The following is a 72089-nucleotide window of genomic DNA, read 5'->3' as shown; positions in this document are numbered from 1 at the left end:
TAAATTGGCATTCTATGATGTTCACCTTCTGGACACAACCGCTGAAGACAAAGTGGCTTAATAAACAAATGTGGTGAAGAAAGCTGATGGTGCCTGGCTATCAAAAAGATATAACGTCTGGGTTCTTAAAGGCTTGAAGCAATAAATCCCACATGGAAGAAGCACACCAGCCTGTGTGATTACAAGGTGCCTCAGGGATCAGTTATCAGGCATAAAAGAATAAAAATCATATCATTGTGTGCTCACCTCCCTGATATGATTGCTGAACACAAATGGGTGCATTAACAAATATGGTGAAGAAAGCTGATGATGTGAAGTTGTTAAAAGATATATTGTCTGGGGTCTTAAAAGCTTGAAGGTAAACAAGCGGCCATATAGCTCAGAAACAACAAAGCCCACATGGAAGAAGCACACAAGCCTGTGTGATCAGGAGGTGTTGAAGGGATCAGGTATCAGGCATCATCAAAGAAAAAAATTATTATCATGGTTAATGAGTGGGCAGAGTGCAGAGTGAAGACCCAAAGCCCATTTGTAGGCCACTGGACATCCCCTTACAGAAGGGTCTTGTGGAGGAGACGAGGAGGAGATGAGCCAGTCAGAGTGAAGTATAGCAATGATGAAACACACAACTTTCCTCTAGTTCCTAAATGCTTCCTCCTCCCCTACTCTCTTGATCCCAATTCTACCTTACAAATCTGGCTAAACCAGAGGATGTACACTGGTACAGATAGGAATTGGGAATCCAGGGCAGATGATCCCTTCAGGACCAGTGGTGTGAGTGGTGATACTGAGAGGGTAGAGGAAGGGTGGGTTGGAAAGGCGGGACCTATTACAAGGCTCTACATGTGACCTCCTCCCTGGGGGATGGACAACAGAAAAGTGGTTAAAGGAGATGTCGGACAGGGCAAGATATGACAAAGTAATAATTTATGAAGTATCAAGGGTTTAAGAGGGAGGAGAGTGGGGAGAGAGGGGGAAAATGAGGAGCTGATGCCATGGCCTTAGGTGGAGAGCAAATGTTTTTAGAATGATAAGGGCAATCAGTGTACAAATGTGCTTAATACATTGATGTATATATGGATGATGATAAGAGTTGTATGAGCCCTTAAAACATTTTTTAAAAATCACATATCATTAAAAAAAAGCATTTAAAGTGATCAGAAATCCTCCCTTGACCACTATCCAGGAGATCAACCATAGTCTATATGTTCTGGAAAAGCAAAGGACTCTCATTTCTAATTGAAGACTACAATCTTATAGGCATGCTATTCACTATACATGTTTCTGTGAATATCCTCATATTTGCTGAATCAAAAGCTGCACGGAGTAATTTCAGCCAGTCCCATCAATAGTTTTCATACAATGTAGCTGTGTTAGGCTGAGTTCTTTAGATAAACTAAGCTAGTGGTGCTTATATATGTACAGATGTAGAAAGAGATTAATAACAAGAAATGGGCCATATAGCTGGAGAGGTGATGAAGTCCAGTTCCATTCAGATGGTAAGCTAGAGGCTCCTCCTGACTCATCAAGCTTAGGGGGCTGCTAAACCTGAAAAGTGGAAAATCATGCAGAGTCAAATGATAGGAAGGCAGTTCACTGACAGTTCCTGGACTGGCAGGTAATAGGACAGGGAGTTGATGAACCAGGTGCAGGCTCCAGATTCAGAGGAAATTTATAAACTTTATTAGTGATAAAAAGACCAGGAAATGAAAGTTGAACCAAGACCCTTCCCCCACCCCTCCCCAAATCACTACAATGTACCTGCTCATTCTTTGAGAGGAGCAGAAGTGTCCCCTGAAGATTTTATTAGGAAAAATTATTTTGTCCTCCCTGTAGCCCGCATCCTTCCCCTTTAGAGTCCTGCTTGTCTTTAAAACTTAAAAACAAAATTTAAAGGAACACTATTTGAATCTCAAGGGTGCCCAAACTTCCATTTTGATCTGGGGTAAACTGGAGAACATAGAATTCTTCAGGGAAGGAGAGAGATGGAAATCCTGCTTTCAGAATCCTGCCTCCTAACATGTCAACTTTGTTCAGAAGGGTGTGCACAGAAGTGGATAAATGAGATGGCGGGTGGGCTCAGAGATGAAAGACTCACATTCTGTTTCTGAAAGACTCCTGTGGAGTGTAGCAATGTGTTTGGACTCACCCCTGTATATGGAAATGACTAACCTAAGAGAGCAATCAGCCTACTTTTTCAAAATGATAGGAAATGTCCGTACCGGTCCTATCATGCCCAAGAAAATGAGTTTCAGGCCCACCACAAACAATGCCATGGTCATTGGTTGATGGACTGATTGGTTGATGTCTAACAGTTTTACTGCCACACATTCACATAGCATACATTTCAAACAGCCAACTCTATCCAGGAGAGTTGTCCAATCATCACCATAACCAATCTTCGAACATTTTCTTCTTTCCTAAACTCATTGTCATTAGCTCCCTGTTTCTCCCCAACCCTCTGCCAGACCCACAAGGAACCGTCAGTCCAGCTGCTGTCTCTATAGGCTTGCCTATCCTGGATTTTCTATACAGAAAAGCATGCCAAACGTACATTTGCATTTTAAGTAAACATTAAAACAACACATCCCAGAATAGGAAAGACCACATCTTTTTTACAAGATGGTCTTACTTAGGAAAAGAAATATTCAAGATTGTAGTAGTGCCTCACCTCATAAATGAAATGCAGACATTTTGACCAAATGTTTTAATCCTTTCTTAGCAGCCTCTATAATATTCAGAAGTAATTTGTGGAAAAGCACCCTTCCTCACATGAAATGTAAAAACACTTATCCTTGCATTCTAACCTCCACAGTCTACTTTATTTTCTACTGTGCAGCACCGTAACGCCTAAGCGCTGGTAAAAATACAAATACAATGGTCTGTGGCTCCTCCTACCATGTCGACGTTGTTCTTACTTCCAGGCTAGTTCTTCTGCTTCGTAGCTGCTTGGCCTTTTCTCTCACTGGAAAATTCTGACTCACACGCCAATATTCCATCCAGAGCCCTCCTCATTCTCGATGACCACTTTTATATCCCAGGGAAGGTTGTTTGTTCCTCCCATTGTTTTGCAAAAAATAATTTAATGACGTGTTTAATACATTATCGTTGTTTCGCTGTAATGAGTTGTTTGTATATCTCTCCTACTTTCTTTGAGTCCCTCTGGGTCTTTCTGTCTTTGTATTTCTGATATGTAGAACACAGTACCTGCTACATAGTAGCAGCTCCATAAATATTTGCTAAGTGAATACAGATACTTACTAATGGCAAGGAAAGATTTTGTGAATTCTCAATTTTAAATGGTTTTGAATTGCACTTTCTTTCCAAACTGAGTTTTCTGTGCGAGGTTAATGATCTCTCTGGTCTCATGCACACAGCACCTGTCGTGTTGCTCTTCTGTAAACAGCACAAATGAGTGACTTGAATGAACAGACATTATTTTCTCAGTTAGGAGGCAACGGGTCTACGTCCAGCGCATCCGTTCCAGGGAAAGGACCTCTTTGGTCTATGCTGAACAAAAGTCCATTTCGTAGTTGCCCTTCCACGGCCATTCCTTATTTCCTCGCTGGTCTCCACATCACATGTCCTTCACCAATTTGTGCCAGCATGTGTCTGTGCCTAAACTTATTCTTTCTATACCTCAGCAGTGATGAAGTGTAGCACACACCGACACTGTTATCACTTAACACAACAGAGAAGAGCCTGGTTCCGAAGAGGATTATAACCACAGACAACGAATTTAGGATTCCAACACAGATTTCTTTTTTTGGAAGGGACAAACAATTCTTCCCATAACACCACCTATATAGGATTTTCTGGCAGACAGATATTTAAAAAAAAAAACCAACAAAAGTTAGCGCCTAAAGTACTGAAAAGCCTCCAGTATCTCCCCATTCCTTATTTCACTAAAAAATCTTCTAACTTTTCTACCTGATTTTTTTAGTTCCCTCTGCCTCACCTCAAACCATCAGCTCACCAGTTCCAAGTTTCCCAGCTGCATTTTCCACCATTGGCTTACAACTTCAGCTGTCTCCACAGCATGCCTTCATATCCTCACAGTACCCAGGCATAGCCCAGTGTCCTCTAGTTTCCTCACTGGGGGTTCAAATGAACTCTCGTGATAAAACATTAAATCAATAGAAAGATGGCAAACACCTGAACTCATGAGCTTGAAAATTTAATACTTATCACTAAACAATTTGGGGCACTAAATCCAAACTCCAAAATTTTGCTTGCTATAATCTCAAATCAATGCCTTACCTTTACCTGCGCTCTGGTTATGTTTAGTAAAAGGTGCTGTGAAGCTTTTATTGTAAACACTGTGAGCCATGCTACTACCCGAGATGTGTCTGTGCCTGTCCTTCATTACCTGGGGAAAAGGAAGCCTTGATCAATGTTTGTTGATTGATGACTCGACGACTCTAGTTACACATCCCCATCGAAAGTCCCGGTTTTTGAACAAGCGTCTCAAAGCTTTCATCCCACAGAAAGAAAGTAAAGAAAACCAGATGACAAACATTTCAAATCATAAAATGTTTTGGTTGTCAAATGTAAATGGGAATACCCCGTGCAATGGAGAAGTCGGCTGGTGCCCATTTCACATTTGGTTCTCTGGTGTCTAGATAAAGCCTGCGTTGCCAGGGAGCTGACAGTTCAAGAGGACTCCAGGCTCTGCAGCAATAGCAGCACCTTCTTCCTGTCACAGTGCTTCTGTGTTGCATAAGCTAGTGACTCATTCACACTGAAAATATTGGTAGCTCATCATCTGTAGGAAGGGTCTTCCATTGTCTGGGAGGCCACTTTGGAGTCTGGGATAGTCCGCATTCCCTCTAAATTAGATTGTGTACTGAAGTGAGAAAATTATGATCTAATATGGACAGGGAGATCGGGGGAGTTGGACCAGCTGACCACAGGAGACGTCTCTAATTCAAAACCAAAATCACGAACATAGTGATTGTGATCAAGGAGCTTTACAGCACATAAGGGATTCAAAAAGCATATTAATCCACCTCCTGTAACACTGCCAATTTAACAGAATGATTAACCTCCTCTCCCACTTGATTCAACCTGGCATATGTATTCTCCCACTCTAAATGCTGGCAGACTCCTGGCTTATGGCTTCCATTAGGTAGCATTTAGGATCCATGAAAACTTTCTTCAAGAAGTAATTACTTCTGAGACCAGAAACATTTCAGACGGGAAAAGAGAGAAAAGAAGCAGGAAGAACGGGAACTACTCAAAAATAAGAAAAGACCAAAATAGAGAAATATGTTGATTCAAAAAGTGATTAAAAGGTGATTTAAAAGATAGAAAAGTGGTTATTTCTGCTCTGCTTTACAAAGAATTGTTTTTTATGCTGTGTCGCACTTGTTTATTATCTAAAGCAGGTTAAAAGCCTCTGGAAACAGGGACTTACTCGTCCTGTTACTAACTGCAGCGTAAGTGAGGGGAGGTCTGGGGATATGATGGACTGATCCGTGGCTCTGGGATCCATCTCTTACTGAAGGTCTTTGAGAGGCTCAGTCACCTCCTCTAGGTACTGTGTGTCATTCTTGTTTTAACATCATTCTTCAGCAGTTTTATTAGCATATAATTTACATAATACCCAATGCAATAGCTCAATCATTAAGAAGAGTGGTCAAATCATCACAATTTTAGAACATTAGTCATTGCTATTAGTATCGTGCTTAATGTAGCCAAAACACTGGAGCTATAGACGGTGCTAAAGATTGCAGATTATTTTATAAATTGGTATATAATAATACCTTTGAAGAGAATGTCTTACTTTGAGAACACAAATACATATGATTTGCAATGAGGTTTTCATGATCATTCTAAACTCCTAAAACAGAAAACGTTTAGTGAGCACCGCATTTTCTTGCCTCCTCTCCCACTTTTCTGACAACATAGAGATATGGTTAGATTTTTGCCAGCAGTTTCCACCTTGCGGTTTGACTTATATCTCGGGCCTTCCCGCAGACATGTCCTGCTCGGCTCTTACAACACGACCCTCATCCTACTGACAGGATCGCGATGCTCTCTCTGTTAAAGGGCAAAAAATGGGGAATCGCCAAAGCAAAAGTTTAGTCTTGGGACGACTGGTATCAGAGGTTAAATAAGCAAAGATTCCAGGTAGGAACGTTCCCATTTCTAATTTCAGAAATCAAAATTCTAACTACTGCAAGCTCCGCACTGGAACTCAGAAGATGAGCAGAGGCATTTGTAAAAAAACAAAAAAACAAAGGGGAAAGTCAACCAAGGACAGCTTTTAATTACCTGATCATTAATGAAAGGCGAAGGTGTTTCTACAGAGCAGGTACTATGATAGAGTTAAAATTAAATTCCCAAGGTGACATTGCAACCTGGTGGAATCCCCTTGAACTACGACGTTCTTTCTGAAACTGTACGGTAGCTTCTGTCCTGCTCTGTCTGCAATTGAAAAGGAATCCGTTGTAGGTCGCAATGACATGAAAAGCAACCGTCGCTTTAATGAAGTTTTATTTTTATGGATTGAATTCCCTCGCCCACACCCACAAATAGATTACCTCTTTCTCATAAAACACCCCGATGACAAAGCAAGCGAAGTAAGGTCGGGACTGTCAATGTTTCCAAACGCAGACTTCTTTTTCGCAAAGGAGGTACAAAGCAGAAATAGAAATCATCAGTCACAACTTAACAAAATTACCTCAAAAGTATGCTTTGCATTGATAGAGAAACTTGGCTAAGCTTTTTCATTTAAAGGAAACCTGTGCCAAGGCCTGAGGCCAAAAGGCGTTTTTAACACAGGCACCTCAACGGAGAGCTGCGGCTTCCGCAAAAAGCCACCTTCGAACAATTGTGGACATTAGTTCAGTCTCAGTAAGTGGCTTTTGGATGTTAGATGTGACACAAAATGTATCATAATATGATAAACTGTGTTGCAGTTGATTTTTTTTAGATCAAAGACATGCATTAACAGAATTGAGAATAAATCCTGCCTCTAGAAAATGTGCCTTGAAACACGATATTGGAAATGTCCCATCTCTCATTGGTGATGGTTGCATAACACAATTGACAAAACTGGCATCGTGGCCAGCAATAATAAGAATGTATTTAATTGTACATATGGAAAAGGTTGAATTGGCAATGTTGTGTTATCTATATTTTTCAACCTTCTTGTTGTCTGGTACCATTAACTCAGTTCCAACTCATTGTAACTCTAAGTACGACGGAATGAAGGGCCTCCACCATTCTCACAAACGTTATGATTGCAACTACTGTTGCAGCCACCGGGTGAACCAAGCTCATTGAAGTTCTCCCTCCCTTCTGCTGCTCCTCCACTGTATTAACAATGGCATCCTTCCCCAGGTCCTGATCTCTCCTGATCACATGACCAAAATAACTGAAACAAAGTCTCGCCATCCTTGCTTCTAAGGATCACTCTGATTGTACTTCTTTCAGGACAGGTTTGTTTGTTATTCTGGCTCTTCTTGGTACTTTCAATATTCTTCACCACACCACACTTGACCACACTTTAAATACAGGGAATCTTCATTCTTCCTTACTCACGATTCATCTATATGGTTTACCGCTTTCACAACTCTTGAAAGGGTCTTAGAAGAACCACATTTGTATCAGACACTGAGTTGTGTCTTTTAACTGTCTAACTTAACCTAAAATACAATGATTCCTCAGGTTTTTAAAAAAGTTATCGTTATTGAGAATATAAAAGTCAAAACATACATGAGTCCAATGGTGTCTACATAGAAAATTTAGTGTCGTTGATTGCAATATTCAAGCTGGCAACCACGCTCCCTCTCTTTGTCTGAACGCTTCCTCCTCCCTGACCATCAACTCACTGCCCGCTATGACCTGATCTTTTCCTTTGTGATGGCCATTTTAATCCCCTAGAGGTCATTCTCACAAGGGCATGTTGTTTGGGTGTCTACCAGAGCAAAGAGCAACATATAAGACAATTTTGTCTTATTGGTCTTGTTTCTTTTCTTTCTTTCTTTCTTTCTTTCTTTCTTTCTTTCTTTCTTTCTTTCTTTCTTTCTGTCTTTCTTTCTCTTTCTTTCTTTCTTTTTTAAGCAAAAGGGAAGAAATTTATTGGAGCCCATATGGGAAACGCTAGAAGGTCCCAGCATATGCTACTGTGTAGGCATGCCCAGCAAAGGGTCACACCATTCCCTGTACCCCAATGTCCCAGAGGGACTCCTCTTGAGCCTAGCCCCAAAGCTCCAGGCCTGGCTGGAGGTGGGGACGTTCTTATTGGTTTTTATTGCCCTAGATAAAATATGCAGCTCCTCCATATCTTAGTTGTCCTGGTTCATCGGTGGGCAGCTGGGTGAGTTGGGCAGCAACTCCAGCTGGCAGCTGCCCCGTGGACTGGAGTTGGAGTGAGTTAATGCTTTCTGCGGCTGTGTGAGCCACTTTCTTGATATATATTTCTTCCTTGATATAAATTTCTTTCTCATACATATAAAAACGTTCTTGTTGTGATTCTCTAGAAAACTCAGCCTAGTATTTCACCCCTAATGTTATGGCTTGGGAAGACACAGAGGTTGATCATTCCCTGTCAGAATAGCAATCAACCTCTTGTAGGCAATAAATGCAATTAAGAAGACTGAGTAAGCATAGTGTATTGTTTGTTTTGTTTTGCTTGTCTTTCCTGAACAGTTTGTTTGCACATGCTCAAACCACAGTTTCCGGAGAGGGAGTGATCTTCATAAACATGTCCTTGTAATGTTCCCTCCTTTAGTGGGATGCAGGGACTAGTCAGGATGCCAGCGTGTTTTATAAAGAAGGTTGGGAGCGGAAGGCACAGGGAATGTGGGAAAGTTACTTGTCTTTGTGCTTTATAGCAGAGTACCACATGTCTTCTCTTTCCTTTTTTGCCTTAGATTGCTGACTGTGTTCAACGCTCAAGGAAGAACCAGTTCCCACACTCACCGCCATCGAGTGGATGCTGACCCATAGCAACCCTATTGGACAGGGTGGAACTGCCCCTGTGGTCTTCTGAGACTGTTGATGGGAGTAGAAAGCCCCACCTATCTCTTGAGGAGAGACTGGTGATTTTGAACTGCGTACCTTTTGGTTAGCAGTCCAACACATCACCACTACACCACCAAGGTTCATATCTCAAGGAAGAGTCCTAGTAAAAACAGAACCCTCCCTCAATACAGAAAGACTTCAACATTCCAGGAGAAGAGAATCTAGAGTTCATGGGAAATCTCCCCATTCGCCATCCTGTGGACGCTGAGTCATGACAACCATGTATGGACCTGCACCTCTATAAGCTTTTCATGGCTGTGACCTTTAGATCAGCAGTCATCTCTTTTGAGGTGTCTCCGGTGCATTGGAATCATCAACTACTCAGTGAAGAGTAAAATACTTAACCGTTGTGTCACTCAAGACTCCCAGGAATATAAACTATTGAAATAATTGGATAAAACACACATGGATCCAACATAGAACCCGTGTTCTCACTGACTAGTTATACAAACTTTTGATTATTATTCCTTAATTTATAATAAATAAAAACTATCAGTTATAGCCAAAGAGTTTTAAGACTTGTGTATCTTTTTAATTTTTTTAAATCATTTTGTTGGTACAATTCTTACAAATTGTACAAATCATACAATTCTTATTGAAATCCATACATCTATCCACTGTATCAAGCACATACTTGTACACTTGTTAGACATCATCATTCTCAAAACAGTTTCTTTCTACTTGAGCCCTTGAGATCAGCTCCTCATTTTTCCCTCCCTCCCCACCCTCCTCCCTCATGAACCCTTGATAATTTATAAATTACCAATAATTTAATTTTTTCGTGTCTTACACTGGCCATTGTCTCCCTTCACCCACTTTTCTGTTGCCTGCACCCCAGGGAGGGAATTAAGTTATCCCTTGTGATCTGTTCCCCCTTTCTCCCCCACCTTCCCTTTCCCCTCCTGGTATCATTACTCTCATTATTGGTCCTAAGGGGTTTATCTGTCCTGAATTCCCTGTTTCCAGCTCTTATCTGTACCAGTGCACATCCTCATCCTCTGGTCTAGCCAGATTCATAAGGTAGAATTGGGATCATGATAGTGGGGAGGCAAGAAAACTTTAAAGAACTAGAGGAAAGTTTATGTTTCACTGGTGCTACACTGCACCCTGACTGGCTCCTCTCCTCCCCACGACCCTTCTGTTAGGGGATGTGCAGTTGCTTACAGATGGGCTTTGGGGCTCCACTTTTAATTTTTTTTAGCTTTCTTGTTCCTAGGTTCCAGCTAAGAGTAACACTAGCAAATATCCAGAGAATAAGAAGGTAGAACTACAGAGGTGTGTTGAAGCTTCTAGATATTCATAAAATGAATGCTCAACAAAGTACACACTTTCATAAGATTGCTAGCAGCAAATAATAGATTCTACTAATTTGGTAGGAGAAAGATGGGCTTTCTACTCCTGTCAAGAGTCACAGTCTCAGAAGCAGATCTACCCTGCCCTACAGGGTCTCTATGAGTCGGCTTCAACTCAATGCAGGGAGTTTTGGTTTTATTAATGAATTTTAGAACGGTTTTAAATTATCAGTGGCCACTACTTCTAGATCTACAAATTGCTTTGTAACTACTATTTTAGTTTACTTAGAATACAATGCAATTGTGCATTTTAACAACTTTGTTGAATTGCATCAGGAGCTGCGTTAAAATAAAATGCTTTCCTAACGTAAACATCAGTGTTCATTTCATTGTTTATATATACATATATATGTTCATATGCAGGTATGTATTCTGTAAACAGTAAAAGACCATAGGAACTCTGGTAAACATCATAGGAAACCTCACATCTCTGTAATCTTCTGTGTAAGGTTTAAAGTGGCCAGTGTCCTTAACCTTAATCAGGAACAACATCAGTGGGGCAAACCACAGGGGTTTTGCCATCAGTCACATTCACCAAGATAATGTACACGAGGACCTAAGGTCACTGAGACATGGACCACACTGCACAGTCCTTTGGCAAGAAATGGCTTAAGCTAGCTCGTGCTATTGAAGAAAGTACTCTGTTTAGCAGGAAACCCGCTTTACATTCTAGAGACGGGTTAAATGTTCATTAAGCCTTGAAGAAATATCCATCTTAATGTCTGTTCATTGTTTTGTATGCATATGAGCTCCAAATTTTAAGCCGTGAAAGATATAACAGATTGTACAGAGGAAAAAAATTACCTAAGGTACTTTGTGGTACAAGTAGTGGTGAGGTTGACATTTCTTTGAGGGGAAAAAAAGGGGAAATTTATAGAGAGGTCATGATTCCTTATAAAAAATGCTATCAAAAGCACCTGGAAATTGAAGACTGAATAAAAATAGCAATAGAGTTTGCTGATATCCACCTAGTGATCTGTTCACTGGTGTCAGAGGATACTTGTATAACAATTATAATTCCAGTGGGGTTTCCAAATTACTGGAATCTTCAGACTTTGGAAGTAGTTGTTAGGTGCTATCAAGCTGGTCCAATTCATACCATCCCAGAGTCCAGTAGAAATTTGGAAGTCTTTGTGTTTTTGTATCAGCTACCCCTGGGATGTTTTCTGTCACGATTGTAGTAGATTTTAAGAGTATTTATTATTCTCCAGTAAATCACAGCTCATTGTGTCCTCCCCTTGCATTATTGCCCTCCTATTTGGAGTGGGCTTGGGCATGCGAATTGCTTTACTGGCCAGCACATTTATGTGACCACTGACATATTAGCAGCAGAGTCTTGGGAAGTGCTTGTGCATCAAAGCTTGCTCTGATGGTGCATTTCCCATGTGAAGTAGCCTCAGCTACCCTCCTGTAGAAACCTGGACCAGCCAAGAGTCAGCCCAATGTATGGACACACGAGTGAGGCTGCTGTAGACCAGCCATATCCAGTTGAGTACCCAGATAACAGCAGCTTCATGAATGTCGTTGGATGAAAAATAACAAAGGTCCATATAGTTGATGATAGCCTCAGTTGTTACTTCATAAAATTATGAGACTGACCAAATTAATGTTTTACCATATATACTCGTGTATGAGCTGAGTTTTTCAGCACACTTTTAATGCAGTTTTGGGGGTAAAATTAGTTGCCTTGGCTGATATTTGGGTTACTTATACTCAAGTTTATACAGTCCATATCTTTTAGTGGATTCTTAGGCAGCCATAGATATTCGGTGTTATATTATCTTTCCATTTTATAACCTCAGTTGTAATTCCTTTATTTCAAAATCTGGGGAAAAGATAACAGTAAATGTAATCTTAGTAATAAATGTCGAATTTGTATAAAAGAACTATATTTAATAAACCAAATTTTTACCCTATCATGAATTGTAATTTTCTTCATTTATCATTAAAAATGAGTAGAATTGTACTACACCTTGATTTCAATTCTAACTGTATTTTAAATGTACATTCAGTTTTTCCTAGGATTTCATGAAACTAGAGGTTTGCCTGTGACTAAATAATGTCTTACACATGCTAACTAAGAATGCTAATACTTGAATCTACTGTGTATTATCAGCCCCTTTGTTTCCTTTATTTTCTGAATTTCATAAGAATGAAGAAGCATTGTGCCAAATACAAACTGCCAGGAATAAAAGACAGGGGAGGTAGTACAGATAGATCTGCAATATTAGATATTGCTCGAGTTAAAAGCTTTGGAAAATCCCCAAGTCAATGGGGGAAAAAAGACAAATCAGACATAATGAGCCCCTTATTTTATTTTCAATATTCATGGAAGAGGATTATGGAGGAAATGACAGTGGTTTACAGAAAAGGCTTTTATTTCCAAACATCTCACGGCTACTGTTTTCAGAAACAAAGGAGACTAAATCCCAATATAGTTTAAGAAGAAGATTTACTAAATTTTAAACAGGAAAAGGCAAGGCAAAGACAAAGATGCATCATTTAGATGAGGGAGACTGGTCGACCACTAGGCTATAGTGCCATCCAAAGGTGTGCAGAGGCTTAAATGGACCATGGGGAGAAAAGGGAAACTGTCATCGAAGCACGGTTGGCAGCAGATCGACACCTCACCGTTGGAAGTCAAAGGATAGAAAGGGGAATCGGACCTGATTGTAACGCGGACATTATGGTAGATAGAAAGGCATGTGAGATTGGTCCAGAGGCTTCCAACCATGGCAGTCAGGGCATGACTCATGACTACGTGACCCAATATGAGAGTCTTCACCAGGGATATATGCAGGCAAACCCCAAAGGTTAACTTGTCTCTTCCTGGGTTGCTGGGGTGGGAGTGGTGACCCACTCCTGATGCACTCTGCCTGAGGGTGAGACGGTTCACTTTCATGGTAAATGGTAAGAAGGAATGTGTTGGAGCCTTCATCACTTGAGGCTGCAAATGGATCTGGGGCTCTCACTACCAGCCTTTGTCTTGCGGTGGTGGTGGCGCTGGTTAGGGGCCATCCAGGCAGTTCTGGTCTGTAATGACCCTGTGTCCAGCGAGCTAAACACTGCGCAGCCCTGCGCCATCCTCACAATGGTTCTTGTGCCTGAGCTCATTGTTGCCACCACTGTTTACTCCATCTCTTTGAGGGACTTCATCTTTCTCACTTCCCCTCCACTCTATAAAGCAGGACTGGTGTCTCCTGGCAATAAGGCCAAAGTATGTAAGTAGGTGCATTCTGACTGTACTACTTCCAAGACAGATTTGTTTGTACGTTTAGTAGTCCACGGTACTTTCAATATTTTCCACCAGCACCATAATCCAAACACATGGAATGTTCTCCAGTCTTCCTTAGTCAATGTTCAGCTTTCACATGCATAAGGGGCAATGGAAAATATCAAGGTTTGGGTCAAATGCTTCTTAGTCCTCAAAGTATTATTCTTGATTTTCAACACTTTAAAGAGGTCTTATGCAGCAGATTTACCCAATGCTATGCATCTTTGGTCCCTTAACTCTCCTGAACATTGATTGTGGTTTCAAGCAAACAAAAACCCTTAAAAACTTTCATTAAGATGTTACCTATTGATCCAGTTGTGAGGATTTGAGTTTTCATTGCACTGAGTTATAATCCATATGGAAGGCTGTAATTCTTGGTCTTCAACAAATGTTTCAAGTCCTCCTCATTTCAACAAGCAAAGTTGTGTCATTTGCATATTGCATGTTGTTAATAATATTTCCTCCAATCTTTATACTGCATTCTTCTTCATATAATCCAGGTTCTATTATTACTGGCTCAGCATACACACTGAATAAACATGGTGACAGGATACAACTCTGCCACACATCTTTCCCGATTTTAAATCATACAGTAATCCTTTGTTTGTATAGCTGCCTCTTGATTCATATACAAGCTCCCCTAGAGCTCAATGAAGGGTTCTGGAATTCCCATTGTTATCAACAGTATCTCTAGTTTGTTATGAAGCACAGTCTTTGAATGCATTTGAATAGTCAGTAAAGCACAAGTAAACATCTTTCTGGTACTGTCTGCTTTCAAACAAAATCCATTTGCCATCAGCAATGATGTCCTTTGTTCCAAATTCGGTTCTGAATCAGCCAGAACCTCTGGGAGCCCCCTATCAATATACTGCTGCAACAGCTGTTCATCATCAGCTAAATTTGACTTGTAGGTGATGTTAATGATATTGTTCTACAATTTGTGCAGTCTATTGGGTTTCCCTTTCTTTGTAATGGGTACAAACAATAGATCTTTCCAGTCAGTTGACAAGGTAACTGTCTTCCAAATTTCTTGGCATAGACTAGGGAGTGTTTCTAATGTTTCATCAGCTTGTTGAAACATTTCATTTGGTATGTCATCACTTCCTGGGGACTTGTTTTTATCTACTGCTTTCAGTGCAACTTGAACTTCTTCCTTCAGCACCATTGACTCTTGCTCATATGCTACTTCCTGAAATGGTTGAATGTTGACTCTTTCTTTTTGGTACAATGACTGTATTATCTTTCTATCATCTTTTCATGCTTCCTGCATCATTCAATATTTTTCCCAGAGAATCTTTCCTTTTAAAAAAAAATACTTTTATTGGGGGCTCTTCCATCTCTTATCACAATCCATACATTCAACCAATCTGTCAAGCACATTTGCACATATGCCTCCATCATCATTTTCAAAGCATTCTCTTCCCACTTGAGTACCTGATATCTGCTCCGCATATCTTCCCGCTCCCTCCTCCTCCTGCCCTCCCTCATGAACCCTTGGTAGGTTATAGATTATTCTTTCCATATCTTATATCATCCTCCATCCCTCCTCACTCACTTTTATGCTATTCATCCCCCTGGGAGGGGGTTCTAGTTTGATGCTTGTGATCAATTCCCCCCTTTTCCGTCCATCCTCCACTAATCCTCCCGGTATATCTATTCTCATTGTTGACCCTCAGTGGTTTATCTATCCTGGATTCCCTGTGCTTAGGGCTCTTATCTATAGGAATATGCATGCTCTGCTCTAATCCCATTTGTAAGGTAAACTTGAGGTCATGATAGTGGGGTGAAGGAAGCACCAAAGAACTAGAGGAAAGTTGTGTATTTCATTGGTATTATGCTGTATCCTGACTGGCTCATCTCTTCCCTGTGACCCCTCTGTGAGGGTATGTCCAATGGTCTAAAGATGGACTTTGTGTCTCCACTCCATGAGCCTCCCCCACACCCCATTCACATTGGGTAAGATTTTGTTCTGGGACTTAGATGTCTGGTACTTGATCCCATCGATACCTAATGATCACACAGGCTGGTGTGCTTCTTCCATGTGGGCTTTGTTGCTTCTGAGCTAGAGGGCCACTTGGTTAATCTTCCTGCAAGCCTTTAAGACCCCAGACACTATATCTTTTGATAGCCAGGCACCATCACCTTTCTTCACCAAATTTGCTTATGCACCCATTTTATCTTCGGCAATCATGTCTGGAAAGTGAGTATCACAGAATGCCAGATTGTCAGAAACAAAGTGTTCTTGTGTTGAGGGAGTACTTGAATCGAGGCCCAATGCCCATTGGCAACTTTAATTCTTTTCCTTATTTATTTACTTATTTGTTTATAATCATTTTAGGGGCTCATACAACTCTTATCACAATCCACGCATACATCAATTGTGTGAAGCACACTTGTACATTCATGGCCCTCATCATTCTCAAAACATTTGCTCTCCGCTTAAGCCCCTGGCATCAGCTCATTTTCCCCCTCCCACTCTACTCCTCCCTCCCTCACGAACCCTTGATAATTTATAAATTATTATTTTGTCATATCTTACACTGTCCAATGTCTCCCTTCACCCACTTTTCTGTTGTCTGTCCCCCCAGGGAGGAGGTTATATGTAGATCCTTGTAATTAGTTCCCCCTTTCCAACCCACCCTCCTGGTATTACCACTCTCACCACTGGTCCTGAAGGGATCATCCACCCTGGAATCCCTGTGTTTCCAGTTCCTAGCTGTACCATGTGCATCCTCTGGTCTAGCCAGATTTGTAAGGTAGAATTGGGATCATGATAGTGGGTGGAGGGGGAAGCATTTAGGAACTACAGGAAAGTTGTATGTTTCATCATTGTTACATTACACCCTGACTGGCTCATCTCTTCCACGCGACCCTTCCATAAGGGGATGTCCAATTGCCTACAGATAGTCTTTGGGGCTCCACTCCATACTCCCCCTCATTCACAATGATATGATTTTTTGTTCTGATGATGCCTGATACCTGATCCCTTGGACACCTTGTAATCGCACAGGCTGGTGTGCTTCTTCCATGTGGGCTTTGTTGCTTCTGAGCTAGATGGACACTTGTTTACCTTCAAGTCTTTGAGATCCCAGATGCTATACTTTTTGATAGCTGAGCACCATCAACTTTCTTCACCACATTTGCTTATGCACCCATTTTTTTCTTCAGCTATTGTATCCAGAAAGTGAGCATCACAGCATGGTGGATTGTTAGAACAAAGTGTTCTTGTGTTAAGGGAGTACCTGAGTCGAGGCCCAATGTCCATAGGCAACCTTAATGTGTGTGTGCATATATATATATATATACATGCCAGTATTTAGGCCTCTATAGATGTCCTTTGCCTCCCGATTCTTTCCTCTATTTCCTTTTATTTTCCTCTTGTGCCACCATCATGGTCAGTCTTCATTCAGGCTTAGTAATTTGTCGCTGCTACATTGCCCTTGATTAAACCCCACTAGGCATCCTATAACCTTCCTTCCATTTATCTTAGTTCACTTGTTCCAATGTCCCTGGGTTGGTTTCCCTGCCCAACCCCTTCCTTTCTCCCATATCCCCCTGGAACCATTGGTCCCATTCTTGTAATCTCTGAATTATTTATCCCACCTATCTTATCTAGATAGCCATGCAGATACATTAAAAAGTGCAAAAAAGCAGGCAAAGCTAAATAAAACAACAAAGGAAGTCAAACCAATAAAACAATAACAACACCAATAAAAACCAAAACAAAATAAGAACAAAAAGAAAGCCACTGACAAAAATGGAAAAGCCTATAAATAGCTCAAGGTCTATTTGTTTACCTTTAAAAGTACTTTCCAGTTGAACCTGATGGGGTGACACATGCTGTCTTCTAAGTCTATTTCCCGGGCATTTCATCACTCTGCTCCCCCTGCTCTCTGCTGCATGCCCTCAGTGCCTCTCCCAAGCATGATGGGGCCAGACTGTGCACTGTTCCCGCACTGTGTCTCCAGTGCTGCCCCCCACAGAGAATCTTTAAATATTGCAACTCAGGCCTTGATTTTTTTCTTTAGGTTTAAAGTTTCAGTTTAAACTATGTTGAGTAAGGTCTTCCCTTTTGGATTTCCAACTTCTTGGTTTTGCCCATTTCAATATAGTATTTGGCTTTGTCTTCTGAAGTTGCACTTTGAAATTTTTGTTCAGCTATTTAACAAAAAAAAATCATTTCTTCCCTTTGCCTTAGCTATTCCAAATAAGAGCAAGTTTCAGAGTCTCTTTTGACATCCATGCTTACCTTTTGTTTCTTTCCTGTCTTTTTAATGACCTTTTATTTTCTTTATGAATGATGTTCTTGATGCCCTTCCATAGTACATCAGGTCTTTTGTCATTAGTGTTCAATGCAGCAGCAAATCTATTCTTGAAATATTTTCAAAATTCAAGTGGGATAGACTCAAAGTCATATTTTGGCTTTCATGGACTTGTTTCAATGTTCTTTAGCTTGAACCTGAACATATAGATGAGCAATTGATGATCCGGCTCAAAGTCAACCTCTGGCTGCCTTTTAACTCCTAATAGTGAACTTCTCCATCGTCTCTTCTCACAGATGTAATCAGTTCAATTTCTGTGTATTCCATCTAGAGAAGTCCATGTGTATAGTTGCCATTTATGTTGTTGGAAAATGATATTTGCTATGAAAGAGTTGTTGGACTTGCAAAATTCTATCATGTGACCCCCAATTTCATTTCTCTCACCAAGACCACATTTTCCAACTGCTGTTCCTTTCACTTTGTTTCCAACTTTGTACTCCAATTATTCCAACAACTTTCAACACATCTTAACTGCATGTATGATCAATTGCAGACTGAAGATATTTGTAGAATTCTTCAATTTCTTCATCACTCACTTCAATGGTTGGTACATAATTTTTAATCATATTTGTATTGATGGGATTTACTTAGTGTGGACAAATATAATCCTATCATGGAGAGCAATGTACTTCAAGATAGATCATGAAAAGGTCTCTCTGAAGAGGACTCCGATGCCATTCCTTGTGAGGATGCCCATATACTAACCCCTGAGATTTTCTCATTCAAAATGACTAATATCAGTCCATTTCAGGTCACTAGCACTTCGGACATCTATCCTTATGCATTCAATTTTATTTTTGATGACTTTCAATGTTCCTAAGTGTCATATTCCATACATTCCACATTCTGTGTATTTTTGCAGTTGTAGCCTTCTCACTTTTGAATCCTTCCCCATCAGGAGATGAGCATCTTTAAGGGTTTACTCCACTCAGGCCATTATGGTTGACTGCACTTCGAGAAGGCCACCTTTCACAGTCATATTTTGAGTGTCCTCTCACCTGAGGGGCTCATCTTTGGGCACTATCTCTGACAATGTTCTGTGTGCATTCATTAGGCCTTCAGACTCTGACAATGTTTTGATGCATACAGTCATGTGTGTGTGTGTGTGTGTGTGTGTGTGTGTGTGTGTGTCTAATTCCTGTGGCACGGACAGCCAATTTCTTATGAATATTCTGTTCTTAGTCTGGAAGCTCCATTGAAACCTGTTCACTTTGTGTGACTCTGCTGGCATTTAAAATACCGGTTGCACAGTTTTCAGCATCAAAACAACACACAAGCCATTACAGTTCAATTAATCTGGGTAGCCTAGAGAAACAAAATTTAGACACTCATATTTTATAAGAGAGAGTTTTATATAAAGGATAAGTATTCATTAAGAAGCATCCCAATCCAGGGCTGTCCATGCCCATAAGTCCGACATTAGTACATATATCTGACACCAATCTACAAAGTCATCCTCAATCTCACAAAACACACATAATGAAACCAAACACAGGAGGAAAGCTAAATCAGTACAGTTGTAAGTATCTCAGCGCCGGCAGGGGTCTCCACCGAGCTGCTCCAGCACCCAGGACTGAATCAGGGTAGGTCCATGTGGCTTCTCCTCAGGGAGTTCTCACAGAAAGTGAGCCATGCCAGCTGAGGCAGAGAAATAGCTAAGGCAGCTGCACCCTGTTACAACCATCAGAGAACAAGAGACAAGACAGGTGAGGCTTGCTGAACCACTTATCTCTCTGCCCTTCAATTAAACGGCCCTTCAATTAAACGGCCCTTCAATTAATCCCACATGTGTTCATTGGTCAGGTTGGCACAATAAGCCTTAACTATCACAACAGTACAAGTAACACATAATGGTGCTAACCTAGCCTTCAATAAGCAGGCGCTCAGGATTTAAGATCGAACCCAGTATCCTGCTTGGGCTCAAGTCCCAAAACAGGGAGAGACTCCTTATCTATAGAGGTCAAGAGCCTGGGAAACTGCCCTAGAGCCAATCTGCAAGACATGGGTTTATTTGCATCCAGGCTTACAGACTGGTAGAGCAGCACAGCATCAGCGGTGGCCAGGAAAGGATCTGCTACTGAGGTAAACCAGAGGCTCTTGTGATACCAAGTCGTCAAGGTGAGTTCGTGAAATTGTTTGTGCATTGCCACCAGGGCTCCTGAAATGTATTGTGAGGTTATTTTTTTGTTAAGAGGGAAGGAGAAATTAAAGGAAAGATAACTCCCTGAAAAGTAAAGATGGGAGTGGGGAGAGGAGAGGAAGATTTCCTCAACTCTGAGGTTGTCCTTTAAGTGCTTTATGAAAACAATAGACTGTGTGACTAGTAGCTAGTCGGCTCTGAGGCTCGAAAGCAGCATGCCACGCATACAACAACACAATCCTTGCCACTGGGTCGGTGGGACTCATGGTGGCACCGTGGCGAGAGTAGGACTGTACTCTCTAGCATTTGCTATGGCTGGTGTTCTGGAAAGCCATCACCAGGCCTTGCTTCCGAGGTGCCTCTGGTTAGCTCAAACATCCTTCCACCTTTCTATTTGCAGCCAAGTGCTTTACAATTTGCACCACCTAGAGATGTCTTCTCACCTCTATGGGAAACCTGCTGGGTTTTAAAATTAGCAAAGAAAATACTTGCTGCTGAATCCCATAGAGAGCTAATAGCAGACAGAGAAGGACATGAGAAAGTTTAAAGTCCCTGCACTTCGTGGCAGCATGTCAGAGAGCAGATGAAATCCATCCCTTCGTATTTTAAAACAATGAAAAGGAATTAAGAAAGTGATATAAACTAATTTAGAAACACAAGAAAAAAACCCAAACCCCATAAACCAGAAATCTTAAAACTCAGAAATCAAGTGATTGGAGAATAAGAACATGTGGGGAGAAATGGTGAAAGACTCTGTAAATAATTTGCAAGAAAAAGAAACAAAATCACTTTTGAATGAAATCTAAACTAGGAGGAACACAGATTGAATAAACACATGGAGACTGTCTCCCTGGAGAAACAGCTGATTTGGACACAGGGTAGGAAGCAGACACAATGGTCCTTGGTACATCTTGTTACACAGAAAGCTGGGAAGACCATCAAAGATGACTGGAGATTTATCAAAGAGATTCTGGAACCGATATGGATAGAATCCATTGGCCAAAGGTCAGATAACCTGTGTACCGATAGTTACAATGAGGGAAGAAGTCTAGAGTCAAATATTTAATTCCATTGTTGTTGAAAACTGATGGTTGAAGAACAGAAGCATTTCTCCAGCCTTTGCTCTTTGAACTGCAAAGTGAGGCAAATGAGTAGCTGAAGAGGACAATCTTCCAGCTGCTGATGAAGAACAAGGCTCCGCACAATGTGCCACCCAGGCTCTGCCCCAGTAGGCATAGGGGGAGTAAAAGGTATTTATTCCGGTTCTTAAATCACCCCTTCCTGCTGGTATGAGTGCAAAATCATGTCTTTTTTCAGAACTTAGCAATTCCAAAACCCTTCACCAGTGTGACGTCACGAGGCACAGAAGATTGAAATCAGAAAACCATTGACCACACGATGGGAAATAACACGTCGTTCGCCTCAGTGGGATGGCGTTCAGACTATACGCAAACCAGATTTTGAATTTCAAGACGGAGAGATGATGGTTCTGATCAGATCACCGAACCACAGCTCGCCATCTCCCTTTCAAGACGTTGAAAATAAACCTGGCCCTGACCTTGGCAATTCAGCAGTGACCTTGTTTAGGTCTTCTGTCTCCTTCAACTCTGCTAGTTCCCCTCCTAGTGTCAGAGATGGTGACCCCAGGCAAGTACAGTGAGAACAAATTTCATCTACTCTTGAGCCAAGTTACTCACAAAATAAACACATTGGTTCCCACGGTTGTTAGTTTCTACAAATGCTTTGTTGAGAGGGGTCTCAGCTTAAGCAAGCAGCTTTGTCAGTGACCTGAAACAGCTCTGTGGAAATCTAATTGTATAAATGTGAATTCGGATATACAGAATTTTTAATTAAATTTTAGATATAGAATTTAACTACTGCTTTAGATCGAGAAATTGTATTTAGGTACAAGAAAAAAATGAGGAAAGAGAAAATTGTATGTTATCTGATGCCCTTTGCACTGAGACCACCTTATTTTTACCAAATTTCAATAGATTAGATACTACACACTATTTTTTAAATTAATAGCATGTATTCTTATATATCTTGTGTCTTTCTTATTATTAGTTTCTTAAATATGGTTAACTTCCTATCACCTTCTGAAAGAAAACCAAAAGCACAGCTTAATTTTCCCCTAAGATTCAAGGGTTATGGATATTAATTATTACACTGTATTGAGGCACAGGCATGTTTTAAGGAGGCTTTTGAGATATGCAGGCTTATTTATTCTCGTGCTAACTGCACTTCTTTCTCCTCTGCTCTCTGCTGCTAGTTCTCCTGCTGCAATTACATCCTACTGAGGCGGCTGCATGTCATTCGATCTCCATTTCAATCTCACTATATTCTCCTTTCTCCAGAACAATAAGAATGGGTTTTATGGTGACTCTTTTCTTGCAATTGCCTCTTGTTCAGCTCCTTCCTAGTTCGTGTCTATAATGAGAAGTCTTAAAAATAGGGGGAAAATTGACTTAGAGCTGTATGAGTCAATTATTTTTTTATTTATGTGACTCATCTTCAAAGGATCTATTCCAAAACTAGTGGCCATTTTGCCCATCAGGTGTAGCCTCAACTACCACCAAGATCTCCCGTCACCATCAGAGGCTTTTCGCATTGTGTCACTCATGGACTCAGTGTATTGTTACCTTGACCACGAGCACGTCCAAGCTGAGGTTCTGTAATTATCGATGGAAATGGAACAGGGTAACACAGGTGGAGACAAAGCACTGGGTGAGTCTTGCTAAGACAGGCAGGGAACTGGAGCTATGAACCTGGCCTGGTCCACAGACTTGCATTCCCATCTGCAGGGAGGAGATGCTGCCTGCATCCCTGTGATCCTAGCAGTAGATTCTAGGCAGCCTCAGGCAGTTTTTCAAAGACGCCAGCTCAAAAGCAAGAAGTGAAATTATGAGAAAGTATCATTCAACTGCTTTCACTCAATTTATCGTTCTCTTGGCAACTTTTTCCATCTAAATGATACACATTTATTCTTAAACCAGGAACATTAACAAGAAAAAAGTAGTTTCCAAATGTTGTCCCCCATCAGCCCACACCAAAGGCAATGGGAATTAAACCAGTTCTTCTAGCATAGTGGGTTATGTGGTGAGCTAGTTTAAAGCCACTGGCTGCTCTTCAGGCGGCGGGCAGGGAAATGAGGCTTTCTACTCTCATAACAATAATCCCTGGTGATGGAGCCATTGGGCATTGAGCTGTCATCCTCATGGTCGGTAATTCCAAACCACCAGCAGGTCTGTGGGAGAAAGACTGGGCTTTCTACTCCTGTAAACATTTACAATCTCGGAAACCCTCAGAGGTCGCTATGACTCAGCATGGACTCCAGGGCAGAGGGTTTGGGTTTTGGTTAGTCCCCTAAAGAGTTGGCAGTCTTGGAAACCCAGGGGCAGTTCTACCCGGAGCCACAATCGACTTGATGGTGCGAATTTGGGCGTTAGTTAGTTTTTGATGAAGTAAAGGGGCAACAGTTGTCCGTCTAGTCAACTTTGACTTTTGGTGACCCAGGGGGTTTCAGTGATGGGTTTTTTGGAAGTGGATCACCATATTTTTCTTCTAAGATATTTCTAGGCACTTACAGAAAGATTGGGTGTGAAAGTCTATCCAGCAGTTGCTGGAGACAACAACCTGGCATTTACTCTTCCAAAAAAAAAAAAAGATCATCCATTGAAAACCCTACAGATCTTTACACAATGGATGGATGGATGGATTGTGCTAAGAGTTGTATGTGCCCCCAACAAAGTGATTTTAAAAAAGAAAGAAAGAAACCCCTACAGATACAGTTGTACTCTGACAGACATGGGCCCCCATCAAATCCACAGCAACTGGTTTTTAAGCTGGCTTAGCAAATAAAGATCATTAGACTCGTAACATTTACTCGGAAACCATTTAACAAATGCCGTCCAAATTGCGGAGGAGGGAGGGGATGCTAACACGCAGATATTAAATAATTTGTGTTCCAGCAGTTAATATCCTTTCAATTTCAACATGTGAACTAGTTGGCTTCTGTGACAGGACCTTGTGTGCTATCCACTAAGTATGCAGTTCTCAGAGCCCACCACCAGAGGGTAGTAAAGAAGCTAAATCCTGAACAAATGCAGTGAACAGATTGCGAGTTTAAATAAAAGCAACATTTCCCAGTGTGCTTTACTGACCAGGGTCATGTATAATGAATTAGTAGATTACAAATACATGGGTTCTGAATAGTCAGCAGCACACTCCGCTGGTCAATCTTATGACAAGGGGAAAGTAATTTGAGAGTAGAAAAACCGGCTCCTTACTTCTTAAAATTCTACCCCCACGGAACCCCACTATTGAAAAATTGTATGAATAATAGTTTTCTGTGACTCAGTGGTCAGGATACAATTATCTAAGAGTAGAATTTATCTTATCTAGACGCTCAAATGCACAGGAAAAATGCATATCTAAGGGAATGACTGCACTCTGAGTGACACATGAAAATAATTCTTCAAATGGAAACACTATGAGATCTAGAAAAATAAAACGATTACCCTGTACTATTGTGGCTATATGCAAAGAGAGAAAAGAAATGCAAAAATCAATTCTGAGAAAGTAATTTAAGGCAGAAGAGCGCTAACATGAATGGAGAAGAAAGGAAAGTTGATGGACAATAATGATACAGATATATAATTTCTCTTTTTGTTCTCTATGAAATATGTGAAAACTGTGCCACTCACATCAGTGCTGCAACTGAGCAAGTGTACTGAATCTGCTGCAGAAACCTAGGCCGCATTAAAATGTCTTAGAATAATGCTGGTGAGATATTGTCACCTCACTTAAACTACAAAGATGCTCTCAAAATTGTTTTAAGGTAGCAACTTCAATATAGGTGTTAAGAAAGTAGAACAAAGTACATTTGAACCATCCTTGTTTTGTTTTTAAAGAGGATACAGATTTGGGACCAAAGGAAATCACGTCATTAACTTCATTGTTACAAACATTGCAATATTCCTTTGTTCTTCTACAGCTTAGACTGTGGCTGGAGAAGAGGAAAGCTAGATTTCAGACTGATCACCCGTTTGAGACAGGAGGCTTCCCTGATGGGCAATCACGGATTCTTGGGTGGGAGACACCGTTGTTTCCTCGGACTGCTGTAACAAGGTGCCACAAATCGGTGACTAACCAATCGCAACTGCTTTTCGCTCAGCTTTCCCACCTAAAGCAACTCGTCTGCCATTGGGTCCATTCCAACCCGCCCCCCCCCCCCCCCCCCCCCCCCCGCCGGGGCAACTTGTAGGGTAGAGCCGGGCTGCCGCCGTAAACTTCCTAAGGTTTTCTCGGGCATCCTTCATAGACCAAAACCTGACCGACAGAGTACCAGGGCACCTTTGTCTCAACTTTTGAGATTAGAAAATGAAATTCAACATGTGAGTCTGTCCGTAATCTTTAGAAAGCAGCTAAGGCAGCGGTTCTCAGCCCGTGGGTCCTGACCCCTTTGGGAGTTAAACGACCCTTTCACAGGGGTCGCCCGATTCATAACGGTAGCAAGATGACAGTGATGAAGTAGCAATGAAAATTTTATGGTTGGGGGTCCCCACAACACGAGGAATGGTATTAAAGGGTCACAGCATTAAGAAGTTTAAGAACCACTGCTCTAAGAGAATGATCTTTCTGAGACTTTTCCATCTTCCAGTGGCCCCACCCTGTCCTTGATTTGTGAAAGCAGAAGCCTCATTCTTGGCTTTTGTTTTCTGATGGCTGTTTTCCCTCTGGGCTTGTTCCTGTGTCTTCTGACCTCTTCCTAATGTGTCTCTCAGTTTCCGGGTCTCTTCTATTTTTGATTTTTCCTTCGCAAGGGCACAAGTTATCTCAGACTTGAGCCCATCGAACTCTATTATTGTACTCAGGTGAACTAATTATTTCTGCAAAGATGTTCTTCCCCTATAAGATCACGTTCACAGGCACTGGACATTAGGACTTTGAAATATTTTTTATGAGAAAAAAATCAACCCATAACAAGTGGACAGAGTAACATGAACATTTTGCTCTATTGTAAACCAGCCAATCGTTTCTGATTTGTAGTGACTCTTTAGGACTGACTGGGCTAAACCTACCAGTAAGCTTACAAATCTAGACTTACATTTTTTTAATGAGAGCCTATCTTCAAACATTTTCTCCCACAAAGTTACTGACAGATTTAAATCACTAACATTTTGGTTAGCAGTCAAGCACTTCAGGCTTGCTTTAACTGATATCCTTTGCTGTACTATAAAATATAATAATATTAAAATTAACAAAGCATAGCATTCTACCGCCTTACTGATTTCCACTCCTAGTCTTTTAATGACACAGATCCTCCATTGAGGAAACACACGCCATTCTCACTGTTACTGAGTCGATTCTGACTCACAGCAACCCTATAGTGAGACTTTGTATGTGTACATATTTCATGTATTTCTACCTATCATATAATGCACATGTATGAATTTAATGCTACAATAGAGTAAACATTTTCTGGAGATCATCCAGTGGTGGTTGTAGCAGTACACCAACATGGAATTGCCCTAAATTTAAGTTGGATTCAGAAGAGGGCTTGGGCTCAGGGATATCATTACTGATGTCTAATGGACCTTGGATGAAAGCAAAGAATACCAGAAAGGTGTTAGCATGCATTGTATTCACTACACAAATGCATTTGACTGTATGCATCACAGAAAGTATGGAAAACATTGAGAAGAATAGAAATTCCAAACACTCCCTTGAAACTTGTACATAGAACAATAGAAAGCCATTCAAACAGAACCAGACTTTAAAAACAGAACCATTGTGGGCCATGGTGCCATCCTCTCCCCATAGTCATTCAATCTGGATACTAAGCAAGTGTTTTGAGAAGCTGAACTATATGACAAACTCAGCATCTGGATAGGAGGAAGGCTGATTAACAACTTTTAATATGAGATGAGTTGATAAAACCTCACTTACCGAAGGTAAGGACTTGATGCATTTGTTAATGAAGATCAAGGACTGCAGCCTTCAGTAAAAGTTATAACTCAAAAGATCCAAAACAAACAACTATATCAATATGAATGAGGGGGGTTGGAGTGGACATACAAAGCTCATCTGTAGACAATTGGACATCCCCTCACAGAAGGGTTATAAGCAAGGGATGATTCAACCAAGGTGCAGTATAGCACCAACGAAACACACATCATTCCTCTAGTTCCTGAATGCTTCCTCCCTCTCCACTCCCATCACCCAATTTTACCTTACAAATCTGGCTAGACCAGAGAACACACATGGTACAGAAAAGAGCTCTCAACGCACGGAATTCAGGACAGGTAACCCCCTTAGGAACAGTAGTGGGCGTAGCGCAATCATGAGGGGACGTGGGTGGTGGGGGAGGGGAAAGGGGGAGAAAGAGGGAACCCATCACAAGGTTGGATATATAGCCACCACCACTACTCCCACCACCCCCAAAAAAGGGATGAATAACAAACATGTGGATGAAGGAAGACAGGAGATAGTATAAGATACAAAATAATAACAATATATAATTGATCAAGGATTCACAAGGGTAGGAGTATGGGGGAGGGAGGGAAAAAAAGAGGTGCTTATACCAAGGGCTTAAGTAGAAAATGTATTGGAAAGATGATAGCAACATATGGACAAATATGCTTGTTACAATCAATGTATGGGATGTTATAGAAGCTATAAGAGCCCCCAATGAAATTATTTTTTAAATAACAAAATTCTCACAACTGGACCAAGAGACATCATGATAAATAGAGAAAATATTGAAATTGTGAAGGATTTCATTTTGTTTGGTTTCGCTCAGTGCTCATGGAAACAGCAGTCAGGAAAGCAGATGACATATTACACTGGGTAAATTGGCTGCACAAGACTTGTAGCCTCGCCCTGCTAGGGGTCATCCTCATGAAAAGATCACTGAAGATGTGGGTTCTATAGCCAAGTACAGGGAAGAAGCCAGAATAGCATCTGGGGTCTTGAAGGTTTGTCTTCAAACAAGCAGCAACCTAAGTGAAGCAGCAACGACGTCCACATGGAAGAAGGACACCAGCCTGAGTGAGCCAACGATGATAAATAATAAAATCCAAATCTGAAGGAGGGAATGGTATCTGAGCTTGAACTTTGAACACCTGGTTTGCAGAAAGCTATGGATGTCGGTGGAAGCCCACAATCAATTTGCTCGGTCCCCACATAGATTAAACTTCAAGTGAATCCTTCTTACCATGGCTGAGGGATATGAACAGCCCAGTTAGCAGAGAGCGCATACTAGAGTTGATTAGGTTGTTAGGTTAAAGTGTAATTACCTTATCAATCATTCTCCCTTTTGAACCATTTTAAAGTTGTTTCATTTTTTGTTTTTGTTTTTTTGAGTGAAGGAGAAATACATGTGTAAGGAGCCCTAGTAAATCTACGATTTTCAAAAACCAGGGCTGTGAACAGCCTTGCTATCATGCAGAGCTCATTGAAAATTTGATTACTGAAGATGCAGTTAGGTTAAAATTTACCACTGTGTATTTTGATCTCCCTTTTGACCAATCTTAGATTTGTTCTCGTGTCGAGAGCTCTTATCTGTGCCAATGTGTGGTCTCTGGTCTAGCCAGATTTGTAAGGTAGAACTGGGTCATGGTAGTGGGGGAGAGGAAGTCATCAGGAACTAGAGGAATGATGTGTGATTTGTCGATGCTATACTGTACCTTGGTTGAATCATCCCTTCCTTATAACCCTTCTGTGGGAGATGTCAAATTGTCTGCAGATGAGCCTTGTGTCTCCATTCCAAGCCCCCTTATTCACAGTGATATAGTTGTTTGTTTGGGATCCTTTGATACCTGATACTGAATCCCATCAACACCTCACATGATCACACAGGCTGGTGAGCTTCCTCTATTTGGGCTTATTTTCTTCACTGCTAGATGTCTGCTTGTTTAACCTTAAGCCTTTAAGACACCAGATGGTATATCTTTTGATAGTTGGATACCAACCACTCTTTTCACCACATTTGCTTATCCACCCATTCTGTCTTCTGTAATCATGCCAGAAAGGTAACAACGAGTGCCAAGTTATTAGAACAAAGTGCTCTTGTGTGTGTGTGTGTTTCTTGCTTTGTTTCGTTCATTTGTTTTGGTTTATTTGCTTCTTTTTCTTTCACCCTATGTCTATCTATGTAAGATGGGCAGGATGAACAATCCTGAGAAGAAAATAACGGGACTGGTGGTTCTTGGGGGACATGGGAGAGAATGATGTGGGGAGGGAGAGTGGAGAGCTAAGACTCAGTGATAAGGGAACAAAATAAATCTAAAATTGATGGCAAGGAGGGCATATAATGTCAGGTGGGGTTTAATCAAGTGCAATATTTCCTATAGGAATTACTGAGAGCCAAATGGAGAATGAGCTTGATAGTGGGATTGGAGGAAGGGAAGAAAATAGAGGAAAGAACTAAGAGGCAAAGCTATTTATAGAGGTATAGCTTTAGGCATGTCTATATGTAAATGTATTTATTTATAATGAAAGAGTTCAATGCCAATATACATATATTAATATATTAAGTATCAAGATAGCAGATGGACACTGGTCCTCTACTCAAGACCTCCCTTGACAGAAGAACACTTTGCTCTTTTATTTTTAATACATCACTAATAAAAAAACAAATATTTTATTGAGACATAAACTACATATCAGGGAATCAGGGAGCCCTGGTTGCCTAGTGATTGCACACTCAACTGCAACCCGCAAGGTCACCAGTTTGAAACCACCAGTCGCTCCATGGGAGAAAGATGGGGATTTTTACTCATATAAAGGCTACGGTCTTGGAAGCTCACAGGGGCATTTCTATGTAGTCACTTTGAGTTGGCATTGACCCAATGACCCAAAGTCATGATATCATGACTTTATTTTCCAAGTTTCCTTATTTGTTACTTTGAAACACATATCAATAAATGCATGAATACAAAACTGGTTTGAAATATTTTCAAGCAGTACTAGTTACAATATTTGTAATGTTTCCTTCTTCACTATGCTTTGTCTATTCTCTTTTGTCTTCCTTTTCATTGTTTGGTTATTTTGCTAGTTGGTTGGATGAGCTATTATACTAGGTGCTCTCTGCAAATGTCTTATAAATCATGATTACTCATGTGAAAAACAAGGAACCAAAAATCAGATTGGAAAACCTGTGAGCAAGAATGGACTTTTCTACTGTTGGTCAATAGCTGGATAACAGACTCACAATCAGGTGAGAACAAGAAGATTTGATTATATTTACTGCATACTGGTGATTTTTTTCTTCAATAGAAGAATCATTTAGTCATCCTTATAAAGAATATAAAATTGGAAAGAGCATCAGAAAGCCAAAGAGTGATCTCATTATTCTGATTGTAACTAAAACCCTCTCATTTTAGTAAATGATCTTATTTCAGCTGTGCATAGCATCCAGAATCCAAAGTTGCTCTGAATTAACTTTTCCATAGAAATATCCAGGCTTCTGGTAATATAGCAAAGGGGATGTCTTTTGTGTTTGATTGGCTGAGAAATTTTGAGAGTAAGAATGAGGCAGCGTAGTTCAAAGGTCGAACCCTTGCCCACCATACAGACCCGACTCAATTCTGGGCCAGTATGTCTCAGGCACAGCCACCACCTCCCTGTCGGGGAAAATGCTCATTGTTATGATGCTGACAAGTTTCATTGGAACTTCCAGATTAAAATGGACAAAGGAGAATGGCCTTGCGATGTACTTATGAAAACCGATTAGGAAAAATCCTATGGATCAACTGTCCAATCCGTAATCAGTCATGCAAGGCAGGGTGGCATTTGATTCTTTCTCCATCAGGGTGCCATGAATCAGAGCACCTTCCATGACAGCTAACAATACAATCTCCCAGTTTTCATACCCATGCTTGCTTTTATTCTGATTTGTGACAGAGTTTGTAAAAGTTTGGTGTTAATTATTAGATAAACATTTATTAGAATTTACCAGTGAAGTCATTCAAGGAGGAACACACAATTTCATTTTCTACCCAATGGTCTCTAAATTTAGACTGATGTATTCAAGATAGTACCCTGACTCCTGTAGACGTCTTTTAAATTTCTTCAGCTTCAACATGAATTTTCTTATTAACTATTTATAGTCTGTTCCACAGTAAACCCTGGCTTGGTCTTGACGAATGATGTGGATCTTCTCTATCATATCACTCCACAAATGTAATCAATGTGATTCTTATGTATTTCACCTAGCTAAGGCAATGTGTCTACTCATTTGTACTGTCAGAAAGAAAAGTTATTTGGAATGAAAAGTCATTGGTCTTCCAGAATTCTTTTATGTAATCTCTAGTATCATTTCTATTACAAAGACTGTATTTTTCTTCTACTTTTCCTTCTTCTTTGATTATAAAGTTCATATTCAACTCATTATTAAGGATCAATATATTGTGATCTCATGCCTGACCAATTTCAGACTGCAGATTCAGTTTTAAAAAACTCAAATTATTCTAGTTTTGTAATTAAATTATTAAAATGACAAGAATTAACCAAAATTAATGTCAAAAGAGATTTGAAACTTGCTCTTCAGCACAGAGTAAACCAAATGAAACTCACTACCATCCAATCAATTCTGACTCACAGTGACCTTTTAGACAGAGTAGGGTTTCCCAGACTGAAAATCCTTATGGTGAGCAGACAGCCTTCTCTTTCTCCTGTGGAGTGGCTGGGGGATTTGAACTACCAACCTTTTGTCCAATAGCCAAATGTTTAGCCTATTACCACCAGAGCCCCTTGAGATCAGAGTAGCTACGGTTAATGTAAAAAATGCTAAAATAGCTGAAAAGACATTTCCAAAGGATAGCATGAGAAGACAAGTAAAATACTATAAAGAAATATGCACAGACATGGAGTCAGAGAAACAAGAGTGAAGAACATGTGTGGATTTTCTTAAGTTGAAAGAACTAAAGGAAAAATGAAGATGTAGTTTGTGATATTGAAGGATCCTATGGGCAAATGATCAGGAAGCATCAAGGAAGGTGGAAGAAATATACGGTTACTATACCAACAAGAATTGGTTGATATTGGACCATTTCATGAGGTAGCATATAATCAAAAAGGCGTGGTGCTGAAGAAAGAAGTCCCAACTCCACCGGAGACACTCATAAAAGCAATACTCCAGGAGTTGATAAAATACAAATTTAAAAGCTTCAACAAGTATTCACTCTTTATGCCAAGAAATTGGAGACCAGCTAGCTATCCAAACAACTTGAAGAGGTTGTACAGATTCCAAAGAAAGATGATCCCATAGACTGCAGAAATTATTGAAACATATCATTAATATAAAAGTGCAGCAATGCATCAATAGAGAAGTGTCAGAAAATCGGGCAAGATATGCAACAACAGATACGATTGCTTATGTCACCTGGATTCAAGATAAATTTCAGGGGGGAAAAAAACACAAAGATGTTTACCTGGGCTTTATTTACCATGTAAAGGCCTTCTACAGTGACTCATAACAAAATGTAGATAATAATGTGAAGGATAGAATTGCTGAATGCTTCGTTGTAAATCGAATAAATGGTGGTCTCCAAAACCAAACAAGGGAATGCGCTGTGGTTTAAAACTGGTAAAGACGTGCACCAGCGTTGTACCTTCCCATCATATTTATTTCATCTGTATGCGCAGCAGATAACCTAAGAAACTGGACTCCAGGAAAGAACACACTCTTAAGATGGGAGGAAGTTTCAATAGCTACCCGAGATAATGCAGACAACAACCGTGCTTGACGAAAATGAAGATGATTGATGCACGCACTAATGGACATAAACACCTCCATGTGGGTACAACTAAACATAACATGAACAAAAGTTCTCACAATTGGACCAATAAACAGCATATTGATAAGTAGAGAAAATATTGGTATTAGCAAGGATTTCCTTTTTCTTAGACCAACAACCAGCACACACACACACACACACACACACACACACACACACAGCAGTTAAAAAATCCGAGGGTGTGTTACATTGCACACGTTGGCGGCTAAAGATCTCTTCAGCAACCTAAAAAAAAAAAACCTATCTCTTTCATGAGCAAATGTGCCTGACCAAGTCATATTTGTTGTTTTTTTTCAGTCGACTCATATCCATGTTAAAGCTGGAAACGGAAAGAGGGAAACCTAAAAAGAATTGACACATTTAAATTATGACGTTAGTGAAGAATATCGACCAAAATAATCCATCAGCTAGCTTCTAGAAGTATAGTTGGAAATTCTGACATTATATGTTTTCTTACATATTTAGTCCTGTGGTTTGCAAGCTTTCAGAATCTTCTACTTATTCATAAGTGTTCTGAAATGTTACAATGATATAACCAGGTTAATCCATTGCCTTGGGCCTTTTCAGTCTATAGATTATTATCTCCCTTTGGAAATGTTTTACCATGTTTCGTCTTTCTGCCTTTCTCTGTTCAGCCCTTCTAGAATCATCTTATTCAAAAGACACATCTCTTGCATATTCAAAATCCACTACTGTCAAGTAGATTCTGACTCAAGTGATCTCGTGTAATGTTTCTGAGGCTGTAAATCTCCCAGCAGCATTTCCCACAGAGGTTCTGGTGGATTTGAACTGCGGATCGTGTGGTGAGCAGTGGAAAGTTTATCAGACGCTCTGCCTGGGTTCCAATATCTCCTGCATAGATCTTCTCATTTCCTCTCCTCATTTTGATTTATCTGTTTGTTCTCTTTCTTTATAAATTTCCCAACCTAATTTCTCTAGATTTGATGCAAAGGGCTTAGCACATAGCAAATTCTCATTAAGTAAATGGTTGTTGAGTAAGTAATTGAGAAAAAAAAAAGCCTAGAAATAAGCCCCAACTTCTCCTGTTTCATCGTTGTTATATCATGTCCACTTATGGTCTCCATTTCTTACTAATATTTTCAGGTTATATTTTCTCTCTGCCACTAATTGATCTCACATTATTTGATTCTAGCAGTATAATTAGTCAGTTGTTCTTGTTAAATCCAAACTCTCAAATCTCTTTGGCTATTCCTTTTTCCAATGTATATTAAATAATTATATATATATATATATATATATATAATGTGGTACCTATAATTTTAAGTCTATATGTTATAAATATACTTATATAATAATTTTAATGGACTGAATTATTTCAGTTAACTCATATACAGAATGTTGCCATTTTTAATATATAGAAATAATTGCATATTGATAATCCAAATTCTGCAAGTAAACTTCTAAATAAATCTGTGTATCACATATAGAGACATTCAGCTACTCACACTGGTTCATTAAGAGCTGAACCCACTTTATATAATTCTAATTATTTTAGAGGTCACAGGAAGAATTATCTTGAGACATGGAATAGTACAAAAGGTTTAAATATCTTGATGTTGATTAAAGGAAGTGATCAAGTCTTCTCAGACAGTAATTGCATATTCAAAAATAGTTTAAAAGTATTCAAAATCCTAGACATTTATATCTTTACATCAATCAGGCAATAACCGGTTCTTCGACTTTGTTTGCCAATCTCCTGGTTTTAGAAGGCTGCTTCTCATTCCTTTTTCTAGATGAAAGCAGCCTTGTCTGCCCTGATTTCATCATCTCTATTGAGAATGTTTATCTGCCAAATGAGAAAGAAGAATGCAAATTAGAAACACTGATATATCTTCTGACATTTTTCATTTTGACGCTGGTTCTCAAGTTGTCATTACATTTACCACATAAAAATTAGAAATGATTTGTTTGGAGACCCATGGCGATTTCTGAGTCCAAGGTATTTGGAAAGCAAGCATGGCGTTATCAGGCTGGCCAAATATGGTATAATTATACATAAATCCAGATAATCTTTGCCCCATGAAGTTCAAGTTATTGATCTAGCCACACAAAATACCCTGAACCAAAAATAGAGAAAAGTTTTCACCAGCCAAGAATGTAAGATCATTTTTGAAAATTAAAGTTGGGTTGTGTTCCTTTCATCTGATTGGTTCCATCTTTCTTCTGCTCTTAATGCCCAGTACTTCCCCAGAACTTTGTGTTTCTTTCATTAGCACTCATCACACTTGAAATTATTAATTGTTTATCTTCTCCAAAGGCAATGGCTGTGTTAATCCAGGAGCCACGTTGGGCTTGTTCTTTTCCATCTGTCTAATGCTACTATATTAGGCTTCTGTGGATATTTGTTGAGTGAATTAATGAAAGTTTGAGGAAGAAGAGGAAAACGGGCATGCTGATTATTGAAGTGTATAAATAAATTTGGAAATTTTGACTAGCCCTGTGCTTTACAGAATCTTGTACAACTGGTTGCTGTTGTTAGGTGCTGTTGGGTCAGTTCTGAATCACAGACACACTGTGTACAACAGAAGGGCACAAGGACTGATCCTGAGCCATCCTCACAATCCTTGCTCTGTTTGTGCCACTGTTACAGTTGCTGGTTCCATCCATCTCATGGCATCTCCTCCTCTCTCCTGATGACACTTGGCCTTACCAAGCACCATGTCCTTTTCTAGGAGCTAGTTTCACGTGAAGCATATACAAATGTTGGGAAAGGAAGTCTGGCCATTCTCAATTCTCATGACTGTAGCTCTTCCAGGACAAGTGTGTTGCTTCAGTTGGCAATCAGGATGCTTTCAATACTGGTAGCTTACTTGAAATTTCATGTGAAAAGTGTTCTCTCCATAAAAATAAGAATTATTAGAAATAATGTTTCTTAATCTGGAGGAGCAAAACCTTTAAAGCATACCATATATACTCAAGTATAAGCTGACCCGAATATCAGCTGAGGCACCTAATTTTACCCCAAAAACTGCATTGAAAATGTGCTGAAAACTTGTCTTATCTCCAAGTATATAGAATTAAGTGTTTTTTAAAATTTGTAAATAGAATTAAAAAATTCACTACTGGGGCAATTTAAAAAAATATATTCATAATAATGTGTCCAAATAGCAGATAGCAGGTGAACTCCTCACAATGCTTACCATGTTAATTAAACGAAAAACAATTGTGAAATTTGGGTTTACTTTTCTATTATGGTCAAATTTTGTAGTTAGTTAAACATTAAATTAGCATTTCCGATAACTGGTTTTTCAGTGTAGGAAACCTTTCCTAATTTTTCATTTTATGTTTCTTAAAGCATTTTACTAATGTTTCCTTTCAAATATTAAAGATGTTTTGTTTATTAAAAATATATGTAATGTCTCCCTGTAGACATATGAAATGGGGCTAGAGTGCTAGCCAGCAGGGCTTCAGTTATAATCCTAAAAAGAAGTCTTTATGTGCTATAGCAGAGACCAGTGATTCATGAAATTGCCCAACATTGGGCATATTCCTTCGTATAAAACTAATGTGTTTGAGACCAGTAGATTATACAAGATATCTTCTTCAAACTTTAAAGTAAAAACATATAAATTCCACTCAATATGTCCACATTCACATTAAACATTTTTTTTCATTTTCTGATATATGAAACCCAGGATTGATGAACCTATAGAGACATCAAATGGAAAAGGGTTTCGGGGGGAGGGATGGAGGTTGGTGGGGAAAGTGGAGGAAGGGAGACGGTGTCAAGGAGTCCTTGTAGAAAAGGAATGTTTGGAAACTGATTGTCATAGCTATTGTACTTTTCTACTGGACATGATTGAACCAGGAATGAAATGATATACATCTTTGCCTACTTTCTTGAATTCCCTACCTTTTAATAGAAATAATGTCCCATTTCTTACCAAAGCTGATGACTCTTTGTCCTCAGGATCCCATGAAAGAGAGCCCTTTAAAGACTTCACTTTAATATCTAATAAGGTCATCGATTTCTTCCTCAATACTTGATCATCATTTATCTAATATTGCCTTAAAGCATGCAACATTGTTCCTCAAGCTGCACAAAATGTATCCCATAATATATCACAAAACTCTTTTCATAGCTCTTAAATGAACTTCTTAATTAAAATTTTCTATCACATTGCATTGTTAATCTTCTTTATTTTGCCTATCACAATTGTAACTTCTTGTGATTATTTTTTTGCTAAGAATAAAAAGGGCAGTGAAATGTAATAGAATATGATAACTCTAAGTCAAACATGGCAAATATTTCAATATGTAATATACACTACAGCTCTGATTTTTTCCCCCTTTGGGCATAAATAAAGTGTCAGAAAAATCTTTTAAACATTCCTTATACTGAAAGAAAAGTAAACACAGCTGAACATATTTGTAAGCTACAAAATTAGCCTACAGATGTTTTGCTCATATTGATTACAGAACACATGATTCTGAATAAACAATAATAAACAGTGTGTAACAGTTCTATTTTGTCCTAGAGCATTGCCAGGAGTTGAGATCAACTCAATACCTTTTTTTTGTTTGTTTTGGTTGTCCAGAGTTCTAATACAGGATCTACACTGATCCTCAGTTAATTTTGAAAGTACATTTATTACTAGTAGCTATGAATCATAAAAATAATTTTTGAACAATTGATAAGTGTGCACTTCTATATTATCTGCATGTTCTATACTTTGGTAGAAAAACAAATTCAGCTATTAAAAACTCATTCAATGCATGGACACTCACTCTATAAATATTTAGTCTCTGAAAGTAAAAGTGAGTAAATACGAAAAAAAAGCGTGCAAACCAGATAGCTAACATTGAACCTGACTAGGCTGGGGAAGGGAGAAACATAAGCAAAGTGGCTCTAACCGCACTATTCTTTATTTTATTTTAGACACTCCATATCAGTAAAGCCACGGGTATCCAGTCTCCCCCCTAAGCTGTTACCAAGGCACGAGATCTCTTTTAAGCCTTTTAGTTTCTAAAATAACATTTAAAAGATGAGCCAATTTTCTTCTATTAAATATAGAGTGATTTAATATGTAGGATTGTTCTAAAAAGTCTCTTATTATAAACATATTACATGGCATTATAAAAATCTCATAAATGATTTTTAAAGTTATTACTCATTATACAATGGTCAAAGATGAGGTTTAGCTTTATCAAGTTCAAACCTTCTTTAAATTATTGTCCTATTAAGGGTCCAAGCATAATAATGCCAATTCCAGAGATACAACAAAGACCCATGGGAATCTATGTTAAACAGAAAGCCTACTGGGCAAACAAGAAGGATACAAGAAGAAGATGAAATCTCCATGGGAAGGAAAGGCAAGTAGAAAAAGCAGTGAGTTCAATGTAAAAAATAGAGAATAACTCTCATAAAAATAATAGAAACAATTAGTTAGACATAACTAATAATTACTATAATTGTTGTCGGGAGTGATAAAAATTTTAAAGCCTTTCTTCTCAAATTAAAATCTTAAAACATTTATTTGCTGATATGAACAGGCACTTTGTGTTACATTGATTTCTCCATGCTTAGAGATGTTATTATACTAAAGTGGTCAAACACAGAGCAAAAATCCAAACTTAGTGATAGCTTGCCACATTGTAGCTCATCGCCACATTTTCCCAGTCACATGGAATGCCTCTTCTCTCAGAGCTCCAGACTTACGTAATTTAATGCATTCCAAGATAGGTGATAGAGATTGCCCCTGCCAACATTGTTTTTCTTCTGCAGCCTTTGATGCCCAACTTGAGCAAAGACTCTTGAGAGCAGAAGCAATGGCTACATTATATCTTCATTGCCCAATGCCGTGCCTTTACTACTAACTTTACTACCCACAGTGAGGTCAAACCCATGGCCAGGGAGCCATTTCGGACTCTGAGCGACCCTATGGGACAGAGTAGAACTGAGCGTTTCTGAGAGTGGAAAGCAGTAGAAGCCTCAAGAAGGTGTGTTGAGAAAACAAGAGGGATAGTGTTGCAAATTGGTAGCCTTCATTCCATATAATACCTATATGATTTGTTTCCATAAAATTATCAAACAGAATTTAAAGATAAATCGTTGACATTTATTTCAGTCTTCCACTCAAGTGATAGTTTCCAAACAGAAACAACCACCTCTTCTCCAAGGCTGTCAGTGCTGAGGACTGTGCATCCATTAGAACTTTGATAGCAATGATGAGATCCAATTCACTGCCATCACTTGATTCTGACTCATAGCCGTGCTACAGGACAGAGCAGAAGTGCCTCTAACTTTCTGAGGCTGTAAATATTCACAGAGCAGAAAGCCTCATCATTCTTCCATTTAGGGTAGTGGTTCTCAACCTGTGGATCGCGACCCTTTCACAGGGTTCACCTGCTTCATAACAGTAGCAAAATTACAGTTATGAAATAGCAACGAAAATAATTTTATGATTGGGGGTCACCACAACATGATCAACTGTATTAATGGATCAGGCATTAGGAAGGTTAAGAACCACTGATTTAGTGGCTTGTGGTTTCTAACTGCTGAGCGCATGGTTAGCACCCCAACTCATAACCCGTTATGCCACTTGGACTCCTAACATGAAGTAGATATGAATATTTTCCTTTTAACATTCAAGTCACACACATTCAAGTTACAGCTAGGAACTGCTGAAGTCAAGATTCCCAGTGATGTTAGACAGATTCATATATCAAGTAAAATTAATTTGCTGCATAGTAAATTATGATGTTTGGGGGAATAATAATTGAGCTTCAAAACAGTAGTGTTTTAAACATACTTTAGTATAGCAGCCAGGATCCATGAAGTTCACCTCTCTAGCATAAATTGTAGTCTTAAAAAAAAAGTTTATTGGCACATACTTTACATATTGCATAATTTAATCATTCAATCATATGGAGATTTATGCAATCATCATCAGAATCAATTTCAGATTTTCAGCCATGTTGTTAGCTCCCTATTTCGCCTAATCCTCTCCTGCCACGCCCCTAGGCAGTTATCAATCCAGTCCCTATCTCTATAGATCTGCCTATTCTGGATTTTACACACAGACAATTGGAAAAAAAAACAAAAACAGGAAGCAAGCAGAGTCAACAACAATGACCAAACAAAACAGAAAAACCTCAATAAAAATAACAGAAAATATTAAAATCTGAAACAGCTTTAAAATGGGTCAAAAGCTATATGAAATGCTAAGGGATTACATTTTAACCTAACAACATCAGACACAACGGATTTACACTCTTCAGCTATCATCAGAGTATAGTCAATGAGGGCTTAATCCACGTAGCGACCCTGCAAATGCATTTGAGGCTTTCCTTCTCAACCAAGCCTTCTGCAAGCCAAGTGTCCACCACATAAACTCGGATACTCTTAATCCTCCAGATTTGGATTTCATTATTTATAATCCTTGGATCACACAAGCTGATGTGCTTCTTCCATGCAGACTTAGCTGATGTCCCACTTTAGACAGCTGCTTGTTTAAAGATAAGCCTTTAGATTGAGGCTAAAATGAAGTTTGAGGTCCAAATCCATTCATATTAGATTGTTGTTCATATACTCCAAATCTCTCTTCCAGAGTAAGATGGAGGAAGTGTCAAAGGCTTGTAATAGAACTAGTCATGTAAAGAAGGTTTGTAGAAACTGATACATTTGTTGACTTGACTTTGACTAAAACTTTGTCATCTGTAATGGTCTAGGTTTTTGGTCCTGTAGCTGCTGGCTAGCAGCAGTAAAAAAAATCAACTGCTGTGTTGCATTAGGCAAATCTACTGCAAGAAAACTTCTGTGAAGTGCTAAGGAGCATTGCTTTCGTTGTGAAGACTAAGGTGCATCAGAGCCTAGCCAAGGTGTTTTGCTTCACCTCATTTGCTTATGAAAGCTTGGCAACAGACCAGGAATATGGGGAAGAACTGACATATTTGCATCAGGATGCTGATGAAGAAAGTTGAAAGTATCATAAACTGCCAGAGAACAAACAAAACTGTCTCTTGTAAGAGGTTTAGCCAGAGTGTCTCTTGCCAGAAAGGATAGTGAGACTTCGTCTCAGGCACTGTGGACAGGTCCGAGAGAGGAGTACCTGCAAAAGGAAGGACGTCCTACCTGTTCCAGTCCCGAGTCAGTCCAATGGAGGAAGACCCTCTGATTGATGATAGAGCAACTACAACAATGAACCCGTTCAAAGCATCAATTGGATGGCTCAAAGCCTGGCCATGTTACATCTGGTTAGACCATGATGACACCTAACCACAAAGTAGGTAGCTAAATTTTTGAAAGAAGGAAAAATTGGTTATACTACTCTTTGAGCAGTGGTCTCAATACTGAGTATTTCCTTGAATGTGACACTAAATTTGATAGAAATATTAGTATATGATATTCTGATATACATAGAAGTAAAATGATTTGCAATTTAATTGCTAAGTCACCTACTATAAGATGTATTCTTATATCAGAGATGCTAAAATATGTTTAAAAATAGAAACAGACGTTTTGGGATCAAGGATGTAGTAAATTATTGATTAAAACATCTTGTTATAAGAGTGAGCACAAGAGGGAAGCTGTTTAGATGGGCTAGGCCTGAATATTTCACACTCTAATTTATAGACAATTAGAATAATTTAGCTTACTTTAAAATTATAAAAAGTATATAGAGGAAAATAAGAGGCAAACAATATGAATATATCAATATAGTTATTGATATAGGTGCAAACAACTAAAAGTAAACCTTTCTTTAAATTTGCTTTATTTAAAAAGTGCTTCATAATATTAGTGGAATAAAGTACTAGTTGCTTTCCAAAATATTCTTAAAATAAAGTAACATTTATATTGTTATGCTAATTTCTAGAAAAGAGGGTACACTTGTGTGAAGATTCCATTAAAGAACTATATAATATATTTTCCACTGCCAAATAAAAAATAATATTTCTCAAATTGGGAAAAATAAAAAATGATCTAATAAGTGAGGTTATAAAAACTATAAACTTGTCAAATATAGGAATAATTAATTTCCTTGTTAAATTTTTTTTTGCTTTTATTTCCTTCTCTCATTGGAATGAAGCCACATTGAATTGAAATATTCTCCTCATTAGATATTGGCTGAACTTCCATACAAACCACTGGATTCATCCTCTTTCATCCCAGAGGAAAGTTTCAATTGCATGTTGCCATGACAAACTGAATTATTAAGGCGCACATTACTATATAACTCTACAATGTTCGGACCTTAGTAGTTCTTATCAGCCAAACTAATTGCCCCCAATGTAGATGAAATCTAAGAAAACGTAGAGCATCCATTTCATAATTAGCAAGCAACAATTCGAGAATACATTAACTTACCCAACTAGGGCCAAAGAAAAGAATCCAGAATTTCCTAATGTGCAAGATTTGATCATTTTACTTTTATGAGCCCATAACTGTAGTTTAATTCACCACCAGACCTATGAAACAGTACCAATCATCAATATTAACTTTAATAATAACTATTACGGCATTTAGTGTGTCTCCCCATAGGATTACATAGTATAATAAAAGTAATTTGCGATTCCATTACTTCAATAAACAAGTAAAATATTAGTAAAGATACTAGATAATATGAGTCAGAAAAGATGACTTAGAATCCAGATGGCATTTGTGTAGCAATGAGCCGGGCTTCTCATGATGACCGCCCATCATTTTAACTTTAAAAGAAGCAGATTCTAAGAAGGCTCTTTTGTATTTCTTTCCCGGTGGATAACGGAGTTTGAGGGTGATAGTAATTTTAGTGCAGGGAGGAGAGAAGAGGATAATCACAACTTATTAGCAAAATGAAGGCAGTAAGTAATTCATGCTCATAAATATTATCCTTATGGGAAAACATGGTAACACAAAACCAAAAGCAGACTGCAAGCACAGAACAATTGAATAGCTCTAAAGAGCAAGAGATTCATCTCCAGCAGAAACACGCAGGAAACATTAGTTAAACCACACAATTTTTATTAAAGTATTTATCCAAAACTCATATGAATCAAGAAAAGTAAAGAGGCATTCTTCTGTTTCTCAACTTCTTTATAACTAAATTCAGTTTTAAAACATAACTATATAAAATCAATATATATTATTTAGAACATAACAAAGAATAAATTCAAGAAATTACTTTTATATGGCTTATCAATGAAGCCATCCCTGCTTTCTGAGGTGCCCAATCAACTCCAGGTTCTGTAAAGCTGATCTCAAGACATGTCTTCTCCATGGGAGCGTTCCTTATTCTTGTAAGAACAATTAAATACTCCGCCGCCAGCACAGACTGCGGGCCCCCGCCCCCGCCCCCGCCCCCGCCCCCGGTGGAGAAAGTTCTGGCGGTCCTTCTCCAGTAAAATTGCAGTCTGGAGCCCTGTGACGCAGTTCTACTCAGTCACGTGGGTTTGTGTGAGACAAACGTTACTTCAGAGCACTTCAAATGAATAATGTGAGCAGCTATCTCTTTATGGCACTTCTTCAAGGATAACTTGACAGCTTGACTTATCCACTTTCTAGTTCTGATGTTGGCACACTTCATCTCTGAATATTTTCGACTTTGTGGGCCGTTTGGTCTCTCGTAACTATTCAGCTCTGAAGTTGCAGTATGTAATAACGGTAGAGCTCTGGTGGAATCAAACTGCGGACCCCGTGGGTAGTAGCCCAACAGTTAACCCACTGTACATACCACCAGGGCTCACAGACCTAGTAAGAATGCATAAATGAATGAACGTGGCTGTGTTCCAATAAAACTTTATTTATGGACACTTAATGGACAATTTGAATGTCAAATCTTGATATGGACCACCCAGTATTGTTCTGCCTTCTATTTTGTTTCTAACCATTGACGATCTTGGCTCACAGGCCATACAAAAACAAGTAATAGACCGAATTTGGCCCACAGGGCATAGCCAGTCACCATGTGTTCTACATTGTATGGGAAGGAAAGGCATCTTTAACACTCACCTCTACCTTCCCTGAAGTTCCTAATGCATTGCCTTGCAGTGTTGGTAGGAGTTCTGTGCAGTGAATAATGACATGATAGAAATAAGTTACAATAGATAAAAACAAAACAAGAAGCAAATTCATCCTCTGTGTACTTCTTTAGAGTTTCCTTATATGTAGTTTCCTGTTATTTTTGCATTAAGCAGTTAATTAAGCATTAAATAGTTCATTAGTAATTTATTTGTGAGTTTTCATATTCATGATTCTATTAATGTCTATTGCATGTGTATAAAATATTTCTGCAAATGTAGAGTCTTATCGCAAAACATATTTATTATGTCACAGTTTCTGAAGATCAGATGGACTTACCTGGGTTTCCATTTAGCATGGCACATGGCCAAATTCAGGGTGTCAGATGGGCTGAAAGCTTTAAGGGAAAATCCTTTCCCAGACGAAAGCAAATTGTTCGCAGAAATCAGCTCTTTGAACTGGTAGGACTGAGGTCTCTATTTCCTTGCTGGCTGTTTTACTGGGATTGTTCTGTACCTCTGAAGACTTCTTACCCTCCTGTCTTTGTGGTTGTCACTGTTTGCCAAGCCAGTAAGCACACAGAGAGTCCTTCTTATACCTCATTCCTCTGGCCTTTGCTTTTGCCCAACATCTCTGTCTGATTTTAGTAAATAAATATTTTCTGATTTTAAGGATTCAGTAATGATTGAGGCCACTTAGATAACCCAAGACAACTTTGCCCTCTCAAGACCAGTAACATTAAACATAGCTTCAAAATCCATTGAGCCATGTATTATAACATATGTGCACCTTTTCTGGATGAAGCCTGGTCTTCATTGTGGAGACGGTTATTATTTGATGTACCACAATTATCATCTACCTCATTTGCTTATAAGCCCAGAAGCAAAGTCCTATCTCTTTTGTTACTCTTGGATACCCAATATGAGTGCTGTGGCATAGTGGCAACATGTCGAGCTGTTAACCAAAGGTCAGCAGTTCGAAACCACCCACCACTTCAGAGGAGAAAGATGAGGCATTCCACTCCTTTGGAGTTAGAGTCTCAGAAACACACAGGGGCATTTCTACCATGTCCTAGAGGGTCGATCTGAGTCAGCATTGATTTGATGGCAGTGAGTATGTATGCTCAATGCCTGACAAATGCGCCCGATAGAGAGCTTACACAAGGAACAGTTCTTCAATGAATGACTGAGCAAGTGAATTATGGGTAGACCTCAATAAAGTCATGTTCTGACCATGTGCTTAGGACTCATCCCTATGCACATAGAATTGTGGTTAAGAAAAGTGGACTTTGCGTTCAATAAGATGTAGATTAAGATGTAGTTGTGGCTTCATTCTTCCTAGCTAAGTAATTTGGGGAATGTTTTGAGTAAAACTCTCTGTGCCATAGTTTCTTCTTTTGTAAAATGTACAACACAAACAAAAAAAAACCCTTCTCCCTAGGAGGTATGCCGAGTCTTACACATCTAACTGTAGGGATGTGTCTATTTATCACAGGGCCTCCCTCAAAGCTAAAAGGGCGGTGCGAAGGAGGCCCCGAAGAAATGGATTGGCACAGTGGCTGCAACATGGCCTCAAGCTCTTATGCATAGAGCTGTTTCCAGTCAGAACGAACTCTACGACACCTAGCAACAGCAGGAGCTCAAAGTTATAATTCTGTGATGTGGTTGTTAGCTACCTTCCATCATCCTAATAAGCAGAGCCTATGTGGGCCCAGCCTTGTAACCATTTCACCAATGTTTTCCCAAACCCTTGTTGGTACTCACCCTCACCAAACATGATCTTTCCCTCTGGTTAGCGATCTCGCTCAACGATGTGTCCAAAGCCAGTGAGTTTAATGATCTCTTGTTATCCATAAGACTTTTATTGACTGTGTTTTAAAAGGAAACTGCCAGATCTTTCGTTCTAATGTGTTTTCATCTAGAAGTGCTGCTGAAATCTGTCCATCAATAGTGACCAATTGTGTTGAAATACTGGTGTCCTGATCCCAGCAACACAGCAACCCGCAAACTTCCACGACACAGACATGTCCTGGGAGTTTATTATAACCTCTACTAGTGCAATAAGTAGTTTGTAATCTTGGAAGATGATGAAATTAACTGGGATGAGAAGAGCAAAAAGAAAAGAGAAGACGGGAGGTAGCCACAGAGTCAGAAGTCAAAACCCACCAGCTGCTCCATGGGTACAAGACAAGGTTGTCTGCTCCTGCAGATATGTAAAGTCTCTGGAATCCCATAGGGTTGCTATGTGTTTTGGTCTGAATCAATTAGATGGCAGTGGATTGGGTTTGTTTTATGGTAAGACACCATGAAGGGCACTGGCATGGTGGCTAAGCACTAGGCTGCTGACTAAGAGCTATACCTTGAATTTACTAAGTTCTCCATGGGAGAAAGATATGGTAGTCTCCTTCCAATAAAGATGTCCTTGTTTGGAAATCCCCCGGGGTAGCTTCAGCCTTGTCCTCGAGGGTCACAATGAGTTGGGATCAGCTTGTGGCCAGTGGTTTGGATGTGGAGTGTTTAAAATGCAGTGGCTAAAGAAACAGAGAAGAGCAGTCTTGGAAACAGAGGGAGGGTAGTTCGTCAGGTGAGATAATTAATAGTTTCCAATGTAATAGCTATATCAAGCAAAGTTAACACCGGAGTGAGTTCTGGGATAAAGTGATTCTGTGGCAGGTTCGTGAATGGGGAAGACACAAAGACAGCATCGGTTGAGGAGAAATGGGAGAGGAAGAAAACAGTTTTCCAATTGATTTTGAAGTAAGGAACGTGGCAAAGTAAGTTGGGAAAGGCTTGTTGTCTGAAGGTTTGACAGAAAATGTGCTTTAGGTTCCTCGCATTTTTTTGGCTTGTTATTAGGTCTTTCATTCATTTCTCACCGTAGCTATTGTCATCTCTTCCCCTTTTCACATACACCTCTCGCTCCCATTCTCCCCAGGGATGGTCAACAAAGAAAGTCACTTCTTATTTCTTCCAGAGAGTAAGATGGAAACCTTCTCAACATCTCAGTGGCCCTCCTGTCACACCAAAACCCTCTCCTGGTTCACATCGACCATTATCTACAGCAGTACTGAAGGTTCCTGTCACCTTAACGGAGCCACGGCTATCAGCGGCATGAAGTGACGACAGAGCACTGCCTACATGATGAGACCTGCTCAGAACTGTCACTGATGGAAATTTAAGTGGATGCCCTGCTAACGCCGTCGCGATTTTTGCCAGGTCTGGATCCTGCATTTGGCTCTTCATCCAACCTCTGGTTCTTTGAACTTCAATCAGCGGCCTATTGGATTGCCTGCTGATCCTGGGACTCACCAGAAGTCTGCATTCGTGCACTCTGCAGCTCGAAGTCTGGATCTGACTTTTCCATTTGGGGTTCAGCAGCCTGTGGAGCTAGGTGAGTCAAGAGAAGCCTCAAACCTGATGGCCCGTGTCCACGGTTTCGCTTCTCTTGAGAACCCATACTAAAACACTTAGACCACCCAAATCACATTCGCTGTCATCAATTCAATGCCGAGTTAACAGTCCAACACATAATCACTATGCCACGGGGACTCTCTAAAAGAACTCTAAAGACCAGAAGCCCAAATCACTGCCATTCAGCAGATGCTGACTCATAGCAACCCTACCGGGCAGAGCAGAACTGCCTCTGGGAGTTGGCCAGACTCCGCGGGAGCAGAAAGCCTAGCCTTCTGCGGAGCACCTGTTGGTTTCTAACTGCTGGCTCACGGCAGCCCAGAGTCAGGGCTACATCATCAGGACTCCTGAAAGCGTCTCTGGACTGGAGAAATAGCAGATTGCCATTTCCGAGGGAGCCCATTAGCTGAGCTCCTCCGTACAACCTCGGTGCAGCACAATCCTCAGTCCAAGCGCCACAGTCAAATCTTAAAAAAAAAAAAAAAAAGGGGGGGGGTCGGGTTTTGTTTGTTAGCCAATGTGAATATAAACACATTCATATAAATTAAAATACTCATTGGAAGATATATAGACCCTCACCATTATGCGGAAAATGTGCCTGTTAATAAGAGGAGAGCAAATAAGGAAGTTTGGGATGAATGCTTGGAAAAGAAAATACGTTTTTTTAAATTTTTTAATCTTACAGATTATGACAGCGATAGGATTTATCTGAGCCTTGAAAGACTATTTTAAAACACAAGGTGGGGGGAAGGTAAGAGAATTCCAAAAAGATAAAACAGCAAATACAAAGGAATGCACTTTGGAAGATGAAAAAGTCCGTAAGTCTTTCCACAGCAGGTGGTTTTCTCTGCATTGTTTCAAACGCCAACAGTTCTACAACCTCATTTTAAATAGCAATACCGTGGACCTCTCTCAATATCATTTGTCAATGTTGAAATGTTATATTTTGTGAGCTTTGCCACAAGGAGGGCAAACACTGTATCTGTATTTTCACACTTCTTTGAAGATAAAATGTTATAGCTAATTAAATGTGTTACATGAAAAATAAACTAATCCTCTCACCCAGTTTAGGAAGTGGGGCATTGCTGACGCCCTGTGCAGGCTTCTCCCTCCCTGCATCCTCTTCCTCCTGCCCCTCATCCCATTCCTGCCATCTCAGTGTGAGTACCTCCACTTGCATCTGTAAAGAGCGGTCCATTTTCTACCTGCTTCCTAGTCCACACTGCAGTGTGGTTCTTGTGGTTGTGGCTCTTATAGATGCTGCGAAGCCACTTCCAACTCACGGCAGCCCTGGGCACCGCAGAGTGAGTGAAATGCAGCCCAGGCAGGCATCTTTCTCCCAGCTGCTGCGAAGCTGAAGGACATTGTTGCAGCCGGTGCCAATCCATCCTAGCGATGGTCTTTCTCCTCTCTCCTGACCTCTAGTACCGTAATATGGGTGTGTGCATAGATTTAATGGTATGCCTTTTTCTGTCAATGGAAATTTAGATTGTTGTGAGGTTCTGCTACCACAAGCAATACTGATAAACTCATGAATGTTTATTTCTTCTAGTGTACATGTGCAAGAATCTCTCAAGTGTATACCTAACAGATAATTTTGTTTTCAACACTTACTAAACAATGTCAAATTGTTTCCTCACATACATTTTTGAAAACACTTTCTCATTAGAAGTGTAGAAAACATGATTTTACCCCATTAGTACTCAGTTTTATAAGGCTTTTTTTTTTGTCAAATGCTTAGGAATAAAATAGTACCTTGTTGTATTATCTTTGTGTTTTACACCATGAGGTTAATTTCTTATGTTGATTTGTTCACATGCTTTGAATGTTTAATATTTTATTTACTGATTCATTTGTGTGTTATTTTTATCTCCTGTTTTCTTTCTACCCTGAATTTTCAAACACACACACGTGCGCACGCGTGTGCTCAGATTAGGGTTTGTTGACAAGTGTTCCTGGTATTTAGTTGTTTGAAAATATCATTGTTTCATTTTCTTTTGGAAAGGTGAGTTGAGTTAGTTACACAATTCCTTGTTGACACTTATTACCTCTGCATATTTTATATGCATTTTCCATTTTTTTAATGTTGAGAAATCCATAGTCAGGTTAATATCACCACTTACACGTGAACTTTCTTTTTTCTCCAATGCCTATTATGAGTGCTCATCTGTGCGCTCCTCAGAGCTCATTATGTTTCACTGAATCTGGGCCTTATACCTTTATCCTGTTAGACTTAAATCAAGCATTTTGAGTCAGAAGATTCATACTTCTCATGAATTTTCAGAAAAAGTTTTAAAATATTCCTCTTTGATTCTCTCTACGACTCTGCTCAGATTCCCAGTGTATGCACAATAAGTCTCCTCTTTTCTATGCCTTTTGAATAGCATTTTAAGCTGTTTTGATTTTAATTTGTTTATTCATAATTTTAAAATAATGATTTATGATTTTTCACATTTTGTAATATTTTGTCTTCCATATTATAGTTTAATTTCTCATATGTGTCTTAAATTGATCCCAATAGTGAAGTTTTGGTTTAAATTAGTGTATATTTTGCTTTGAAACTGTGTAGTGGGTCTATTTTCTGTATTGCCCTTCACCGTATAGCTTATCCTCCTTGAGACTGATGTGACATGACGTGAGTCACTTTACCACAGACTCTCAGGTGACTCTGCTGGCTGCCCTTCGCTGTCCCTTACCGTTCCTCGAGACGATCACCACATGTTGAAATGCCAGGGGCAAGAAAGTCAAGCAGACTGGATACCAAAGGTAGCACATGGAGGACAGTGACCGTGTAAAGTACCTGATCTTCAGCAGGCTTTAAGAGAGTTTGAAAGAAAACATTTAAAGGAGAGCGATCAAGACTGTGAGGTTTAGTGGGGTATTTTTGCATACAACATAATTTTTGATACAACCTAACCTGGTCTGTCCTCACTAATACTGTTTCCATTTGGATATTTTTTAACTTAATTTTGGTGTTTTTTGAGTCTCCCTTATTATTTATTACTTTTAAAGATACATATCTATATATATATCTATCTATATATTATTGTACTAAATGTTTGTTTTTTAAAGTTTTCTTGACATGTAGTTCAAATATGTAATTCAATAGTTCAATCACATCAAGAAGATTGGTACAATTCTTACTATGAATTTTATCCTCTCCTATTTTCTATAACTATTTCAAAATTTGAATGCCTCGGCTTGCCATTTTTGTTCCCATGTATGTGTGTTATTTTTATTATTTTAAGCCCATGTTCTTTACCGTGTTTAGCTGAATTGCAGATAACCCTCTACAGAGACTATTGACATTACCTAATCCCAAGAAGAAAGGAGTCCTGGGTGTAGTGGTTACGCATGGAGCTGTGATTCCCCTGGTCAGCAGTTCAACACCACCAGCAGCTCCTGGGAGAAAAACTGGGGTTTTCTACTTCTGTTAATAGTTAGTCTCAGAAACCTTATGAGTCGGCATTGACTTGATGGCAGTATATTTGGTTGGACTGTGGATCATATCAAGGATCCCTGTGAGTGTAGTGGGTCACGTGCTGGGCTTCTAACCATAAAGTCAGTAGTTCAAAACCACCAACTGGTCCTCAGGAGAAAGATGGGTCATTCTTCTCCCTTACAGTTACTGTTTCAGAAATTCTCTGGGGCAGTTCTACCCCATCTGCTAGGGTCACTGTGCGTCTGAATCAACTCGATGGCATTGTGTTTGTTCTCTTTTCCTGTCAAGAAGACATTCCAACAAACTGGACCTATTGCAATCGACTCCTTCACCTCCAATTTCCCTGATCATCCAGGCAGCTTAGACGGAAACCCCAGACAGTGTAAGGCAATCCTCCCGTGGTATAAATTCTGAAGGGACACATGGTTTTTGTTTATTTTTGTATCTAGGGCAGTAATAGACACATTTCATTTTGCATTTCCTTTTTGGCCAGTAGATTCTTAAAACTGTCCTTTTTTAAAAAAATCTTTTTATTGGAGCTCATAAGGCTCTTATCACAGTCTGTACATACATCAATTGAGCAAAGCACTCTTATACATTCGTTGCACTCGTCACTCTCATAATTCACCTTCCACTTGGGTTCCTGGAATCAGCTCGGTTTCCCTGTTTTTTCCCCCCATCCCCCTCCCTCCCCGATCCCACCCCTGGTCCCTTGATAGTTTATAAATAATTATTATATCTTATCTTACACTCCCCGGCATCTCCCCTCACCCGCCTCCCCCTTGCCAATCTCCCAGAGAGGAGGTTACACATAGATCTCCGAGATCGGTTCTCCCTTTCTACATGCCCTTCCCTCCTGGTGTCGCCACTCCCACCGCTGGTGTTGAGGGGTTCGTCTGTCCTAGATTCCCTGTGCCTCCAGATCCCCACTGCACCGCTGTACAACCTGGTATAACCAGGTCCGCAAGGCAAGGTAGGATTGGGGTCATGATGATTGGGAGGGGAGGAAGCGTTCAGGAACTAGAGGAAGGTTTTGAGTTTCATTGTTGCTACACTGAACCCTGAGTGGCCCATCTCCTCCTCACTACCCCTCTGGAAGGGGTGTCCGGCTGTCTACAGGTGGGCATTGGGTCCCCATCATGCACTCCCCCTCTTTCACGGTGATGTGATTCTCACCACCACCCCACCTTTGATGTTGGAGACCTGGTCTCCTCTGTCCTTCATGGTCACCTATGTTGGTGTGCTGCTTTCGTGTGGGCTCGGTTGCTTCTGGGCTAGATGGCCACTTGTTTGCTTTCAAGCCTTTAAGTCCCCAGACGCTATATCTCTCAGTAGCCGGGCACCATCCGCCTTCTTCACCACACTTGCTTATGCACACTTTCGTCTTCAGCCATTATGTGAGGAAGGTGATCACACAATGATTGTTTTTGTTCCTTTGTATCTGCTACATGGTCCATTCAACACCTTGTGTTCGCTTAGGCCGTGTGCTTCTTCTCTGTGGGCTTTGTTGCTTCTGAGCTAGATGGCCGCTTATTTGCCTTCAAGCCTTTAAGACCCCAGACGCTATATCTTTTTTTGATAGCCGGGCACCATCAGCTTTCTTCACCACATTTGCTTACACACATGGCTGTCTTCAGTGATCATGTCGGGAAGATGGGTATCCTGCAATGGCTGCTTAGCAGGGCGAGGTGCTATTGTATTGGGGGATTATGCATGAGGAGGCCCAATGTCCATCTGCTACCCTACTACTGAACCTATAAATATATGCATATAAATCTATTGTCCCCATAATCATAAATATATTTACATATGTACATGTCTGTATTTAGGCTTCTCTGTATGCACTTTGCCTCCTACTCCTTTCCTCTATTTCCTTTCGCTTTCCTCCCGACCCATTACCATGTTTAGCCTTCATTCTGGATTCAGTAGTTCCTCTCAGTTACCTTGCTCTTGGTCACTCCCTTCCAGTCCTCCCCTCCCCTCCCTCCTCTGGTTTTGAACCATTCGCTGTTCCCTTGTCCCTGTGTTGGGCGACACCTCCTCCCTTCCCCTACCTCCCACGCTCTCATGTCCCTCCAGGACCGTTGGTCCTGTTGTTTTCTTCTCTCATTATTTGTCCAGCCTATCTTGTCCTTTTGATGAAGGGTACATTTCTTTGAAACGCAAGATTTTATGAAATGTCTCAAATCTAGCTTCACCCATTCCCATAGCCCAAGCCATCATAACCTGGCATCCTTGTTGCTGAGAGTCCCTACAAGGGCAGTCTACCCCATCAGTTTGCCTGCTCTTCACCACTGCCACCAGTACATAACTCCAGTTTTCTGTGGGCTGCGATTTTGATTTTCGCTCCTAAAACTCTGAGACTTTTGTTTTTCTGTTTTGTTTGCGGGGGGTGGGGGTGGGGGAGCAAGGGTGTATGAACATTGAAGATTTCCTTTACTTGCTTGAGGACTCAACTATACTTTAAAAAATATGTGTATTTGAGCATAGCATATGTGTACAGGCTTTGCAGAAGAAAGGCTTGAAAGAAACAAGCTGCGTCTATTTTTATGTATAAATGTACCCCCACCACTTAGTGCTGTGTGGACACAAAATGATTTTTCTTACCCTTTTATTGTGAGTTGAGTGAATGTTTACAGAGCAACTGATTTCCTTTTCAACAATTCACACACATTTCCTTCCTAACAACATTGATTACAGGCCCCACAATGTCACAGCATTTTCCCGCCTTCATTCTGCTCTCTTCTTGCCTTCTGAGTTTTATCCCTAGACAAATGCTTCCTTTTGGATTGGGTGTGGGTAATTGTTCTATGGAGTGCACATAACGCCCTGGTGCTATTGTTCACCCTAGGGTGGGTCTATAATTTGGCCAAAAGTTGAGTTGTTAAGGGGAATTTTGTTTCTGACCTAGAGAGTTACTAAGGGAGGTAGTCTGTGAGGCAGGGAGGCAGAATAATCTCCAATAGACCAGTAATTTTGTTGTTGTTTACACTCTATTGAGTTTGCCCTACATTTTTTCTCTACTCTCTCAGGGACTTCCTGTTGTTTGAACAGCTGGCAGAGATAGTTAAGGGCCATCTGATTCTTCTGGTCTCAGGGCTGTGGATGCTGAGGATCAAATGGTCCATGGACTGAAGTTCAAATTAGTCCATGGACTAATTTTAGCAATGTATTTTTAATTTTCTTCACTGTTCTTTGTTCAAGAAGCCCCCGTGGTATACTGGGTTATGTCACTGAATTCAAACCACAAGATCAGCAGTTCAAATCCACCAGCCACTCTTGGGGAGAAAAATGAGGCCTTTCCTCTTATAGATAGGTACAGTCTCAGAAACCCACAGGGGCAGTTCTACTCTGTCCTATGGGATCACTATTAATCAGAATTGACTCAACACAGTGTGTTTGGTTTGGTATTCTTTGCTGAGGGTGCAAAGAGTAATGGTTGTACCTTAGATGACCTCTCGGAACCTTTTAGGATGTGAGTCACTAATCATCGAAGTAGGAAGTAAAACATTGTGAATGATGTTGTGTTATATTAGAGTTTACATTCTGAGTACAAGGTGGGAGGCCCAAATCCATTTGGAATCTCCACATAGATTCAGCCTCCATTGAGTTCTTTGTGAGCAGCGACCTCACTTGCTGCTCTGTACACTGACCCATATGCCATGGTAGAACTACCTGTGTGGGTTTCTGAAAGCCCTGTCTCTTTCCCAGCAGTATACAAAGGGCTTGGCCTCTGGCAGAGTGAATGTGCTGTGACTTCCCTGGCCAGCCTAGGGAAGGTAAGTCTTGTCCTGGGGAACTTGTTGATCATGCCTCTGAGGGAAACTGGGGGAGGGGGGCTACATGGTTATGAGGCAGACCTTGATCAGAGGGCCCTGAAACAGCATGTAAACTTCTCTAACCTGAAAAAGTGTCTCCATCCCTACCACTGTGCAAAAATGCCTCATGGAAAGCCCACCAATCATGGTTCGGTGAGTTTCCTTGATGGTCGACTTTCTCCTTAAGTAGCAGTGTGCTTGCAAATCCCTGGTTACCATAGGACCTCAGACTGATGCTTTCCCCTATCTGTATGGATAGTCTTTGGCTTTTTATTTTGACTCAGTCCTATTTAAAGCTTAATAGATAGGTCTTCGTAAATTATATTTGAATTTGGAATCTCTTTTGTTCATAAACAAGGCCAATCGAACTTAAAATCTCCTGTGACTGTGGATTTAAGCCTACCGGCCCAGTGAACTGTTTGGATGTATCTAAATATCTCAAGGTATATGCTTTTGGCTAAGAAGTGTGCATACATTTGCTTCCTGCTTGCTCTATTAGCTACATGGATATATTTACACACAAACAAATATGTATGTAGAAACATCATCTGCCAAACCAATATATGTTTCTTAGTGCAATCCCTTTCACCTAGGCATACACTTATTTGGACCTGTATTGTCTGTGTGTCCACTTGTAGATTTATGTTTGTTATTTCCCATAACATATGAATATTCGACAGAGCAATTTAGAATGAAGAAAATGCCCATAACCCAAACACAGAAATATAACAAACTAAATATAATTTTTCTTTAATTTCTAAATACTTCAAGTACACAGGAAAATTCAGAGAGAATTCTGAAACAAGCCGCCAAGAAATGAACACCCAGATATTATGCGTGTTGACATTTTCTGCATGTGTTTCAATCTTGTTTTAGAGTAATCGAATGTTACAAAAACAAATAACTTTCAGTTAAGGCTAATTTCAGAGTAAAAGAGTTACATACACATTCATCCAATTAGCATACATGGACTCAAAATTATATATCATACACTATGTTTAGTACTGGAGATGCAATATTGTAAATTATGTGATTTAAATCAGTTAGTTTTTAAGTCAATTCTAGAAATATGGCATTCCAAATAAAATTTTACCATGACTGTGTTATTGATGATTCAATCTCATTTCATAAACATTTGTCAAGTAACTTATAGTGAAAATTAAAGGTAAGAAAATTTTATAATTATGAAGAACCTTCTTTATTCCTTATAGACACTGTAAATCTTTAAAGAATTGGATTGTGAGTGTATGTTATCCCCTGCCTTTCACCTCCCTTTGTATTATTTATTAATTCTTGACAAAGAAATCAATATATTGTGAATTCATTATATATACTCTATACCAGTAAGATAAAATATAATTATGAAAGTACTTTTACATAAAGAAAGCCCAGATAGAACTATTACAGATACTTCGAGATGGGCTATGCCTCTCTCATTTCCTGTACTTCGCTCTTCAAATAGATATAATACTATTTCTTCCATTATCAATTGAAATATGCTTAAATAGCTAAGGAATTTCAATAAGGCGAATGAAAGAATCATTAATCCCCTTAGATAGCAGTGGAAAATGCACTGTAATTGGTAGGTTTCATATCAGAGTTCTTGGAATTTCTCCAACTGCATTAGCAATTGGTCATCTTAATTACATGTTCCATTAGCTGAAATCTGCATCACAAAACTACCATGCACAATTCTTGCCAACTCTGAGCCTTTCTTTGGGAGGTCAAAGTTTTCTTACTCATTGCAAAATGAAACTAGATGTATTAAGTTAAAGTATCTTGAGCTCATTAAATATGAGTAAAGCCTCAAGTTAGTCATCATATCACATACAGGAAATAACTGCAATCTAGAGACAATGCCTCTAAGACGTCCAGCTTTTCTAAGCTTGGTAAGGTCGTTCTACAAAATATCTAGGCATCGTCTAAAAGTCATTGGGCGTCTACTTTTGTGCTTTATATTTTCCTAGCCACACTTTTAAGGCACCCTGTTGGTGTCGTGCATTGTGCACTGTGCCACTACCCACAAGGTCAGCAGTTTGAACCCACTAATTTAGGAGAATGGGGAGATTTTCCACTCCCATAAACATTTATAATCTCAGAAGCCCCAAAGGGCAATTCTGCTCTGTCCTATAGGGTCGCTATGAGTCAGAATTGACTTGATGGCAATGAGTTTGGTTTATTTTTACCTACAATTTTAACATAACATCTCAGTCTAACTGATTACAACCACGTATGTGTTTCCAAATTAAAACAGGTTCAGAAATGAGATTGGTCCCCTCATTGCCAGCAAGCATTTGGACTAATCCATGGTATCTAATCAGGCTACCTTCCATTTTTCTTTTAGCGCAGTTTGTATTCAAAGGCGATGAGAAACCAAGTAATACTGACTATACGTTATTCATTCCTTCACTCAGTAAGTTGTTAAATTGTTTTTGAACACCCACTATGCGCTCCATCCTGGTGTACCAAGACACATCAGAGGTATGCGCTATCCTCAAGGCACATCATGCAGTCCATTCTCTGTAGATTCTTAACAGGATGCAAATTCATCAATGGTTATATATCACACAACCTTCACTTCTCCATTTAGTTTCAAAGATATTTATAGAAAATATTCGTATGCCTTTCAAAGAATATATCTATACATTTTCTGAATTGTATCTAATTTGTCAGATATTGAGGGTAACCTAGAGTATGACACACAATGAAAAACCTAAATCTAGATTGTTCTTTAAAAAAAATTAATCTTTATTATTCTCAATCTTAAATATTCTTGGAGGGGAAAAAAGTCTTTCTAGAATTTTTCCTGTTATCAAGGACATACTTATTGAATTATACCTTTGATTCTCCAATTTTTCTCAGTAAGAATGGGCATAGCAGATACTAGTTTCCTGCCTTGTCATATTACTTTTTCATTTCCCCTGAATCCTTAGAGATCACTGGGAAAAATTCAAAACTGTATATGAGTTCTTACTATAGTTGAGCTACAAATCTTCTGAGTTGGGAGGTCTGCTAAGCAGGCTTCTATGATCTTTATTTAACTCTATCAATACCTATTCTAAACTTACTCATCTAAAATTATCTCCTTTTGCATGAAAAGTAAATGGAAGTAATTGAGCCAAGCTAGTTTCTCTGTCAGCCCTTTCTTTTATGCCTTTGCCTTCAATGTATAGTCATGTCTTAATATTTTGTAATCATGTCTTGAATATATATTCTCCTCCATCAATTAAGGCTAGGCTTCAAGGATCAGGTCATTATTCAAAATTTAGCGTTATGAAACAATGTAGACTGACCACAGTTGATCATGAAATGGAGAATGAATACATCATTATTTAATTGCCAAACTAAATCATTACATAACTGCTACATCATTCATTGTACATCATGGCCCAGCCAACTTGACATGAACCCTTACAATCATAGCCACTTACCCATCTCACCTCACACCTCAGTGTTGTTACTGGCAGATATCCATCATTAATCCACAGAGTAGTTCAACAGATTCTTTTACTGCGGTTATAAATGCACAATGTTAGATGATGAGATAGTCAATTAGTGAGGTGTAGGTGGAATAGCAAAAACAAACAAAGATTTCTGTTGTCCATGCATTTTCTCACAATGAATCTTGGCATCTATAGTGTACTTCATATTTTCTGGGGCCCCTCTGGGGAAAACCTTTCATTAAATATCATACAGCCTACGTTTTCTAAAAAACATTTTAAGAATTACATTTCACTGGCTTTTTTGCCTATGCAGTTGTAGCTATCTCTTCATGTACCTTCCCTATTTTCTTTTCCATTAGCATCAGTAGCCATTGGGGAGTCAGATGGTCATTTCAGGAGGCTGCCAGCCCTCTTCACGTATCCACTCTCTTAGAGGGTCAAGCAGTAAGATCAAATCTGCTGTAGTGGAAGCTTGAGAGATGATATGACTTAAGTCAAATCATCTTATAAAACTCTAGATGCCTGGAAACAAGAATTAAGCCATTTCCTGGAAGGAACTGTGAAGAAACGAAGAGCTCTGAGAGAGTTCAATGTACTTTCTAATCCAATATCTCCCAGGGGACAAAGATAAAAGGACCACGGTCTGATGTCACCCCAAACCCTGATAAGGAAGAAGCTACTAATATTGAGAATGTCAGCAAAGGTGATATTGTTTGGTAGTAAGAAATACTTTGTGTCCCCCTTTTAAAAGCACTCATTGGGCCTTTTGCCAGTGACCCACTGAGCCGTCAAAAAGGGCAGATTAAAAAACACCACTTATGGGTGAAGCGGCAATATCTCGTGTTGTTCAGCTTCAACTGATGCTGTGACAAAAGAAAAGGAAAAAAAAGAAATACTTTGTGTATTTCTTAAACTCGAGCCACAATGTGATATACATTATTATTGAAATGGTATAACATTCCACCACTTTAGAAGCTAGCGCTCCATAATAACATGGGAGAGGTGGCAATTTTAAAGACATCAAAAAACAATAGCATTGTGAATGATACTTAGTTTGATGACCACGTCCCTAAGAATCTCCTCCCTTTGAGGACTGGAATCTTTCTTTCATAATATGTAGGGCTCAGGCCTGATTATAACCCTCCATCCATACTGTAGTGAAGTCAAATGACTTGGGATGGCACTTCTATCTATAGTGTGGTGACTCCCATCAAACGGTTGGGTGAGAGCATGGAAGTAAGGTGTCGAGGACAATATGAAGAGAACTGGTCAGTTTCCAACTCATAGCAACATTATGAAATACCATCTTGTCCTATGACATTTTCACAATTATTGTTATGTTTGAGTCCATTGTTGTAGCCCTGTGTCAATGCATCTTATTAAGCATCTTCTTCTGTTTCACTGACTCTGCAAAGCATGATGTCCTTCACTAGAGACTGGTCCCTCTTGATAAGATGGTTCAAAGCACTCGAGACACATCTTAACAACCTTTCTTCAAAGAAGTCTTCTGAATATAATTCTTCCAAGACTAATTTGTGTTTTCTTTTTATAGTATGTGCTATATTTCATGTTCTTCCTCATACCAAATTGAAATGCATCCGTTGTTCTCTAGTCTTCTCTATTCAGTTGGCAGCTTTCACATGTATATCAGGAAATTCACAAGATCATGGCTTGCATCAGGAGCACCTTTGGCCTCAGAGTGATACCCTCGCTCTTCCGTACTTTAAAGAGGTTGTGAGCAGATTTGCCCAACGCAGTACATCCTTTGATTTCCTGACTGCTGCTTCTGTGAGTGATTATTTTCTATCCAAGTAAAATAAAATCATTAATTTTTTTATTCTGATGTTGCCCAGTTTTGAGGAGTTTTGTGTTCTTTATGTTGAGGTATAATTCACATTGAAGGCTATATCTTTGATTTTTACCAGTAAGTGCTTCCGGTCCTTCTCCATTTCAGCAATTATGTATTATGTCACCTACATTATACAGGTTGCTAATGAGCTTCCCTTTAATCCTGATGCTGTGTTCTTCATGTAGTGCAACTTCCCAAATTATTTGCTCAGTATGTAGATTGGGCACACATGGATTAAGTATGGTGAAATGGTATTACCCTAGCATATATCTTGCCTGGTTTTAAATCACTCAGTTCTGTACAAATTACTGCCTTTCCTCCATATACAGATTTCACATGATCATAATTATGGTTTCCAAATTCATATTCTTCCCAATATTGTCCATAGTTTGTTCTTAACTACACAGCCAAATGCCTTTGTATAGCCAATAAAGCATAAGTAATCACCTTTCTGGTGTTTTCGGCCTTCCACCAAGATCCACCTGTGTTATCAAACCATCTTTAAGTTGCAAGACTTGAGCAACTCAATTTCAATAAGCATCAGATCCTTAATTTTTAAGTAAGACCTTTATCTGGTTAGGGTATGGCGTAATTAGATGGGATACTTCTTGAATACCCACAGAGCACTGCCTAGCATATGTTACAAATAAATATTAAGTGTAATATAACTTTATCTTATCTACTATTTTCATTGTTCTATGCCGTGTACTATAAAAGCCTTTGGGGTTTTTTTTTTCATTGATTTAATCATTTTATTAGGGGCTCATACAACTCTTATCACAATCCATACATCCATCAATTGTGTAAAGCACTTTTGTACATTCATTGCCCTCATTATTCTCAAAACATTTGCTCTCTACTTAAGCCCGTGGCCTCAGATCCTCATTTTTCCCCTCACTCCCCACTCCCTGCTCTCTCATGAAACCTTGATAATTTATAAATTATTATTTTGACCTTTCCGATGTCTCCCTTCACCCACTTTTCTGTTATCCATCCCCCAGGAAGAAGGTTACATGTAGATCCTTGTAATCGGTTCCCCCTTTCCAACCCACCCTCCCTCCACCCTCCCAGAAAAGCCTTTGTTATTCTTCTACGACATCATATTTTTCATTATCTTTCTATCTTGCACAGCTTTTTTTCTCTGCCTACATCTTTCTTCCATGTCTTCTGAACTCATTTTTCAGGTATAATTGTGGACATAATTTTCTATCTTCAATTTACCTGTGCTGAAGTAAATACTTGTGCTTTTTGTTCCTATCAGTCTCTCAGACTCGGTAGAATACCTGAGTGGGGCAAACAGTTTGCATTCAATGCTTACTAACCTAAAGGCTGGCATTTTGAATCCGCCATTGAACTCACGACAGCAATTCGCATGCATAAGGAGTATAGGCAAGGACAGCGCATGGAGTGGTTCTGTCTGCTCTGTAGTATCCAGGGTAACCATGAGTGAGACATCACTCATCAGTAACTGATTTTGATATTTTGTTTTATAACTGATTTATTGTTGTGATGGTGATTTTAATAACTGTGTATAATTGGTTTTTATGATTGGCTTGTAAATTGCTTAAGATCTTATTCCTCATTTGCATCCTCTGGACCTAACCCTGACTTATAAAGGTACCACCTTTGTTTATGTGAACAATATCATTTTCAATTGCTTGTACAAAACAGAAAGAAATCCACATTACTATGATGTTATGAAATATTCAAACCTTATGAACTGTGTTATCTTATAAACAGCTTCTTATGCCATTTATTTTACAAGTTAGCCACTTTTTACTGCGAGCAATAGCAGAGTATCTCTCATAGTATATATAGTCTCAAAATAAATGTGAATTAAGTATAAATGAAACTATCTATCTTTAAATAATATCATTCTAAGACTTGCTAGGTGAATGCAATATGAAGAAATAAGTTTGTGAACAATTTATTTTTCCAAAAATTAATGCCACTGAATTTTCTTCTTGTCTTTAAATCCGATGGTTTACATTAAGTTTATTTTTGAGTGAACATTAAAAAAAACCTAATGGACACAGTATTATTTCTAGAGAAATTTTGAAAGAAAGAAAATCTGAGGATTAATGCCCCTACTATTCATTTTTGACAGCCTATGTTCAAATTTAGGTTGTCTGGTCAACATTTGGGTCTGACTCGTACTTTCCAAATCATGGTATGTCGTGTTCTAAATCAATTCCCAAAGAGATTTAGGGATAACTATTCCACAGGTTTTCTCAATTAAAGATGCATCTAGCTCTTTGCCCACATCACCCACATCTGTTCATAAAAAAATGAATAATAGAACACACATGTACCGGCTTGAGATGCATTTCAGCTTTTTGCAGGTGCAAATGCAAGTTTTAAGGTGCAAAGTACAGCCACAAATGCTGTGGGCTTGGCCAGCTGAAATTCTACACCTTCATCACATCGAAAGAACTCCTCGGGTGATGCAACCACAGGAGTTTTGCACGCAAAGAGAGTGTCATGAACATTACAGATTGCACTGACATATATATTAACAGATGAGATGATATTATTTCGGGAAAATTAAACCTGGCCTATTTTCACCATATCTGGCATTGGCTAAAGCATTATCTTCATTTGTTACACCAAAATTCACCTTGAGTGTGTTTCAAAGCAAGTAAAGTGACCACGTAAAATAGAAAACAAAACACTTTTATCAGTATACATAGCAGACGCCAAGGTTTACTTGGGCAGATATCTGAATCTCTTTTAATGGCTGTATATTCTTGCAGCTGGGCTAATTTTCTATCTGATGAACTAAATTAGCACTTGGCTAAAAAAAAGTAATAGAGGTAAAGATAATTCTGAACTGTGTACAGATAATCCTGAACTGTGTACAGAAAATCCTGAACTGTGTACAGATAATCCTGAACTGTGTACAGATAATTCTGAACTGTGTACAGAAAATCCTGAATTGTGTACAGATAATCCTGAACTGTGTACAGATAATCCTGAACTGTGAAAAATCCTTAAATCATTTCAGCTTGCCTCTGCATTTAGGAGTTTTAAATATAGATATCTAAATAAACATCCATCCCTAATTTCATTTTTGTTAGGGTAAGATTCTGTGTGGTTTATAAATCTCACTAATCTTTAAATTGTCACATACTTCTCCTCGGCCAATCTATACAAGAATATATTCCTTGCCGACAGAAATGACACAGGTGCCAGAGGGGTTTGTTCTCAAGTGGAAAGCAAAGGCTGGTTTAAAGGAAACCTGTATCCTATGGCCATGTCTGCTGACCGAGTGTCCAAGAAGCTCAGGGAACAAGGTGTGTCCTGCCTCTGCTGATACCCGCTGCACCTCAACTGTTGTTTTGCTTGAGGAGTGAAAATGGCCTTCCTGCTCTTTACTCTGATGGAATAAAGCACAGCTTGGTTCTTTATGAACTAGAAAAGTCCAGGTTAGGCAGAATGACATGCACACATACTTGCTTCCATCTCGACACTGTAAATATGAACGAGTATCAAAATTATGAGAATATAGAATTTCTCAGCTTGGAAATCTCTAAGCATAGTTTGTGTTGTGTGAATATATTGTTATTCCAGAGGAACACAATAGAGAGAACTGTCTAGGGAGCCGTTTTTTTTTGTTTTTTGTTTTAAAGAATGACAGTGGTAGAAAGTTCAAAAGTCAGTGAAAGAAAAAGAAGATATTTCCCTGTGGGCTTCATGTTTAAATATATTTATCTTCTCTCATCAATCCTGAGGCAGAGAGAAACAGAGATAAGCTCTGCCTTGACACTTCGCTCCTGCTGTGATACCTCCCACCTCAACCCCTCCTCGGTCCGCTTATCCAAAGCCTGCCCATTTTTCAAAGTGCAGCGCTCCTGCCTCTCTGGGAAAGCATTCCCTGACCATCCCATCTGGAAGCAATCTCTGCCTCGTCTCAACTTCCACATGACTTGCTCTCCGTAGCACTCATTTAGCCCTTATTATTTACTGACTGGCACCGATATAATGTTTTTAGAAATATTGAAGCCATAGCGGAGACGTTAAAAAAAAACTCATTTTGTATAGCAAAGGAAGACATATTCTTAAGTAGCACAAGCCTATGTACTTTTACTGCTTTCTATAGGGATCAACAATACACTTGGTTAGGTCACAGTCTGCTCATTATAGCACAAAGGAAAACAGGTAGAGTGCGTGCTGTTTGCTAGGCACTGTTGGCAAAACTCGAACAATAACCAGGAAACTCTGAAATATTCAAAGTTATATCTACTTTGTAAATATTAAGTTGTTAATCAAAGAAGTTTTATTTTTATATAAGTGAATATAAATGTGTTGGTGAATATGTCTATGTATACATAGAGGTACTTATGTCTATATATAAGTAAACTCACTGTATTCATATAAATATTCTGTTAGAAAACTAAAAGCAAAATTTATCCAGACATTTATTATGAATAATTATAGGTTTATGGAATTTATTTTATTTTTTTAATTTTGTAACTGATAAAGGATATAGTATGAAATAATCAGGAACCTCAAATACCTTAGTATTTCTCACTTCTGAGGAAGCAATGGAAATTTAAGGAAGGTAAGAAAAAAATCTATAAAGCTAAAATAATACAAATGTATTTACTTTATGCTTTTGAATATAGGGTACTATTCATTTCATCCTAAAGAGCCACGGTTGAATAGTGGTTCTGCATTCTGCTTTTAATCACAAGGTCAGCAGTTTGAAACCACCATCCTCTCCAAGGAAGAAAGACGAGGTTTCCACTCTCATAAAGAATTGCCATTTCAGAAACCCAGAGTCAGTTCTGGCCTATTCCATAGGTCACCATGAGTCAGAATGATTAGATGGCCATCAGTTTGGTGTTTGATTTGGCTGCTTGTTTTCTCTTTTACCCTAAGGAGCCCTTAAAAACATGAGATTGCTAAAACATATTTTTAAATCCATGTCTCTCATCAGTCTCTATAATTAAGCAATTTAAGTGTAATGGAATTCAGTCAAAATTATCCATTTCCAAAACTTAATAAAGACGAAAGCCATTAAAGTAAAATTACAGAAATTTTATATGTATCTCTACATTATCCTTTTATAGGTTTAAATAATTCCTGAATTGGTGCTCTTCTAAAGATGGGAGATGATGGAAAATCATTTAAAGAAAGAAAAGGTCACTCAAAGTCCTTCCCTGTGGGCTGGGTGCATCTTTGGGAAATTTCCACATTTTTGTTCTTTTCGCCATGAGCCTTTTCAATATCTAACAGTGGGCTTGCTCCACACTACAGTTTACTCACATGCAATCACATTCAAATCATTGTTTAGCTTGCTTTTCTAAATTGTGCCCCGCCCCCTCTCGAAGCGGGCTTTGGTTTTAAAGGATATTTGTGAAAACATGATAGACAACAATAAATGCAAGACCATTTCCCTGTATGGACATTAAAAACACGAGAAAAATGTCAGTCTCAATCTCTCTTCAACTTTGTTGTAGTGATTGCTAAAGGATATGTTTTTATGTAAATGACAGCCACCTAGAAGCAAGAGACTAATTTAACTTTCATGTGTAAAGTTCTGGGCTCTGTCTCTTTACTAATCATATGCTTCCATAGATTCTTTCTGAGAAACAAAAACTGTAGCCTAGGACATCTGCTCGATGGACACTAAGGACTTATGAGTGTACTGCTCTTGTTATATGAGCATGCTTTTAAGGCTAATGTAATTCATCAGGACCTTATAGGGCAGAGCTGAACTGTTCTGTGGTTTCCTAGCATGTAATCTTTCAGGGCAGGGCTTTTATACTGTGGAACTTCTGGTAGGACTGACAGGTGCAAATCTCTGACCCGAACCTGAGCACTTAACCATTGCACCACGCGGGCTCCTTAAGAATCTCTGTGAGACCGCTTACTAATGACCGTAAGCATACTAGTTTCATGAAAGACTTATTTTGTAATTGGTTCCCCCTTTCTACTCCACCTTCCCTCCACCCTGCAGGTATCGCCATTCTCAGCACTGGTCCTGAAAGGGTCATCTGTCCTGGATTCCCTGTGTTTCCAGTTCCTATCTGTACCAGTGTACATCCTCTGGTCTATCCATATTTGTTAGGTAGAATTGGGATAAGATAGTGGGATAGAGAGGGGTAGGAAGGATTTAGGAACTAGAGGAACGTTGTATGTTTCATTGTTGCTACACTGCACTCTGACTGGCTCGTCTCCTCCCCATGACCCTTCTGTAAGGGGATGTCCAGTTGCCCACAGATGGGCTTTGGGCCTCCACTCTGCACTCACCCTCATTTACAATGATATGATGTTTTGTTCTTTGATGCCTGATACCTGATCCCTTTGGCATCTCGTGGTAACACTTCGGCCCCTGCCCTCACAGCAGAGAGCATCACTCCAGCAGGCTGAGCCCGTAACCCAGGAGAAACCTCGCCTTTACGTATCGTATCTGCTGTCAGCAGAAGAGCGAGACATTGTGGAGATGTGTATGACGGATATACATAAATATTGTGAGAGAGCCCCCAAATCCTAGAAAGACAAAAAATAAAACCTAGAAAGACACAATTGAGTATACTTTTGCAGAGCATGTTTGTGATTTTTATTTTTACTTTATCTCAGTTCAAAAGATTATAAAATCCGAAGACACAGAGTTTCACATATAGTGAAGATAGTTGCTGTGGGTAGAGGTTGTGGCACCAAGGACGCTTATTTATAAAGGAGTTTCGTTTCACTTTTTGGGGGGTGGGGAAGCTATTGCATGGTTTAAGATTTTTCTTAGGAAATAACCAATTTCTACTGTTTCTATTTATCAATATTCAAGGTTTCAGATTGTTACTGACTAGACTTTTGAATACTTCCAGAAATCACCATATTTTCTCACTCCAACTGGATCCTGATTATCTTTGAAGGAAAAGAAGCACTTCTTACCACTATTTGATTTCCCTTCAATACATAGCAAAAAACAATCCAAGAGGTTTGATACGTGGTGTTTCACACAGAGAGGGGCTTTAATTTGAAATCACACATTAGCTGCTTCTCCTCTGCCAATGAGAAATATAAAACAACAGCAGAGATTGATGCCCTCCATCGTAAGTAAGATTTATTATAGTGTCAGATTAGATTCCAAATTTCGATTCTGTCAGAAATTATAAAATGAGTGAGTTCTCCCCTCAAAGGCATTTCATTAGATCGCAGGATACATGTTTCCTTCCATCGGAGCCTTCTCCTCGGCCGTCTGCAAACGCTGTCTTTCGGTGTTAGGCAGACATAAATCTGTTATGATCAGGCCAAGCAGATCTTGTCTTACGGCAGCGCCTTCTCTCTGTTGTAACATGAGTAGAAATAAATTGGCAAAAAGAACATTGGGCAAGGGACAAATAATTTGAGGAATAAGTGACGGGAAGAGTCTTAAATCAAAGGAAACAAGACAAATGTGTAGGCCTTCATACCAGAGGAAACATCCTCCAAAGGGGCCCATCCCCCTCATCCCAAACCTGCACCGTAGAAAAGTTTTGGCAAAACCAATGGCCTTTTGTTCATTTTGCTTTTCTTTCTTTCTTTTTTAATGTTTCTTTTTTGTACTTTGCTTTGAATTGCAATTCAGAAAGCACATGGTCCTTCAAGAGAGGACTGATTTCCTGCGCTTTGGTGCCACCCTGAGGCCAGGACGACAATTACTGGGAAGAGTGGCCCTTCACAGACACCTATGGCTTTGGTCCTTTCTTTTCATTCCAAAGGGATGAGAACAAGAATTTACAATGAAATTATAGTGTAAATTACCTATACTATAGTATAAAATGTATAAAATATAAATTATTTTTATTTAATTAAAACCCTCCAGCCAAAGGAAATCTTTGCTATGTTTTCATATATAGATAATATAGCTATCTAGATGATTTCAGGCAATATCAAATTATAAGTTTTGGAACTTGCAATAAATATTCATGTTTTAAAGTTGCAAAAACAACGTTTCCCAGAGCTTTTAGAGTATCTTAAATAAATTACAGCAATATCTTGTCTTTATAGGTTTTTTAATTATTATTATTCTATGGTGAATCATAGTACAGTAAGTAAAATGGTTTGCTAAAAGTGTCTCAAAGCACACGCTTATGATATCACAAGAGACTGTGACACGTTAGGACAGGAAGAATAACAATAGAAAGTATGGTAAAGCACTAGGAAAAAATGGCTAATAAGGTCATTAAATTATCTAAGGACTTCAGAGCCCACTGAAACCAAAGCAGCAGAATAAATCAGCATTTCAAATCATCCCCAGGAAAATATATCCAAAAATACACTAAAAAACACCCTTAAAACCTCAAATAATAAATGCACCTTTTCCTGCTACATCTGTGTTATAGCTGACTTATTAGCACTTCTGTGTGTCTTAGCTATGGGTGTTTGAATAGAGTTATACAATAGTCGTCGATTTCCTCCATTCGTTTATGTTTTCTTGAATTGTGAAGGTTTTCTCATGTGAGGGACAACTGGTCTTTCGTTGATACCTGATGATGCCAGATCTCTTCTCATTAGTTCTAAAAATGTTAGACTCACTATCTTGGCATTTAGAAAACTGAATATTTTTATCTGTAAAATACTGACTTTCTCTCTACGAGAAAATCTTGCTACATGTCTTGCTTCATTTTTTTTTCTGTACTGGAAACTTGATGATAGGAGAGAGAAACCATAAAACTGCTGATGTAGCATGTACCCGCCTGTGTTCGGAGGACTTTCTGGACCCATCCTACTGATTTAGCTTGCACCTGGATGCCGAATACCCCTATTCTCAGAATTATCAAAAATATAAAAAACAATAGCAATTTTAATTCAAAAACAGTCTAAATTGTTTTTGGATTTTTTCCTCCCTCGTCTTGTCTCAGACACAGACCTTAAGTCTGGAAATAGAAATAAGTTGTTCCCATTTAACATCAGTAGTGACCTCTTTCTTCCGGGACCAGGCCTCCAACATTCTTTCAGTAGAATCACGGTGCTAGTACCAGCGTGGCTTTGGGCATATGCTGCCCTCATTTGGCCTCTGTAACACTGCTCAAGATAGATCATTATCTTTAACATTCATTCCAGGAATGAAGAGAACTCTCTCCCCATAATAGCATCAAAGACCCTTTGCACTGGAAGGAGTTACCCAAAAGGACATGGTTTCTGCCCTGATAAAATTCTCAAATGGCCCCAGACCAAGACTGGCAGTTATCTCAAAAGCATGGAAGCCATCATGATTGAAGATAAAAAGAAGCTTTCCCGTCACCTATGACCTCCTTCTGGCAGGACAAGACTATTCCTTTGTCAGACAGTGTACACTGTTCTAATATTTAAAATGCCATCTCATCTTAATTCTATTCATCTCACATGCTGAGGTTTCTTTTTCTACCAGCCATATCACCTCTTGCTTTTCCCTCCTTATAGGATTTGGAGGAAGAAAAAGAAATTAGGAGGGGAAAGAGTACTTCAATTATTATAACAGAATGTATGTAATGCATGAAATTAGTTATACAGTTTATGAAAGAAATGAGAAGTCGAACGGGGAACAGCAAGGAAACCAAGAGCTAATTAACAATATGAAGCCGCCTCTACCTCTGGGTGGAAGAGGACGTGTAGCAAAACCCAGGGGTAGTGTCACCGACCAGAGGGTGGGACCATGTCACGCCTGTCCATTAGGTGTTGGAACTGTACTACTGTTAGTGGCCGGCTAATCAGTTCCAACATACAGTGATGACCCCACGTGAACTGAATGGACTGTCATCCAGTCCCGCGTTTTCTTTGCAGGGGTTGGTATGTTAGGGTCAATTTTTATGACCACGGTCACAAATTTGAGTGCCTTCCAACCAAAGCGCTCACCTTCCAGCCCTATATCAGCACTACACAATATTCTGTGGGGTTCCATCATGTTTTTACTGATTTACTTTTGGATATAGATCGCCAGCTCTTTCTTCCTAATCTTTTATTCTACAAGCTCTGCTAAAACCTGCCCACCATGAGTGGCATTGCTTAGATTCTAAATGCTGGTGGCGTAGCTTCCAGCATCATGGCAACATATAAGGCATTATGGCATAATGGTTACTCATTGGTCTGTCGACCAAAACCAACAGTCAACAGTTCAAGGCCAACAGCTGCTTGCCAGGAGGAGTAAAGAGTAACCATCTCGGAAACTCACAAGGGCAGTTCTACCTTGTCTTACAGGGTCACTTGGGTGGGCATAAACTGCCTGGCAGTGTGCTTGTTGTTGTTTTTAGGACTGACAGAGAGAAGATGCAAATACTACAATTGAGAAAGGAAACGGGGTGGTTCTCCCTTCTGCCTTTGGCCTTTGGCTGCCTTCTAATGTACCCAGAGCGACCATTATGAAAATCTGCCATACGCTTTTCAGAAGCAGACTGAGGTCCAAAGGCTGCAGGGATCAGCCTTCCCAACATGTAGAGCAAAAGAATAATTAGTGGGCGATGCATGGATCAGACCGATTCCTAGATGAGTATTGGCGGCAGTAGAACAGCAAAATCTAAAAAGGCTAGACATGCCTATTATCTACTTCACATGCTTTCTGTTTGTGTTTGATATTATTGTTTTAAAGGAATCCATAGTTGGTTTCCCCAGATTTCACATCAAAAGATCTATGACAAAAAAGATGCATAACTATTATTACTTTCTTTAATGTTTTACCATTAAAATCTTGCAGAGGTTTCATATTAATTTCTCTTTTAAAAGAGTGCTATCCTTTATCCAATTCAAAATTAAATTGCTGTGAAAATAATTTTTAACTAAATTAAATTGCTGCTTTATTTCCTCCTACTACTAATGAAAATGTATTTCCAGGCAGTGTTGAAAACATAATTCAAAGCAAAGAGAATTTTAATTTTTGATAAACTGAGGACAGTCAAAAGTTTAATCACAATTTAAGATCATTTTATTTCAATAATGATACCTCTTTAAATTATAATGTTCAACTTTCTCCACAAAATGATCATTCTGTAAATTGGGAAGAAAATCTAATTATTGAACTCAATGAATATTTACTCAAGGATTTAGGCCCATTTTTCTAAGGTAATACTCAATAATTTACTAACTAATCTCATAAAACATTCTAACAGTTTGAGTCTATCATTAAAATAATTACCATTTTTGCATATTCTTTTGGATGGCTAAATACATAATACATTATAAAACACACTATAAAGGCACACAACATATACCCTAAGTATAAATCTCAGACTTACTGCTTTCAAGTTGATTCCAACCCATAAAAAGACAGGGTCAACTTCCTGTGAGGGTTGCCGACGCTATAAATCTTTTCGGGAACAGAAAGCCTCCTTTTTCTCCTACAGTGTAGCTGCAGGGTTTGAAACTTCAACATTGTGGTCAGCAACTCAATGCAAAATCCACTATGCCACTCAGAGCTCCTTAAAGCCAATATTAATTTATTAGTACATATTTTCCAAAACATTTTGTCTAATACCTATAAAGTTTAAGACATCTAAAAAGTCTATGATTTTACTGATAATCATTCATAAAATATAAACTGGAAAAATAGAAGCTGACCTTGAAACCATAACTTAATTGTAAAGAAATCACCACTAAATTGGTTGGTCCTCGTTTCAGAGTCTGAATGAAGTATCTGAGTTGTCTCCTTTTAGCAAGAAAAGGCTATAATATGGGGTTTTCCTAATATATCTTCTCCACTGTCACTGTATATATCATGCCTGCTCTTTCCCCACCGAAATAGTTTCTAAGTCTACCTGAAAGTAAGGAGTATACTCTGTGGCTTTCGTGACCATAGCAGGAGTAATCAACATTCAGTTTATAGAAGGCCAAGTGCATTCTCTAACCTCAATTAAAAGGAGTCCTGGTCGTTAGATGGGCTATATGATGAACTGTCAGCTGCAAGGCTATCAGTTCAAACCCAGCAGCCTCTTCAAGACAGAGAGCTTGATCCCCCTGCTCCTATAAAGATTTAGTCCTGGAAACCCTCTCTAAGGGTCACTGTGATTTGGAATTGATTTTATGGCAATGGGTTTTGGGGTCAACTTCAATAAATTACTGTTTTAGACTTGCTCTTTATATATATAGATATATAATTTTATTGTGGGCTCTTACAGCTCTTATAACAATCCATACATCAATTGTACCAAGTACATATGTTGCCATTATCCTTTTCAAAACATTTTCTTTCTATGTGAGACCTTGGTATCAGCACCTCTCTGTTTTTATCACTACTCCCATTGCTGTTCCTGGGGTCGGGAGTGGTGGGATCTGTCCTGGATTCTGTGT

The 72089-nt window shown here is 39.3% G+C and overlaps 1 non-coding gene across 1 annotated transcript; it reads left to right on the top strand.

The window, feature by feature from the left end:
* The first annotated feature begins 58735 nt into the window (after positions 1 to 58735).
* On the top strand, positions 58736 to 58871 carry LOC142449663 (small nucleolar RNA SNORA21). Its single transcript, XR_012784788.1, has one exon. It is a non-coding gene; the product is annotated as a small nucleolar RNA SNORA21 (small nucleolar RNA).
* The last annotated feature ends 13218 nt before the right edge of the window (positions 58872 to 72089 follow it).

The sequence above is a fragment of the Tenrec ecaudatus genome, chromosome 5 (assembly GCF_050624435.1).
Source record: "Tenrec ecaudatus isolate mTenEca1 chromosome 5, mTenEca1.hap1, whole genome shotgun sequence".
NCBI lineage: Eukaryota > Metazoa > Chordata > Mammalia > Afrosoricida > Tenrecidae > Tenrec > Tenrec ecaudatus.
This window is presented reverse-complemented; position numbering and strand designations above follow the sequence as displayed.